Source organism: Pristiophorus japonicus, chromosome 13 (genome assembly GCF_044704955.1).
Source record: "Pristiophorus japonicus isolate sPriJap1 chromosome 13, sPriJap1.hap1, whole genome shotgun sequence".
Taxonomy (NCBI): Eukaryota; Metazoa; Chordata; class Chondrichthyes; family Pristiophoridae; genus Pristiophorus; species Pristiophorus japonicus.
The window spans coordinates 114227480-114288134 of record NC_091989.1 but is presented as its reverse complement, the minus strand read 5'-3'; the positions used below and the strand labels follow the sequence as shown (position 1 = coordinate 114288134).

General features: G+C 45.1%; 1 protein-coding gene across 1 annotated transcript; it reads left to right on the top strand.

Annotated features, from left to right (window-relative positions):
* The first annotated feature begins 19818 nt into the window (after positions 1 to 19818).
* ano10b (anoctamin 10b) lies at positions 19819 to 60246 on the top strand. The gene is made up of 12 exons (XM_070896886.1): positions 19819 to 19999; positions 21475 to 21648; positions 21743 to 21877; positions 33374 to 33493; positions 34601 to 35167; positions 36604 to 36659; positions 37494 to 37568; positions 39149 to 39322; positions 53665 to 53856; positions 55841 to 55978; positions 59151 to 59267; positions 60075 to 60246. Exons 1-12 carry the CDS (start codon positions 19819 to 19821, stop codon positions 60201 to 60203), a joined length of 2058 nt encoding a protein of 685 aa, XP_070752987.1. The 3' UTR covers positions 60204 to 60246.
* Positions 60247 to 60655: the final 409 nt, after the last annotated feature.

The window sequence follows — 60655 nt, the reverse complement described above, 5'->3', positions numbered from 1 at the left end:
TCTCTATCTACCCTATCTGTTCCAAATAATATCTTGAAAACTTCAATCAGATCACCCTTAATCTTCTAAATTCTGGGGCATGCAACCCTACTTTGTGCAATCTCTCCTCGTAACTTAACCCTTGAAGTCCGTGCATCATTCTACTAAACCTACACTGCACTCCCTCCAAGGCCAATATATCCTTCCTAAGGTGTGGTGCCCAGAACTGCTCACAGTGCTCCAGGTGCGGTCTAACCAGGGTTCTAGTCCTCTAGTTCTAAAGGCCAACATTCCATTAGCCTTTTTGATTATTTTCTGTACCTGTTGATGACATTTTATTGATCTGTGTAGCTGGAGCCCCCAAGTCTCTTTGGACCTCCACTATTTTTAGCTTTTCACTATTTAGAAAGTATCCTGTTCTATCCTTTTTAGGTCATCCATTTGCCATAGTTTTGCCCATTCACTTAATCTGTCGATATCCCTTTTTTATTTTATGCTTTCATCTACACTGCCCACAATGCCACCTATCTTTGTGTCAGTGTCAAATTTGAATATATGACTTTCTATGCTATCAGCTCTAAGTTGTTAATAAATGCTGTGAATAGTTGAGGTCCCAACACAGATCCCTGCAGGACACCGCTAGTCACATCCTGCAGATTTGAGCACCTACCCATTATCCCTACTGCCCATCTCCTGCCGCTCAGCCAATTTCCTAACCAGTTCAATGATTTGCCCTCAATTACATGGGCTACTACCTTAGTTAACAGTCTCTTATGTGGGACTTTATCAAATGCCTTCTGAAAGTCCAGATAAATAACATCCTATAGGCTGAACTTTCCAGTCCTGTTCGCCTTGGTTTTTGCCCCGGAGGGGTGGCAATGGTGGTGGAGAGCTCTTCTGGGCGGGCAGTCAGCTGCCAGCATCCTGCCGGGGTTTTCGGGGCCAGATTCAGTGGGACGTGTCGCATTACCGGCTGGAAGAGGCAAGCTGGTGTGCAGCGCCCCTGGTTTGCGACACCGGCTCGATTTTGGAGTCCCGCCTGGCCTGTAGCGCTGCATAGTGTGCCCTGCTGGGACCGCCTGTGAAAAGTAATGTCCACCTCAGGTAAGTGTGAGTGTTTTTCTTATTCTTTGCGATTTATGTAATGGTGGCTGCTATGAATTGGGAATGTTTTTTGTGGGTTTTTTCAGGGGTTTTTTCTCCCCAGGCCTCTCTTGGAGTGCTACCGGGCCAGGTGTTTAGCTCGGGATTTTCCCATGCTCAGCCAGCCTAGTGTCCAACGCTTACAAGCTGGTCGCAATGCGGTGGAGGAGGATTTCTTGGAGTGGATTAGGGGTGGTTTTCTAGACCAATATGTCGAGGAACCAACTAGAGGGCTGGCCATCCTAGACTGGGTGATGTGACATTGGAACCGGTTCCAATCCTGAGATTACTACTTGTTCTGAATATTATCTGAATGGTGGCAGATTAGGAAAAGGGGAGGTGCAAAAGACCTGGGTGTCATGGTTCATCAGTCATTGAAAGTTGGCATACAGGTACAGCAGGCGGTGAAGGCGGCAAATGGTATGTTGGCCGTCATAGCTAAGGGATTTGAGTATAGGAGCAGGGAGGTCTTACTGCAGTTGTACAGGGCCTTGGTGAGGCCTCACCTGGAATATTGTGTTCAATTTTGGTCTCGTAATCTGAGGAAGGACATTCTTGCTATTGAGGGAGTGCAGCAAAAGTTCACCAGACTGATTCCCGGGATGACAGGACTGACATATGAGGAGAGACTAGATCAACTGGGTCTTTATATGTTGGAGTTTAGAAGGATGTGAGGGGATCTCACAGAAACATATAAGATTCTGATGGGATGGGACAGGTTAGATGCGGGTAGAATGTTCCCGATGTTGGGGAAGTCCAGAACCAGGGGACACAGTCTTAGGAAAACGGGTCGGACATTTAGGACTGAGATGAGGAGAAACTTCTTCACTCAGAGAGTTGTTAACCTATGGAATTCCCTGCCGCAGAGAGTTGTTGATGCCAGTTCATTGGATATATTCAAAGGGAGTTAGATATGGCTCTTACGGCTAAGGGGATCAAGGCGTATGGAGAGAAAGCAGGAAAGGAGTACTGAGGTGAATGATCAGTCATGATCTTATTGAATGGTGGTGCAGGCTCGAAGGGCCGAATGGCCTACTCCTGCATCTATTTTCTATGTTTCTATGTTAGGCTAACTGGTCTATAGATCCCTGGTTTCCATCTCTCACCCTTTTTAAATAACAGAGTGACACGCACAATTTTCCAATCTAAAGGAACAGGTCCTGAATCGAGAGAACTTTAGAAGATTATACTTATTGCTCATCTCTGGTTTCCCTGAGAATGTGGTGTGGCGGTTTTAAACAACTGGGTGGGTGGCTAGGCCAATGTAGAAGGTATTTAAGAGTCAATCACATTGGTATGGGACTGGAGTCACGTATAGGCCAGACCAGGTAAGGACGGCAGGTTACCTTCCCTAAAGGACATCAGTGGTTTTTAACGACAGTCCAACAGCTTCGTGGTCTTTTTCTCAAACTGCCATGGTGAGATGTGAACCCACATTCTCTAGATTATTAGTCCAGGCTTCCGGATCACTAGTCCAGTAACAGAACCACTACACTACCGTACCCCCTAATTTTGAACTGGGGTGTCAACAAACAAACTAACATTCTTTATATCTCAATGCATGCTCCAACAAACCTGGTACAGCGAGCAGTTAAACGGTTAACGAAAAACATTCTGCTTTTCTACCAAGGTGCTGGTGCCTGTACATTGGATACACTTACATGTAATAGATTTGAGTATGAACAGGATTGGCTGTATTAGGACCAGCAAAGCCAGACACTGGAGATTCCAGGCTCAATCAATGGTGAGGTAACTTTATTTTTTAAATTAAGAAACCATGGGGTTGTGCCAATGTCCATGGTGCAGTTAGCAAGGTTGCTAAAAATAAAGATAATGCCCCTCAGGAAGTAGCGATTAGGCAAACCAAATTTGGGTTTTAAAAGCCTGAATATTTTAGGAGTAAGATAAAACAGAGGATAGTCGCCGGGCAGTGATGGCTTCAATGTGCACAGCCTGTCATTCTCGACTATGCTTCGCAAATCTTCAAACATCTACCCACCTTGGTCTGTCCCACCGAAATTTCATGGAGGGTAGAGCATACAGTGCTTGGTATCGGTTCAGGAGCTATAAACTGAGCTTGCCCACTTCCCATTCTGTCATTCAGCTGATTTGGTTGTCCCAACTGATCTTTGTTCTACATTTGAGTTCTACACTTTTGCTGACCCTGCCAAATAAGATATAATGCAATGATTTTCTGTGAAATGCAGTGTAGAGATCAGGGGTCATGGTAAATCAATCATATGATGGACAGAGACAGAAGCAGCAGCAACGCACACAGGCAGTCTATTTCTCTATGATTGTTGTCCCTGTATATGCTCTACAACGCTGAGGGACCAGTGATCGAGCTCTACAGGCTTAATCCCACATCACCCCTGTATATAGACAATTATCTACATTCCTCTGTGTGCATGCTTCAATTTTAATGGCCTTCCATGACCAGATGGAATCACAGAAAGTTACAACACAGAAACAGCCCATTCTGCCTATCATGTCTGTGAGGGTATTTTTCTCTACATGAACCATCTACTCTAATCCCATTGTCTTGCTTGCTTCCCACGCTCTTTACTATTCATCTTTTTCAAGCAACGAATTAAATCCCTTTTATAAGAATTTACAGACTCTGCTTTCACAAGAGTTTGTGGGAAGAATTCCACATAGAAAAGAATTCTATGGGCCTGAAATTGATGAAGGCCTCCACCCGCCCAAGTGCCGCCCAAAGAACCACCGATAGCCGCCGAGGTTCCTGGCGGTTCTTTGAGCGGGATATTCATGAAGAAGGTCCCTCGAAGGTCAGCGGGTGGCAAATGAGCGACTTACACTGCTAATCTGAGCGGCAGCTGGTGGGAGCTCCCAATCTCGGTGGTAAAGGCGCTTGCTGCCCAAGTGTGGCCGAGGATGGAGTCGAGCCCACGGAGGATCGAAGAGTGGGAAAGAAAAAACATCAACAAAAAAAACAAACATCTGAAGACCTTCAGGAGAGCCCATGCAGATAAGTCCCTGTAAAGAAATTAAATTCCGAAAAGTTCACAAACCTTTTGTTCAGCATCTTCCTACTTACCATCAGTGACAGACCAGCCTCCAGCCAGCGGTCCACCCCCGTTCTGCCGTCGAGTCCCGCCGAATATTGCATCTCGGCGGGTGGGAGCTCAGTTGTGCGACTCGGCTGTCCGCTGACATCAGCGGGCGCTTCCTGGTGGCTCTCTCCCTCACCCCCACCGCCTGCTCCAGGCCACGTCAAAAATGGCACTGGGCGGTTTGACCAGAGGAATGTCGGCAGCAGTGGGTGGCAGTCGGTGGCAGTGGGCGGTAAGGCCATCAATTTCGGCCCCTATGATTCTAACCATGCTCTGTGTACATCATTTTCTTCTGACCCTTTCTTTAGACCATAAAATCTTATAGCACAGTAGGAGGCCATTGGGCCCCCCATTGAGCCTGTGATGTGACTTTGAAAGAGTTATCCAATTAGCCCCACTCGCCTGCTCTTTCCCCGTTGCCCTGGAATGTTTTCCTTTTCAAGTATATAACCTATTCCCTTTTGAAAGTTACAAGTGAATCTGCTTTCAGCACCCTTTTAGGCAGTGCATTCCAAAACGTAACAACTCGCTGTGTAAAGAAATGTTTCCTTATCTCCCCCCTGGTTGTTTTGTCAATTATCTTAACTCTGTGTTCTTTGGTTACCAACCCTCCTGCCAGTGGAAACAGTTTCTCCGTATCTATGCTATTAAATCCCATAATTTTGAATACATCTATTATATCTCTGCTTAATCTTCTTTGCTCTAAGGAGAACAATGCCAGCTTCTCCAATTTCTCCACATAACTGAAGTCCCTCATCCCTGGTACCATTCTAGTAAACATCCTCTGCACCCTCTCCAAGGCCTTGACACAGTAGACCAACAGAGCTTGGGTAACCACCTTTCACAGAGTCCAAAACCAGATGGGGGGATGGGACATTGTCAAAGGTGCTGTGCATAGTGCAAATTTTGCGCATAATTGAAGATTATGTTTGTCAACAGTCACTGCGTATTAAAGGCAGTTCATTTTACGTGAAGCACTTTAAGATAATCATGAGAGGTGTGGTAAGGCACGTATATACATAAGCTTTTCATTTTTTCCCATATTCTTGTGTTGTATTTAACACTTTCCTGACCAAAGTAGATGAGAGTTCACACAGAAAATGGAAAGCCCTGAAATAGCACCTGGGTCAGAAGTGGTTAAATACTTCAGAAGGGTGAAGTGATTGGTAACCGGTTTATCTGGGAGAATGGGCGTAGTCATTTAGCTTTTACATATCAGGCAGTTCAGCAACGGACTTACATGAAAGGTATGTCGGTGCCTCCCTTGCTGTCATTATATATATCTGTCTCTGCCAAGGTCTGTCTCTCTCAGGGTACCTGTGAATGTGCCTGGGTGTGGGTCCCACAGCCTCGCAGCTTTCCTATTAAGTGCTGCACATGGTTGACCAAAACAAGGGCAGTTTATCAGCACACAGAAAGAGTTAGCAGTCAGTGCAGTTGGTCACTTAGAATAAAACATGTAACAGGCTCCCTGTTTTCGTAGGCCCCACTCTGGGTGCAACAGAACAAGATGATTAAATGCATTTCATGCACGATGACGTCTGCAGGCAACTTGGTTGCTCCAGAACCAGGCAACATTGCAGCCAATAGCAGCACACTTTGCTTTACCTGGCCTGATGAAAGAGAGAGGGAGGGAGAGAAAAAGTGTGAGTCAGTAGCTGCATTTTATTCATGTCAAGATGTGCTGTTGACTGACAATCCAGACCTCCCAACCTGAGGAAAATGTTATGAGTTGGGAAAACCCAGGAAAGTGGGATGTAAGCGGGGTTTGCATAAAAATGTCAATGCAGAAAGAAAACATTTGGCCCATTGTGCCTGTGCTGTCACTAGCTCTACATTGGAGCAGAAAATGCCAAAAACATGTGATATATCCAAATGTTCTTGGGAATTAGGGGCTGCTAGAAACCCCCAAAACTTCGGGGCAATCATAAACCTTTCATTTGTTCTATTTGATACAAAATATACTGGTAAACCAAGTAGTGAAATCAGTTTAGGCATATTTCAAAATAAAGGTGATTGTTCAAATCAAGGGTGCCATCTATGGGTCTGTGCCGTACTGCATGAGCAGTCAGACCTGTTGCCAACAGATCTGACTGGCAATTTTTATCTGAACAGTTTATTCTCATGCAGTCCATTCCCATTTTTCTCTCTCTGTCTTTTATTCTAAGTCTGCCTTCCCTCCTACTCAATCACCAGCTCCATCCCTAATCCATCACACCAGTTCCCCTCAATGTGTGTAAAGTATGTGACAGCAGATCTCAGATCGCCAGTAATAGGACCCAACAATGCAAGTGATTTTAATCCAGCAAGGGTCAGATAACACCACGTTCAGATATTTCCAGAGTCCACACACACACACACACACACTCGTTTTATTCCCAGCTCATTTACAGTGCACAATTGGAAATAAGTAATCCAAACGCACTGAATGAAAAAATTATTAAAAGGGGATGGTGAAAGTGCGTGGAACTAGGATTAAAGTAGACAGCTCCAATATAACAGCACAGGAACGATGGGCCAAATATTCTCTTCATGTATTGACATTCTTTGCAAGTAAAGGAAATCCATTTACCGCCTAATTGGATAGCTGGTGAATGGGGTGAGACGCAACTTGTCAGCATCACCTATTGAAATCAGCAGACTTATAAGGGGGAATAATTCGGGTTGTTTATTAACGCCCCCGGTGGAGGGGGGTTCTAAAGGGGTGCAAATGAATTTTTGTCCAGGTGCAATGCTGCTACCGACTCCCATGAAATTCCGCAGGAGTTTAGCGGTGGTGGTAACCATTAGAGCCCCGCTCCTCCCGGTCATGCCCCAGGCCACTGCGCCAGCGGTGACGACATCATCAACGCGCGCAGCGACCCGTTTTCACCCCAGAGCTACAATTCGGTAGCTCCCCATGAAGCTGCCGCGGGGCAAATGGGGCGGTACCAAATTTCACCCCGATAGAATCCCAGGGGATGGGTAACTTGAATTTCACTATAAACTCGAACATGCTGTGGCACGTAGCTCGCCCGAGAAAGACAAGGTCCATCACCTTCACATAAATTGGTGCCAATGCGCATTGTACTTGAAATGAGGATGAATAGGAAGGTCTGTCAATCAAGCTATAACAAGACAAGTCATGAGATGATTTCCTTCTCCACCTTCCAGATAACTTCAGCTCACGTATTGTTTGGGACAGGTGGATAGTACTCGCTGATCAGATGATCATGTTTAAGCGCCAATAGTGGCCTGCTAATTGCCTCATCATTTTATTCCAAGACTTATGAAAAAAAGAAAAAACTTGCATTTCTATAGCACCTTCCATGACCTCAGCACATTACAAAGTGCTTTACAGTCAACTAAGTACTTCTGAAGTGAAGTCACTGTTGTATTGCAGGAAATGCAGGAGGCAGCCAATTTGCGCACAGCAAGGGCTCACAAACAACAAAGTGATAATGATCAGATACTCTGTTTTAGTGATGTATATTGAGGAATAAATATTGGCCAAGAGAACGCCCCAGATTTTCTTCAAATAGTGCCATGGGCTTTTTACAATCACCCGAGAGGGCAGGCGTCCCTGGTGGAGAGATGTTTGAGATACCTCTGCCATTTTTGACATTCTTGTTATCTTACGGGTATTTGATTCTTGCAATCTTTTGCACTCTCACATTTCTGACATTCTTAACACTTACAGAAACTTCCTCCTTCTCATCCATCTTCTTTCCTTTCCCCTCCATAGATGCTATCACACACGGCATTTACATTGCAACGCAAATTCAACTTGACTGTGCTTTGGCCCCCAGTGCCTCTGGAATCTATCCCAGTTGCAATGTCAGCAGCAATGGGGAAACTACTGCAAATGTATAAATCTCTACATGCACAGTTGCTGAAAAGTTGCAGTTGCAGCTTTAGTGTTCTGGCCACAGACCTCCCATAATGTGGGCCAGAAGTTCAAACATGGCACTGCTGCCCTGAACCGACAAGCCTCCTGTCTATGTTTGCCATTTCTGGCCCTGCTCTTCCAGCTATGCACGGACAGATAATATCTGCATTTCACCGGAGGCACTGGCACCACCTCATTTCTATTACATTCTTGCCCCTTAAGTCAGAGCTACCTCTAATGACGTTCGTGTCATGCTGCACCCTGGCCACTTTCCAGCATTAATATTGCAGAGTGTATCCCTGAGGTGAAATGATCTCAGCCTTATTCTCTCTACAACGACAACCTCCTACCTATTGGCACGCATCTGCACTGGAGTTGACATACTGCTCTGAAGTCAGGAGGTTGTGGGTTCAAGTCCCACTCCAAGGACTTGAGTACAAAAATCTAGGCTGATGCTTCAGTGCAGTGCTGTGGGAGTGCTGCACAGTCAGAGGTGCTGACTTTCGGTTGAGATGTTAAACCGAAGTCCCGTCTGCTCTCTCAGGTGGACGTAAAAGATTCCATGGTACTATTTCGAAGAAGAGGAGGGGCATTATCCCCAGTGTCCTGGCCCATATTTGTCCCTCACTCAACATAACAAAACCAATAGATTATCTAGTCATTTTCATATTGCTGTTTGTGGGAGCTTGCTGTGCGCAAATTGGCTGCCACGTTTCGCATATTACAACAGTGACTACACTCCAAAAGTACTTCATTGACTGTAAAGTGCTTTGAGACATCTGGTGGTCGTGAAAGGCGCTATATAAATCCAAGTCTTTCTTTCTTCTTTCTTTCTTAAAGTCCCACTCGTTCCCAGCAGAACTTGACCAAAAGTGTTATTGAGACTAAGTCCAAATGAATGTGACCAAGTCAAGCTAAGAAATCAATCGTTGACATGATTTTAGAAAGAACACAAAACAAATAAAAAATGATCTATGCATTTCACAAGCATTTTGTGTGTAATTAAAATATAAAACACAGATAGTTTACTGGTGCAGTTTATTGAGGAACTAGTTCATTATGCTATGTCCTCCTGCCAATGGTTGTGCATCACTGTGATTCCCTGATCTCACCGTGGCCATTTAGGTTCAATGCTGATTGTCGTTAAGGTGCCTCTCTATAGGGACAGGGAAGATTGGATTCAAAAGTCTATCCGAGCCGCTCCCACACATCTCTGAACAACATGTCGAGGAATGGCAACAGGTCACCTACCAGACCTCCTGGTTAGGACATCAGAGGTCCTAGTTAAACTAACATAAGTCAAAGATTGGAGTGAGTGGGGAAGGGGACTGGTTGTTCCATTCCACGTGACTTGTGTTGGCAGAGCGAGTCCTCAGTAATTCCAGGGCTGGACGGAATCTTTAAAAATCTCTCACCGTTCTACTTCTGCCATCTACAAACACTGCAGTACAATAGGCTGAGAGTGAGGTAGAGTATTGCAGCGATGAAGATCGAGAAGAGTGTTGGTGCGATGACGCAGCCCTGCTTGCCCCCGGTCCGAGCGTGGATTGGGTCTGTGGTGGATCCGTTGGTCAGGATCACGGCTTGCATGTCGTCGTGGAGCAGGCGGAGGATGGTGACAAACGTTTGGGGGCAGCCGAAACATAAGAGGATGTTCCATAGTCCCTCATGGTTGACAGTTTCAAAGGCCTTGGTGAGGTCAAAGAAGGCCATGTACAAGGATTGGTGCTGTTCCCTGCATTTCTCTTATAGTTGTCCCCTTAGTGGACAGAATCCGCATTGTGACTCTGGGAGGAGCTCTTCAGCCACAGAGAGAAGACGGTTGAGGAGGATTCTTGTGATGACTATGTGGCTCAGAGACATGGACCATATACAGTAGATACCTCAAAGCGCTGGAGAAGTACCACCAACGCTGACTCCGTAGGATCCTACAAATCCACTGGGAGGATAGACACACCAACGTCAGTGTTCTCGATCAGGCCAATATCCCCAGCATCGAAGCACTGACCACACTTGACCAGCTCCATTGGGTGGGCCACATCATCCGCATGCCCGACACGAGACTCCCAAAACAAGCGCTCTATTCCGAACTCCTGCACGGCAAGCAAGCCCCAGGTGGGCAGAGGAAATGCTTCAAGGACACCCTCAAAGCCTCCTTGATAAAGTGCAACATCCCCACCGGCACCTGGGAATCCCTGGCCCAAGACCACCCTAAGTGGAGGAAGAGCATCCGAGAGGGCGTTGAGCACCTCGAGTCTCGTCGCCAAGAGCATACAAAAAACAAGCGCAGACAGCGGAAGGAGCATCCGGCAATCCAGACTCCCCATCCACCCCTTCCTTCAACCACTGTCTGCCCCACCTGTGACAGAGACTGTCATTTCCACATTGGACTGTACAGTCACCTGAGAATTCACTTTTAGAGTGGAAGCAAGTCATAGAATCATAGCACGGAAAGAGGCCATTTCAGCCGTGCCGGCCAACAAGAGGCTATCCAGCCTAATCTCACTTTCCAGCTCTAGGTCCATAACCCTGCAGGTTTTAAAAGCAGCGCGGCGAGTGTAGGCCCGACAGAGGCAGCGGACCTGAGTGGAGCAGTCTTCCTCGATTTCGAGGGACTGCCTATGATGATGACAATAGGCTCAATAATTCTGGTTAAAGGGATTGGGGCGGGTTGGTGGGAGGGGGTTGTATTATTGAGATAACAAGAAGAAAGCATAAATAATTCTAATTAGAGACAAGTCAAATTGAATTTCTGGCCTAACATGAAAATCGGGAAATTTAGGGTTAATCTGAATTTGGTTCAGTTTCTGATACTTCAGGTCTGACAGTACATGCCCTGGCTGTTTTACAGATCCTGCTGTCATGTCTGCAAGTTATTGAGCAATGTATGGGGAGGGGGAGTGACATGTATTCAATCCCTGGCAACCTATGACAGAGAATCGATATGGCCTTATGGTGGGATGTGGCCTATCCAATCGCTGGTATTCTAGAGAAGGGAGGGCAGAGGTGGTAGGAATGCATCTATCTATCCAATATCTATCAAAACTTCTTAGTCTAGACTAAACTGCCTTATACAGCGACTTCACATAAACGAAGGAGCACACAGCATAGAAGTCACATTGGCTGCTCTTCGTCATTCATCTTCACGTCCCCTTTATATGCACTCTGTTAGGACGAGAAACTAAAGTTGGTGATACAGGTACAGCGTTGAAAATCCGGAATTCCGCAATCTATATTGTTCCGGAATCCGGACACCAGGACGATCCGTGGCAGGGTCGTCCGGAATCCATAAAATATTCCGTAATCCAGACCAGCTGCCCACCCCACCCCTGCTGGACTCTCTCCCCTCGGGCTGCCGCTGACCTCTCCCCCACCTCGGGCCACCGCCGACCTATTCCCCCCTCGGGCCGCTGACGACCTCTCTCCCGCCTCGGGCCGCCACCGACCTCTCCCCCACCTCGGGCCACCGCCGACCCCTCCCCCGCCGACCTATTGCCCCCTCGGGCCGCTGACGACCTCTCTCCTGCCTCGGGCCGCCGCTGACCCTGACCCCATCTCGGGCCACCGCCGACCCCTCCCCCGCCGACCTCTTCCCCCACCTCGAGCCACCGCCGACCCCTCCCCCGCCGACCTCTTTCCCCTCCCCGCCTCGTGCTGCCGCCATCCTCTCCCCCGCCTCGGGCCGCCGCCACCACCCCACCCCCTGCACTGGCCCATGCCCCACCCGCCGCCATTCTGCCGCCTGACCACCCCACCCCCCCCCCCCCCCCGTTCCCGACCTACCTACCTTGGCCTCGGCGTTTTCAGACTTGGGGCGTCAGAAAGACGTTCCAAAGTCCAGATATACACAGATTCCAGAATAGCCTCAGTCCAGAGGCTTCTGGATTTTTGACGCTGTACCTGTATTAGCTGTTTATTTTTAATGGATAATGCCTTTGTTAAAACAGCAGACTGAGAAAATGCCATACGAATGTGTTGAGCATTCACTCACTGTTATGTATGAAGAAAGAGTCTGACTGGATACTGTGAGCTCAAAGTAAAGGGTGATCTTAGCCTTTTATTGCAGGTCTCCAGAGTGCCTCTCCAACCTGTGAGGCCTCCTTAAGTACCTGTGCTCCCAAGGGATTATGGGATCCCTTGGGACTCCAGGGGATGAGCCCTCTGGTGGCTGTACAGGGTATATACACGTTTACATATATAACAACACTCCCCCCCCCCCCCAAAGTCAACATCATAACTACATATTTACAAGATAAGCCGATCTGGGGCCCTTCTTGCCCTGTTTGATCGTCTCGGTGCAAATGCTGGTATTGGTGAATCGTCTGTTGGACCCTGACTGGGCTGCTGTGCAGCTGGCCTTGCTGGGCTGCCTGGTGTGGTGAGTCCTGCTGGGCTGCTGTGGATGATGGGTTGCTTCGTGGTCTACCGCGGTGTCGATTGCCACTGGTGTGTATGTTGGGGGGTCAAAGAAGGTAGGGTCCAAAGTGGGTTGTTCAGGATAGTCCGTGAATCTAAGTTTGATTTGGTCCAAGTGTTTCTGGTGAATGAGTCCATTTGAAAGTTTGACCTGAAACACCCTGCTCCCCTCTGCCAGAACAGTGCCAGAAAGCCACTTGGGACCTCATCCATAATTCAATACAAATATGGGATCATTGATTTCAAACTCGCGTGACACATTTGCACTATCATGATATGTACTTTGTTGAAGCCGCCTGCTCTCTACCTGTTCATGTAGATCAGGGTGAACTAACGAGAGCCTTGTCTTAAGAGCCCTTTTCATGAGCAGTTCAGCGGGTAGAATCCCAGTGAGCGAGTGGGGTCTCGTGCAGTAGCTAAGCAGGACTCGGAATAGGCGAGTCTACAGCGAGCCTTTCGTTACCATCTTCAAGCCTTGCTTGATGGTTTGCACTGCTCTCTCTGCCTGACCATTGGATGCTGGTTTAAACAGGGCAGATGTAACCTGTTTGATCCCGTTATGAGTCATGAATTCTTTGAACTCGGCACTGGTAAAACATGGCCCGTTGCCGCTCACAAGGGCATCGGGCAGGCCGTGTGTGGCAAACATGGCTCTCAGGCTTTCAGTGGTGGCAGCGGACGTGCTTGCCGACATTATCTCACATTCAATCCATTTGAAGTACGCACCTACAACCACAAGGAATATTTTACCCAAGAACGGGCCTGCATAGTCGACATGGACCCTAGACCATTGTTTGGAGGGCCAAGATCATAGTGGCGCCTCCCTGGGTGCATTGCTTAACTGCGAGCATGTGTTACATTTGTGCACTATGGATTCTAAGTCTGCATAGATACCAGGCCACCACACGTGGGATCTGACTATCGCTTTCATCATTACGATGCCTGGGTGGGTGCTGTGGAGGTCACTGATGAAGGTGTCTCTGCCCTTCTTGGGGACCACTACCCGATTGCCCCACAGAAGGCAGTCTGCCTATACAGACATTTCATGTTTGCGCCACTGGTATAGCTTTATCTCTTCCTGCATTTCCACTGGGACACTGGACCAGCTCCCGTGAAGCACATAGCTTTTAACTACGGACAATAAGGGGTCCTGGCTCGTCCAGGTTCTAATTTGTCAGGCTGTGATGGGTGATTGCTCACTCTCAAATGCTTCCATAACCATGACTAAATCTGCGGGCTGCGCCATTTCCAACCCCGTGGTGGGCAATGGCAGCCTACAGAGAGCATCCTGTGCCTGGCCTGGGACAGGTGGCGTAGTTGTATACGGACAACGTGAGCGCCCATCTCTGGATGCGGGCCAATGCATTAGTATTTATCCCCTTACCTCTCTGAAAACAGGGTTATTAGTGGCTTATGGTCAGTTTCCAATTCAAATTTTAGCCCAACAGATATTGATGCATTTTCTTTACCCCATAGACACATTTTTCAATTGTGCTGTAGGCTCTCTCAGCCTTGAACAGACTTCTGGATGCATAAACAACTGATTGCAATTTCCCAAAATCGTTAGCTTTTTGCAATACATACTAGACACTGTACGACGACGCATCACATGCTAGTACCAAACGCTTACATGGATCATACAACACAAGCAATTTGTTTGAGCATAACAATTTTCTAGCTTTTACAAAGGCATTTTCTTGGCTTTTGTCACATACCCATTCATCCCCTTTACGCAGTAAGGCGTGCAGTGGTTCTAACAGTGTGCTGAACTACCTTGGTAACTTCTTACCGGGTGCTGAAACCCGGTAAGAAGTTACCAAGGTAGTGCAGGAGTCCTAGAAACGACTGCAGCTCTGTCACGTTCTTTGGCCTCGGTGTGTTCTCGATTGCCTCCATCTTCAAATCGGTGGGCCTGATGCCGTCCGCCGCAAACCTCCTCCCCAGGAACTCCACTTCAGGCGCTAGGAAAATGCACTTCGAGCATTTTAACCTGAGCCCCACGCGGTTGAGTCGACTAAGAACCTACTCTAGATTCTGCAGATGCTCGACTGTGTCACAACCTGTAACCAAAATTTTCGTCCTGGAAGACCTTCGTGCGCAGGACCGACTTCAGTAAGCTTTCCATGTTTCTCTGGAATATCGCTGCGGCTGATCGAATTCCAAACGGGCATCTGTTATAAATGAAGAGACCTTTGTGCGTGTTGATGCAGGTGAGGCCCTTCGATGATTCCTCCAGCTCCTGCTTCATGTAGGCTGAGGTCAATTCCAGATTCATGAACGTCTTTCCTCCCGCCAGCATTGCAAAAGGGTCTTCGGCCTTTGGTAGTGGGTATTGGTCCTGTAGGCAGAAACGATTGATAGTTACTTTGTAATCACCACAGATTCTGATGGTGCCGTCTCCCTTGAGGACTGGAACGATTGGGCTGGTGCACTCGTTGAATTCGATTGGTAAAATGATGCCCTCTCTTTGCAGCCAGTCTAGCTCAATCTCTACCCTTTCTCTCATCATGTACGGTACTGCTCTCGCCTTGTGATGAATGGGTCGTGCCCCCGGAATTAGGTGCATCTGCACTTTTGCTCCTTGGAACTTCCCGATGCCTGGTTCGAACAGCGAAGGGAACTTGTTTAAAACCTGGGCACACGAAGTGTCATCAGCAGACGAGAGCGCTCGGACGTCGTCCCAGTTCCAGCGTATCTTTCCCAGCCAGCTCCTGCTGAGCAGCATGGGACCATCGCCCGATACCACCCAGAGTGGTACTTGTGCACCGCTCCATCGTAGGAGACCTTTACAGTGGCACTGCCGATTAAGGGAATCAGTTCCTTTGTGTAAGTTATTAGTTTCGTGCGAATTGGAGTCAAGGCTCTCCTTGAGGCCTTGCTGCACAATTTTTCCAAAGTCTCTTTGCTCATGATGGACTGGCTCGCGCTCGTGTCCAGCTCTATTGATACCGGGAGTCCATTTCGTTCAACTTTCAGCATTATTGGGGGACATTTTTGGTAAATGTGTGCACCCCATATACCTCTGCCTCCTCGGTCTGAAGCTCTGCTTCATCATGATCCTCCGTGGATCTGTTCTCCTCTGCAACATGGTGGTTTGCAGGATTAATAGGATTTGCAGTTCACCTGCACATACGTTGGAGGTGTCCCATTGTTCCACAGCCCTTGCAAATGTACCCTTTGAAGTGGCATGAATGGAAATGATGATCACCCCCGCAGCGCCAACAAGGTGTTAATGGCTTTGCATTCATCACCCTTGATGGTGGAATCTGAGACACCTGCAGATGTGCAGCTACAGGCATGTGGGGCCTGCCCTGTACGTTGCGATTTGAAAACATCATCACTTTATTCACATTATTTGTAGCAGCACACGTGTGCTGAGAGATTTGCTTAGTATTGTCAGTGGTGGCAATGAACGCCTGGGCTATCGCTATGGCCTTACTGAAGTTTGGGGTCTCTACAGTCAAAAGTTTGCGAAGTATCATTTCATGGTCAATGCCAAGTACGAAAAAGTCTCTGAGCATGTGCTCCAAATGTCCTTCAAATTCGCAATGTCCTGAAAGGCGTCTTAGCTCGGTGACATAACTCGCCACTTCCTGGCCTTCAGACCTTTTGTAGGTGTAGAACCGGTACCTCCCATCAGAAAGCTTTCCTTCGGGTTCAGATGCTCCTGGACCAGTGTGCACAAATCATTGTACGATCTCTCTGTGGGTTTCGCTGGAGCAAGCAGAATTTACATGAGGCCATACGTTGGTGCCCCGCAGACGGTGAGGAGAATTGCCCTTTGTTTGGCAGCGTTCACTTCTCCTTCCAGCTCGTTGGCCACAAAGTATTGGTCGAGTCGCTCCACAAAAGTTTCCCAATCATCTACCTCCGAGAATTTCACTAAGATGCCCACAGTTCTCTGCATCGTTGGGTTCGTTATCTGTGTCTCGTCGTCAGTTGTTCTGTATGAAGAAAGAGTCTGACTGGATACTGTGAGCTCAAAGTAAAGTGTGATCTTAGACTTTTATTGCAGGTCTCCAGAGTGCCTCTCCAACCTGTGAGGCCTCATTAAATACCTGTGCTCCCAAGGGATTATGGAATCCCTTGGGACTCCAGGAGATGAGCCTTCTGGTGGCTGTACAGGGTATATACAAGTTTACATATATAACACTCAGTAGCAGTAATCTCTCGCCTCTTATCTGCTTTACTTACTCTTTATAACTACGCGTGATTGCACACGGATTCGGGAATGATGGAGAACCACTGCCATTTTGACTTGTGCACTGTATCCTTAAAAGTTTGCCCGGTTAAATGCGAAACTAAATAATGATTCTGCATCAGTTAAACAAATTTCATTAAATATTTTTTCAATAATCGCCTCAACTCCCACGGCTACTCATCACAATTCCTCCTTTTCCTGTCAGGGCGGGACTGCCTGGCTCATAGGTATTCATTTAACTTATCTCCCCTATTGATGGGCGAACAACAGCAGCTCAGCTTCCAAACCATGCAAGCTGTCCAATTTAAACACGCCAATCTGATGAGTGGCACACAGACTATTTCCTGACGACTGGTGCCTGAAATCAGGCCACTGACCGAGTGGATCAATTCAGGTGGCGATTCTTCAGTCATTGAATGAGCAAGACAAGCGCCACCTCCAGCAGACAAGTAGGTGTTACCCAGCACACCCTGAGGACATTCGTTGTAATCAATATTCATTTCAAACCTTCTAACTTTTCTCTCCTATTTACTTAGGTTCTGTACTGATCCTGGGCTCTGACAGGAAGATGGGAGGGTTTTAGTGTGGCAACATTTCAAGAAACCTGTCAAACTTGTTGGTGTTCATTTTAGTGACTTTTCGCCGCTGTGATACAAGGAAAGAAACTACTTGTGTGTATCGACACGAGGATGGAGCAGAAAGTACAGTCCGGGCAGCATGGCTCTCTCCTGCAGTGGGATTAGGATCCGATCAACAATCCACATCAGTGCAGGTACATCTCAGCCATTTAGTAGCAGGGTGGAATTCAAACTTTGTACTTCTTGGTTAATATTCATTTGGCTTCATTTTATCTTTTCAGTAAAAAGGAATTTCTAGTAAAACAAAGCTGTATTCTACTACAGATTTGCAAGCAAACACACTCCTACTTGATATTTTTAATAACCATACAGTGTGGCATAATCACACTTTTCAAAAAGCAGTAGACCCCATTCCCCCTGTTTCATCCTGTTGAAGTGCTGTTTGCCTGTGGGCTATATGCTAATTCCATTCCTAGGAACCAGGTGCATCATCATCATCATCATCATAGGCAGTCTCTCGGAATTGAGGAAGACTTGCTTCCACTCTAAAAATAAGTCCTTAGGTGGCTGAACAGTCCAATAGAAGTACCACAGTCCCTGTCACAGGTGGGACAGATGGTCGTTGAGGGAAAGAGTGGGTGGGACAGGTTTGCCGCACGCTCTTTCCGCTGCATGCTCTTGGCGATGAGACTCGAGGTGCTCAGCGCCCTCCCGGATGCACTTCCTCCAGTTAGGGCGGTCTTTGGCCAGGGACTCCCAGGTGTCGGTGGGGATGTTGCACTTTATCAGGAAGGCTTTGAGGGTGTCCTTGAAACGTTTCCTCTGCCCACCTTTGGCTCATTTGCCGTGAAGGAGTTCCAAGTAGAGCGCTTGCTTTGGGAGTCTGATGTCTGGCATGCGGACAATGTGGCCGGCCCAGCGGAGCTGATCAAGTATGGTCAGGGCATCAATGCTGGGGATGTTGGCCTGGTCGAGGATGCTAATGTTGGTGCGTCTGTCCTCCCAGGGGACTTGTAGGATCTTGCGGAGACATTGTTAGCATGACTGTGTTAGCCACCCGGTTAGCGTCTCCTGCCATCCAGATATCAGAAAGTTAGCATTTGAGCTCATGACAGATTATCCCATCAGGTTTTAGGTGAAGATTCTGTGTCCCACCCCACACCCCCCACACCCCCACCCACCCCTCCACCCCCACACAAACCCCCCCCCCCCACCACCACCACCATCCTCACCCTCCCAGCCACTGAAACCTTCTTCTCCATTAAGTTTATGATCTATTTGGAGGCGGGAGGGGGGGGGGGGGTGGCGGAGGGGAAAGAAAAGGACATACTTTCATTGGAGGCTTTTCAGAGAAGGTTCACTAGGTTGATTCTGGAGATGAGGGGGTTGACTTATGAAGACAGGTTGAGTAGGTTGGGCCTATACACATTGGAGTTCAGAAGAATGAGAGGTGATCTTATCGAAACATATAAGATAATGAGAGGGCTCAACAAGGTGGATGTAGGTAGGATATTTCCACTCATAAGGGAAACTAAAACTAGGGGACATAGCCTCAGAATAAGGGGCTGCCCATTTAAAACGAAGATGAGGGGGAATTTCTTCTCTCAGAGGGTTGTAAATCTGTGGAATTCTCTGTCTCAGAGAGCTGTGGCGGTTGGGTCATTGAATATATTTATGGCAGATTTTTGAGCGATAAGGGAATAAAGGGTTATGGAAAGTGGGCAGTGAAGTGGAGCTGAGTCCATGATCAAATCTTGATCTTATTGAATGGCAGAGCAGGCTTGAGGGGCCGTATGGCCTACTCCTGCTTCTGTTCTTATTTCTTGTTCTTAGAAGAAAAGCTGTCAGGAGCAAGTCAAAGCCCAGTGTCCTCCATTCTCTTGTGCATCCTCCAATGGTTTAGAGCAACAGCAGGACTAGTGGGAGAATGATGAATGGGTTGCCCACCCACCTTCTCGCCAGGGCAGGTAAATGCTGTCAGGGCAACATTTGTCCCCCACATCAGCTGCTAATTGGATGCTTGGTCTGTGTGCACCTGACACTCTGTCAGTTGTGAAAAATGATTCAGACTTTTAACTGTAATTCATCACTTTGGCATGAGAAGTGACACAAGTCCCCCAAGGCTCCATTAATACCATAATGACAGCTGCATCAGTAGCCCTTTATTCAATTTATCATCAGGTTCAAGGAGGGAGTAAGAGGTCAATTCCAGAAAGATGTTGGGGGAAGAGGCAGCATTCCATCAATAGGTGATACCCAAGACAAATTGTATTGTTGCAACCTCTTTCTCCCAACATCCCAAAACTATTTTAAGAGCAGTCTTGGGGTCAAAAGTATGATAGAGTACATGATTTATGTTAGCCTTGCTTTGCAACTGCAGTCACTAAAGTCCTTTCAAATAGCAACAGCCTGTTTGTCGTTACAGCATCGTGTAAAGTAAACAGCTGCATCTACGATCCATTATCATTAAGGGATTGTTATTTTATAAGCTGAACTCATCACTCTCATTCTTTTATTGATTGCTATTTGTGGTTATAACTTTTTGTTGGTTAACACTCTATGTTCTTTTTCATGGAGCGCAAGGAGCCAGCAGCCATGGGCTCTTGGACCAGGCCTACCTGTAAATGTTGTGTTTCCAGCGCAGTGCAGCCTCTGGTCGCCTTGGAGCTGATCGAGAACATCAACATGGAAACCAAACGATGGTTGATGTCCAGAATCCAGGCAGAGAAGATAGTTGGTGGTATGACAGTGCTGATTAACTAATGATGAAAAGTTTTAAAGAAACACTAACTCTAAAATTCCATGGGATAAGCTGGGATTGGGCCCACTGATGCCCCCCCAGCACTGACCCCCACCTGAATCTTCTGGGTCAGTGGGAGGGAATCTCATTTGCATGGGGTGGGCAGATGCAAGTGCCACTTTGGGCACATGGTTGGCATTCACCTGCTCCATCTGCCTAAACACATGGTTGCCCGCCTGACCGCTCCCCCAACCCTGACATTGCTTTGATTGGCCCGATCCAGGATTTAAAAAAAATGTTCCTCTTCGACAGTCTAGGCCCGATTTCTGAGACTGGCCCCCACTGGTGGTCCTACCTATGCTCCTGTGGAGTTTGAGTCGCCTCACCTCACTTGGGCCACCGCTACTATACCAGGTCCCCTACCATGGCCAGGCCTGGGAACTCTGGTTTAATAAGTGCTCGCCTGTCATTCACTTGCGAGGCTCTGGTAACTCCCAGAAACAGCGGAAACCCAATGTAAACAGGTCTGTCTCCCCCCTTCCTGTGAGAGTTCAGTCAGTTACAATGGGAGACTGGTAGAACCTGGAGAAATCTCAGGGCCGCTGTATTTTTGAATTGCGATTTTGCATTTTCTTCATCTCATTTCCATGTAGAATGTTACCTTCCAGTCTTTCTCCTCGCTCGGAGTTAATATTATTGTCTTTTGCTCGTCACCTGTGGCTGCTCTGCTTTTCTTCCTCACCTGGGTCTGTCCACCTGATCCATTTCTTTTATGTTATACTCTTCTTTCAACACATTCAACTGCTTCTCCAGCTCTCTGGCCCTTCTTTTCCTCCATGAATCTTTTTTATTTTCCTCTTCTAAATATTCTGTATATTTTACTCACTCTAGTTCCGGTCCTTCATTGAAACACTTGTGAACTCATCCTTTTTTGGCGTGGAAGCAAGTCATCCTCGTTTCAAGGGACCGCCTATTTTGTTCTCTCTTTTATTGCTGAACGTTTTTCTCTATCACACATTTCTTTCTAAAGTTTCTCGCTATATCTGTCCAACCACCTCTCATTTTTCATTTGTTTTTCTCTTGTCACTCTTTTTCTATTTCCTCTTTTTCGAGCCGTGTCTCACCTTCATTCTTTTTTTTTTTGCTTCTTTTCTCCATTTCTTTCTCACTCTCTGGTTCCCGTTATCCCTCTCAGTCTCTTGTTTAATGTTTTGTTCTTCCTTTCTCTGTCTTTAAATACACACACTCTATGTATACACATATATCTGCTCCTTTATTTCACTCTACTTTACATTGCCTCTCTATCTTCTTTCATTTCACACTGTCTATTTGCCTCTCCGACCTCTGTCACAACTAATCTAGATGCTGTAATGGGAACTCAGTCGGGTTGGAATTCTGGAAGGTTGAGATCAATCAGATCAAAGGGCTTCCTTCATCTGAACCAATCTTGTCACCCCTCCCCCTCCTTTGTCCAGGTGCCGCGCTGATGGTCCATCCTGGTGAAGACGATGATGGGAACATGCTTCTAGTTTCTGCATCGCAACATGTTCTCCTGAGGGCAGCCGAGGTTCTGGGACTGTATAAGCTGTACAAAGATGGTTCCATGATCTCATTTTCCTACAAGGACAGGAGAAATTTTAAAAACTCCGGTATCATTTGCATTTCGAAAGAAGAAAAATCACCTTAGTTTTCTTTGTTTTGCTTATTTGTCAAACTATTTCATTCTTTGTGTTTTCTTTCTAGGTGACAGAAATGAATTTCTGACACTAGCCGAGCGTCAGTTCATCATTTGGCGTACACTAGAGAATATAAAGGCCATAGATGAGAAGTATATTCCAGGGTATCCCACAAAATTCCTCCATCCAGGAGAAGCGATTTGTAAGTTCTGGGTCTTGCCAGTAGATGATGAACCAGCATCAGTATGAGAAACAAAAAAATTATTTCCTTTTTCACAAGTTAGACGCACAACACAAGTGATCCGTGCAATGCAAAGTTCATTCGCATAGGAGCAGTGATCACACAATATAACCCACAAGTGAAATGTCCACCTGGGTACGAGTGACCCATACAACCACAAGTGCTCTGTGTCACTCTCAATTCAAGAATAAAACTATCAAATTCTGTTTGGAAAACTTTCAATCAGGAATTTTTCACACTCAGTATGTAGGGTGTAATTATAATGCCATTCATATATCTGTGTAGAGTGGGTTCAGGGATACATTGACTTGAAAATGACAGTATAAAAACAATGTTATACTGCCTTGTTTTAATGCAAACTCCAGGAGAGCAGAGTACATGGGCCACTGCCCATATGCCATTGGGATAAACAAGCTGGAGTTAGCACTGAAAACAGCATGAGCTGTGCCTCATGGATGCCCAGCTCCCAGAATCCAGAAACAATAACAGCAGCTGCTTACCTTGGCAGTCAGGCTTCTGGGCACACCAGCATTGTGAAGCAGGAGCTCCTGGGCACGTTATAAACTTATTTTCCAATGCTTTTACTATTATGAGGAAATGGATGTTTCTAATTTGCAACAATGACTTGGACACTAAAAACATCCCAATAATAGATAATCAAGGGGCATAGGGAGGGAGGAACTTAAAACAATCACTATCACAAAAGAAACAGTACTCGGTAAAATAATGGGACTAAAGATGGATAAGTCTCCTGCACCTGATGGCTTGCATCCTAGGGCCTTAAAAGAAGTGGCTGCAGAGATAATGGATGCATTGGTTGCAATCTACCAAAATTCCCTGGATTCTGGGAGGCCCCAGCTGATTTTAAGGAGGCAGACAGAAAGCAGGAAACTATAGACTAGTTCAACTAACATCAGGCTTTGGAAAAATGCTGGAGTCCATTATTAAGGAAACAGTAGCAGGACATTTGGAAAAGCATAATACAGTCAAGCAGAGTCAGCATGGTTTTATGAAAGGGAAATCACGTTTGACAAATTTGCTGGAGCTCTTTGAGGATGCAACGAGTAGGGTGGAACCAGTGGATGTGGTGTTTTGGACTTCCAGAAGGCATTCAATAAGGTGCCACATAAAAGGTTACTGCACAAGATAAGAGCTCACAGGGGTTAGGGGTAATATATTAGCATGGATAGAGGATTGGCTAACTAACAGAAAACAGAGAGTCGGGATCAATGGGCCATTTTCTGGTTGGCAAACAGTAACTAGTGGGGTGCCGCAGGGATCAGTGCAGGGACCCCAACTATCTATATCTACAATCTATATTAATGACTTGGATGAAGGGACCAAGTGTAATGTAGCCAAGACACAAAGATAGGTGGGAAAGCAAGTTGTGAGGAGGACACATAAAATTTGCAAAGGGATATAGACAGGCTAAGTGAGTGGGCAAACATTTGGCAGATGGAGTATAATGTGGGAACATGTGAGGTTATCCACTTTGGGAGAAAAAATAAAAAATCAAATTATTATTTAAATGGAGAGAAATTACAAAGTGCTGCAGTACAGAGGGACCTGGGGGTCCTTGTGCATGAAACACAAAAAGTTAGTATGCAAGTACAGCAAGGAATCAGGAAGGCAAATGGAATGTTGTCCTTTATTGCAAGGGGGATAGAGTATAAAAGCAGGGAAGTCCTTCTACAACTGTACGGGGTATTGGTGAGGCCACACCTAGAGTACTGCATACAGTTTTAGTCTCCTTATTTAAGGAAGGATATACTTGCATTGGAGGCAGTCCAGAGAAGGTTCACTAGGTTCCGAGATGAAGGGGTTGACTGATGAAGAAAGGTTAAGCAGGTTGAACCTATACTCATTAGAGTTTAGAAGAATGAGAGGTGATCTTATTGAAACGTATAAGATACTGAGGGGGCATGACAAGGTGGATGCAGAGAGGATGTTTCCACTCATAGGGGAATTTAGAACTGGGGGCATAGTTTCAGAATGAGGGGTCGCCCATTTAGAACTGAGATGAGGAGGAATTTCTTCATAAAGTTAAGGAATTTCTTCGCAAAGCCCCAAAGAACTATGGAGGCGGGGTCATTGAATATATTTAAGGTGATGATAGACAGATTTTTGAGCGATAAGGGAGTAAAGGGTTATGGGGAGCGGGTAGGGAAGTGGAGCTGAGCGCAAGATCAGATCAGCCATGATCTTATTAAATGGTGGAGCAGGCTCGAGGGGACAAATGGCCTACTCCTAATTCTTATGTTCTTAACTTATGGACCCAGAAATCCAATGTAAATTTGTTCAGATGAGACAATACCAAACTAGGAGGTGCAGTGAAATCGGAGGATGCAGCTCAGAAATTAGAGCTGGGCAAATTATGTAAGTGAGTCTAATAATGGCATATGAAATGTAATAGAAGCTGAGATTATTCTCCGTAGAGCAGAGAAGGTGATGGAGAGAATTAATGGAGGTGTTCAAAATTATGAGGGCTTTTGGTGGTATAAATAAGGAGAAACCGTTTCCATTGGCAGGAGGGTTGGTAACCAGAGGACACAAATTTAAGGTAATTGGCAAAGGAACTAGATGGGAGATGAGGACACATTTTTTTAGGCAGCGAGCTATTATATTCTTAAATTCACTGCCTGAAAGGGTGATGGAAGCAGATTCAATAATAACTTACAAAAGGGAATTGGATAAATACTTGAAGGGGAAAAAATTGCAGGGTTATGGGGAAAGAGCAGGGAGAGTGGGACGAAGTGGATAGCTCTTTCAAAGAGCCAGCACAGACCCGATTGGCCAAATGGCCTCCTTCTGTGCTCTTTGATACTATGATTAATAATATAGACAAATGTACTGCACATAAGAAGAAAATATGGAAACCACACATAGTCCTTGAACAATATTGGAATAGCTGAGGGTTAAATTGAAAAAAACCTACAGGCTAGAACCTCCACTTTTGTGATTATTGCCCCAAAATGGGCACTATTTCCGGCGTGGGTGGTAAAAAAGGGTTTTCAGATCGCCGGCTTTTCACCGATTCTCAAAACACCTAGTTTACCTTTTTGAAAATGGGTGTTACCGCGAACAATGTCAAATGGGCGGTAGCGTTAAATTTTTCTGACCTTCTGCCGTAAAGTGTGGCCGTCCTTAGCAACGGCAGGGCAACGCTCGATTCCTGTGATTCTGGAGGTCAAGGGTCACCATGACATGCGCAGAAGAGGAGACAGAGTGAGAGGGAGCTCAGGGGGACTGAAGACGTGTCTGGTGGTGGTGGTGTGGCTGCTTTGGGAGGAAGGAGGGAGACTTTAGAGCTTCACAGCAAGTAGACAAACAAAAATTAGTTGTTTCCAGCCACATATTTGACCGAATTTGCCCTATACTGGAGAAAGAGGAGGAGGCATCACAACACCCTGTGGAGACTGACGCTGGAGGGAGCAGTGAGGTGGGAGAGGAGCACATTGGAGGGCGCAAAAGAGCCAGGAGGTTCTCGGACGAGGCAAATGCCTCCCTCCTGCAGGAGGTTGAGTCACGCTGGGGTGATTTGACATAAGGAGGGTGTGGGAAACCCACCCCAAAGGCCTGCCAAAAGATATGGACCGAGATAGCAGAGGTGGTCTCGTCGGCAACCAACAAGGTGCGTGAGGGCAACCAATGTCGCAAACGATGGAACGACCTTGTCAGATCCACAAGAGTAAGTATTACATTGATTTACCTGTACTTATGTATTTATATAATTTGATTTGTAACAGTCATGAGTGACTATCAGCAGATGTGATGTCTTGCACTTTTACCGGGAATGTTTTATTCAAAGCCTGCGGTCACAGTGTACGTCTTTAGGAAAAGAATGATACTAATCATAATAATCATAATTTCATCTGTCGGTTATGTCTTGTATCAATGTCTGTGACAGTACCTAGCAATGATATCATGCAATGATCTCATGCCATGTCGTCCTGGTACCTTTCACAGAAGAAGCTATCGACGATGAGGTCCGAGCAGAGGCGAACGAGTGGGGGGCCACCAGTCCCCAGCGACATCACTGAGATGGAGGAGCAAGTGCTCGCACCCGTGGGGAAGCACCCCCGGACAGCCACGGACACATCTGCAGACCCTGAAGTAATACCATGTGAGTAAAGCTTACACCATTTCGTGATCTAAAGTCAATAGATGCCACACCAACTCATATCCGAACAATCATGATAGCTAATTTCTAAAAGTGTCATATAAATAATGCTCGCCTCATGAAAATCATTGCAATGCACAATGTGTCGATGGTCTTGAAATGTGATCTCTGCGATGATTTTGAGAGCGGTAGTGCTTTTGTCGTGCATATGCTGTGTGTAGCGCTGGACTCACCTTGTCACCCTAGCACCCACTTCTCCTCTAATAACCTCATTTGTGTTTTGCAGTTCAGCCAGCAGCTTGGCCCCAAGCAAGGCCACAGAGACCAGAAGGTGGGGGCACGGGGCAGGAGTCGGCGGACGATCATACCACATCCCGTGCTGGGGAGCTCCGATTGTCGCCCGCCAATCCGCTGGGTCTGTTCTCGACGGATGAGAGTGCGGACTTCGAATAACCTGCATCGCCACTCTCCAGAAGCCATTCCACCCCAAGGTCATCTCGTGGTCCTCCGGTCATTCCCGCCTCCACTCTGGAGGTGCCGACCCCAAGCACCTCTCCACAGGGCACCCCCTTTGTCCCCAAGATGGCGTCGACCCCGCGGAGGCCTCGTGGATGCAGCAGGTCTGTTCTACGAGCGCGACATGACAATGGAGAGATGGTACAGTTGTCCAGGAGGACTGTAGATATTGGTGACCAGCTCATCGAGGCATTGGGGGGCATATCCCGACACCTGGCCACCATGACCGAGTACATTCCGCGCATGGTGGAATCGTGGGATGCGATAGTCAGGAACACTGCTGCCACAGGCCTCCTGGTGATCTCCGAGCAAGGCACTCCACTCCTAGGTTCCGCCCCACCAATGCGAATGACAGATGAGAGCAAGGACCAAGATCCTGCTTCTGCATCAGAGAATGTTGCCCCTTCGGCACCCTCCACTCCCATATCCATGCAACCACGGCATCTGCCTTCATTCCCCCAATGAGGTAGTGCCTGAGGAGCTCCTCGGCCAGGCGACGTGAAGCGAGGAGGGGAAGGGATAGAGGCGGGGAGAAGGAGAGGGGGGAAGGAAAGTGAGGTGCATGTGTGCAGGTGATGGCTGGGTTATATCTCCATCTGGGTGTATGCAATTTGTTGCAATGTGTGGGGGCTGGGGACCACGCTCCTGCTTTGCCTTTGTAGTCTGTGTTGGTGGACATGTTGATCATGTGATTTATGTCAATGGTGGGAAAAGTTGTATGTGGGCAGGGGTTGGGTGTTATTGGCTGTGATACTTATGAGTTCAGACCAATGTTGCTATTAAACTTTTGTTATTGAACATAACCTTGTTGCGCATTGTCTCAGATAGCTGGACCGTTACACACTGTTGATTCCTTACCGTGAAAGGGTTAAATACAACTTAACATCAATCAACGTAAACTTTAACTGGCACCAAGGTGATGGGCACCATTGATGCCTGAGCTGCACACACACAGCAGTGTGTCAGCGTTGTCACTCACATCAATGCTCTTTCAGGCAAATCTTTCCGACGTCAGCTCCTCACGTAAGAGTGGGATTTAACAAATGCCAGCCACACCGTTGGCGTCCATACAGGTTAGTTCCACTTTTTGTGGGCAGTTTTTTGAGCAGGCGCTATTCTGAGCGATATGTGTGCGAGGTGGTGAAATTGACAGTGGGCAATCTCCAGGGCCGCTAGTTTGGGTAAATATTTACGACAAAAAACAGTCGCCGGGTGTTATTATTGAATCTCGGCGTTAATTACATGAGGAAAGTAACACTGGGCGATAATATGGGCGTTAAAATCACCCATTCTGCTCATTCCGCCCCCCAAAAATGTGTGGGCAGTAATATTTTTTCTCGGCATTATGCCCATTGGGAAAATAACGCTCGGTGATAAGTCTCCTAAAATAGCAGGTCAGTTTCCATTTTGTGCCAAAATGGGCGATCTATAGGCGTTATACATCATTTCAGCAATAAAATGGGCACTAAGTGGTCATTAAGCATGCAAAAAAAGTGGGTGTTCTAGCCCCAAGTGTCTCAGTAGAATCAACCAATGCAGAGCAGCGATCAACAAAGCCAATAGAAAGTTGAACTATACAGTTCCAGCAATAGAATACAAGTCAGGATCAAACTGTACAGTGCTCTGGTCAGATCACATCCTGAGTACTGTGTCCCAGTTTTGGTCATTGATATTCAAACATTGGAGGTAGTGCAGAGAAGAGCCGCAAGGCTGAGCCCTAGTCTTAGTCTGACTGCAGTAATTACAGAGGAGTTTCCCTGCTGTCTGCCGCAGGAACAATCATCGCAAGAATCCTCCTCAATTGTCTCCACCCAGTGGCTGAAGAACTCCTCCTAGAGTCGCAATGTGGATTCCGCCTGCTAAGGGGCACAACGGACATGATATTCACCATGCGACAAATCCAAGAAAAATGTAGGGTGCAGCATCAATCTCGGTACATGGCTTTCTTTGACCTCACAAAAGCCTTCGACTCTATCAACTGTGAGGGATGATACAGCGTCCTTCTCAAATTCGCTGTCCTCAAACATTTGTCACCATCCTCTGCCTGCTTCACAATGACATGCAAGCCGTGATCCTTACGAACAGATCCACCACAGATTGGGGTCAAGCAAGGCTGTATCATCGCACCAACGCTCTTCTCAATTTTCCTTGCTGCACTACTTCATCTCACCTTTAACAAGCTGCTTGCTGGAATGGAATTAATCTACAGGACAAGTGGGAAATTGTTCAACCTCTGACCCCTCCAGGCCAGATCCAAGGTTGTTCCAACCTCTGTCATTGAATTACAAGATGCAGATGACGCTTGCGTTTGTGCACACTCGGAGGCTGAGCTCCAAACAATCATTGACACCTTCACTGAAACGTATGAGAGTCTGGGCCTTCCATTAAACATCAGTAAGACAAAGGTTCTTTACCAACCTGCCCCCGCCATGCAGTGCTGCTTCCCGATTATCAAGATCCATGACAAGACCTTGGACAATGTGGACCAATTGCCATACCTTGGGAGCCTTCTATCAGCAAGGCCAGACATCGCTGATGAAGTCCAACACCGCCTTCAGTGTGCCAGTGCAGCCTTCAATCGCCTGAGGAAAAGAGTGTTCAAAGACCACGCTCGATCAACTCCGATGGGTGGGCCATATTGTCCGCAAGCCCGATACTAAATTCCTGGAACAAGTACTCTATTCCGAGCTGTATCACGGGCAGAGAAAACGCTTCAAGGACACCGTCAAAGCCTCCTTGAAAAAATGTAACACCCCACCGACTCACCCTGGCCCAAGACCACTCAAAATGGAGAAGAAGCATCCGAGAAGGCGCCAAACACTTCGAGTCTCTTCACCGGGAAGCCAAGCACAAACAGCGGAAGGAGCGTACGACAAATCATGCACCCCACCCACCCATTCCACCAACCATAATCTGCCCCAGCTGTGACAGAGACTGTAGATCCCGCATTGGTCTCATCAGTCACCTTAGAACTTACTTTAGTGTGCCAGCAATTCATCCTCAACTCCGGTGGACTGCCTAAGAAGAAGAGTCTTAGAGAGCCGAGTTATGAGGAAAAACTGAACCAACTTGGGCTTTTCAGCCTCAGCAGGAGACGTCTGTGAGATGATCCTACTGAGGTACACAAGAGTGCAAATGGTATGGAAAAGGTAAATCTGGAAAATTATTTTAAATTACATCAGAACAGACTGAGGCGCCGCGGGCACAAACAAGTAAAAAACAAATTTAAGACTGACAGCAGGAAGTTTTTCTTTACAGGAAGAATGATCACCATTCTTCATCAATAGTGGTGGAGGTGACAACCCTGGAATTATTTAAGAACCAATCGGATGCTGTAATGGGGGGAAATGTGCATTCTGCATGGATTAATTGAATGCGCCAAGTGGCCTTCCTCATCGTAATTATCTTGTGATCTTGCGAATGCTTCCACCTGCACACTCTCAATGTTAAGAATTAGCCTCTTGGGAGGACAGTTCTGCATATGTGTCCAAACACACCTGGCCAGTGCTCCTTTGTCACTGGCCTTCAGTGCAAACTGCAGTAAGGCACTCCTGATGGTATAACTCCCACCTACCTTGTTGAAGGTACATGCTACAGATACCAGTCTAAGATGGTACTTGCATTGTAAGAATGGTTATATGTTAGACTTGCCTGCCCCCGTTATTTTGCTTTTGCCCTGGCCAAAGAGTGCCCTAAGTGGAGGAAGTGCATCCGGGAGGGCGCTGAGCACTTCTAGTTTCATCGCCGAGAGCATGCAGAAACCAAGCGCAGGCAGCGGAAATAGCGTGCGGCAAACCAGTCCCATCCACCCTTTTCTTCAATGACTATCTGTCCCACCTGTGACAGAAACTGCGGCTATCATATTGGGCTGTTCAGCCACCTAAGGACTCATTTTTAGAGTGGAAGCAAGTCTTCCTCGATTCCAAGGGACTGCCTATGATGATGATGGCTTTTGCTAAAATCACTGTTAAACGAATGACTGATAAACCTGGTAATTATTCAAGAACAGTAGAAGAGGTCAAAGGGTTTAATTAGGAGGGGGAAAATAGAATATGAGAGTAAGCTTGCAGGGAACATAAAAACTGACTGCAAAAGCTTCTACAGATACGTGAAGAGAAAAAGATTAGTGAAGACAAATGTAGGTCCCTTACAGTCAGAATCAGGTGAAGTCATAATCGGGAACAAAGATGGCAGACCAATTGAACAAATACTTTGGTTCTGTCTTCACTAAGGAAGACACAAATAACCTTCCGGAAATACTAGGGGACCGAGGGTCGAGCGAGAAGGAGGAACTAAAGGAAGTCCTTATTAGCCAGAAAATTGTGTTAGGGAAATTGATGGGATTGAAGGCTGTTAAAATCCTCATGGCCTGATAATCTGCATCCCAGAGTACTTAAGGAAGTGGCCCTAGAAATAGTGGATGCATTGGTCTATTGACTCTGGATCAGTTCCTATGGACTGGAGGGTAGCTAATGTAACCCCACTTTTTAAAAAAGGAGGGAGAAAGAAAACAGGGAATTATAGATTGGTGAGCCTGACATCGGTATTGGGGAAAATGTTGAATCAATTATTAAAGATGTAATAGCAGCGCATTTGGAAAGCAGTGACAGAATCGGTCCAAGTCAGCATGGATATATGAAAGGGACATCATGCTTGACAAATCTCTTAGAATTTTTTGCGGATGTAACTATGTAGATTGGACAAGGGAGCACAGTGGTGTATTTGGACTTTCAAAAGGCTTTTGACAAGGTCCCACATAAGAGATTAGTGTGCAAATTTAAAGCACATGGTATTAGGGGTAATGTACTGACGTGGATAGAGAACTGGTTGGCAGACAGGAAGCAGAGAGTAAGAATAAACGGGTCCTTTTCAGAAATGGCAGGCAGTGACTAGTGGGATACCCCAGCTATTTACAATATACATTAATGATTTAGACGAAGAAATTGAATGTAATATCTCCAAGTTTGCAGATAACACTAAGCTGGGTGGCGGTGTGAGCTGTGAGGAGGATGCTAAGAGGCTGCAGGGTGACTTGGACAGGTTAGGTGAGTGGGCAAACACATGGCAGATGCGGTATAATGTGGATAAATGTGAGGTTATCCACTTTGGTGGTAAAAACAGGAGGGCTGATTATTATCTGAGTGGTGACAGATTGGTAAAGGGGGAGGTGCAACGAGAGCTGTGTGTCATGGTACATCAGTCATTGAAGGTTGGCATACAGGTACAGCAGGCGGTGAAAAAGGCAAATGGCATGTTGGCCTTCATAGCGAGAGGATTCGAGTATAGGAGCAGGGAGGTCTTACTACAGTTGATCAGGGCCTTGGTAAGGCCACACCTTGAATATTGTGTACAGTTTTAGTCTCCTAATCTGAGGAAGGACATTCCTGCTATTGAGGGAGTGCAGCGAAGGTTCACCAGACTGATTCCCGGGATGACAGGACTGACATATGAAGAAAGACTGGATCGACTAGGCTTGTATTCAATGGAATTTAGAAGAATAAGAGGGGATCTCATAGAAACATATAAAATTCTGACGGGATTGGACAGGTTAGATGCAGGAAGAATGTTCCCGATGTTGGGGAAGTCCAGAACCAAGGGTCACAGTCTAAGGATAAGGGGTAAGCCATTTAGAACCGAGATGAGGAGAAACTTCTTCACTCAGAGAGTTGTGGGCATGTGGAATTCTCTACCACAGAAAGTTGCTGGAGCCAATTCGTTAAATATATTCAAAAGGGAGTTAGATGTGGCCCTCACGGCTAAAGGGATCAAGGGGTATGGGGAGAAAGCAGGAATGGGGTACTGAAATGTATGATCAGCCATGATCATGTTGAATGGTGGTGCAGGCTTGAAGGGCCGAATGACGTACTCCTGCACCTATTTTCTATGATTCTATGATTCTAACTGTCTGAAAAGCTTTCTATTTTCTCTGCCGGATAGCAGTAGTAGCAGTGGGATGGATGGGAAGATAATGTGTCGGTCGGTGTGATCGCAGATGCAGCATCCTTTACAGAAAGGTGGCACAAGCTCCTGAGATCTGCTGGTGGGATCATAGATTAAAGAAAATAGGAGTTTCTGTAAAACAATAGCTCCTCCCCCTCCACCCCTGAACAAACTACTTTCTGAAGAATAATATCCTCAGAGGGACTTAAATGAATAAAATTTGGGCTGTTTTACGTTGACTTTCAAGCTGATCATAGAGTAAACAAGAGCTTGCGACTGCGTGACTAAGGATTGCCTGAAATGTTTTAGAAATGGCCAATACAATCCGTGTTGCAATTGGCAGTACATCATCAAGATGGATACTTCCAGTGCTCCAGATACAGTTATGGTAGCCTTGTGGTTATGGCACTGGAATAACAACCCTGATATTGAAAGTTCAAATCCCACCATAGCAAGGTGTGAAATCGATTTCAGTAAATGTAATAATTTGTGAGCTGGCACCAGACAGTGATGAAAGGTACTGGATTAGTGTAAAAACGCAACTATTTCACTAATGTTTTGCAGGAAAGGGAACTTCCTGTCTAGCCTGCACATGTCTCCAGTCCCACGCTACATGGTTAATATATGCTTAATGCCCTCTGGATGGGCAATAAATATAGCTTTACTTTTATAAATTAAAATGTGGGATCTGAAAAATTATCCCATAATTAACTCAATTACTGATAATGTTCAATTACTGATAATGTGTCTCATTGTTCATGTGACTAGTTCAATGTTTTATAGAAAGGGCCTCGAGTCAAAATCTGCAATGTTCACAGAACCTTTTGAGCATATGCGTAAGGCATCTGTATGTCTTCAATTTTCATGTGTCTTGATTTCAGTTAACAGGCTACAGAAAAGCAAGATTCTGCATGCATTCTATCCATTGCATAACGAGAAAATGTTGAGTGAGCTGGAAACTCGCTGGTTCTCACACAGAAATCTGACGTTACAACCCATTGGTGAGCCGACCAAATTCTGAAGGTCACATGCGGTTCATATATTGTGCCAGTTATTTTAGAGTGGGCAGGACTGCCCACTGCATCTGTCCCTTCCTCTCCCTGTGTGATGGTCACTTGTCTGCCCCAAATGTTGGTTCCTTCTCTCAGATCCCTGCCAACCATGTCTAGAACCTTTCTAAATACAAATTCCACGACTTACTGTGCTGATCCCAACCATCCCTTACCAATATCAAGCCTGAATGGCTTTTTATGGTTCCCTTGGCTTAGTCCTTATCAAGACGCTCACCTCAGTTTTTATGATCTTCTGATGTTGATTGGCATAACCTTAATTCGGTTGTTTGACTGTTACTCACCTGTGTCCAAGTTTGTTGTTTGCACTATTTTTACCTGGCTGTATGTGGTGTAATGCTGTTCCTCCTCCTTTTCTTTAACTGTTCATTACTTTATTTAGATTCTTGTTTATACTTTTTGTCTCAGCACATGTCCTTATTGTTAAATAATTAAAACAAAAATAAAAAGTTAAACCACATTATACAGGGGTCCTACACATTTGGTGGGGGTCTGCACCATGTGCTGTGTCAAGAGCCCTATAACCTGCACTAAAGGGTGTGACAGAGGTCCTACACATGGCAATGTGAGTTTTAGTGGTGGGCACATTTAATCATGGGATGCAACAGGGCTCTTTCATGCTGTGAATCAGGGGCCCTCCACACTTCCTTGTGGTTGCAGTGAGGGTCGAATATACTGTATCATGGGGTGCGCCATGTTGCATCGTGGGTGCGCCATGTTGCATCATGAGAATCCAACACAATGCACCACGGTTTTCAACCGTGAATCCCCATCCACTGAGTACTGGCTCTTGGCCTAATGCCGCAAAAAGGCACCAAGCCTTCTCATAGGAAGTTAGGGAGTCAAGGAGGATGGAGAGCCAAAGGGGTGGAATGGAGAACTGCCAGAAGATTGGTGGAGAAAATTGGTGCATTTTCATAAAAGTGAGGCAGTTTCACAGGATCTAAGCTAAACAGTTCAACAATATTGTCTTCATTCACCAGAGAAAAATATATTGCAGCTTTATTAATTCACTTTTGTGTGTGTTTTTTTTTACAGATTCAATTTACAAATATTTTGGTGGTTCTGTGGCAATGTACTTCAGTTTTCTCGAATTCTTCACCTGTTCTCTGGTGCCCATGGCAATCTTTGGCACCGTAGTGGTCTCTCTTTCAATGGACACGATAGACAAATGCATCCTGTTTTCTGTTTTCAACATAATCTGGTCGACTGTGGTCATGGAGTTATGGAAACGCCACAGTTTTGTTCTGTCCTACACCTGGGGCACCCTGCAGATGAACAGCCAATTCGAGGAGCCCCGTGTGGATTACAAAGGCCCTATAGGAAAAAACCCCATCACGCATCGCTATCAACCCTATTATCCTGCGTGGAAACGCAAAGTGAAGATTTGGCTTGTTTCTGTGCCGGTTCTATGCTTGTTCCTGGCCTTTTCTCTCTATGGGATGTTTGTTTTCTTCAGAGCAGAGGCATGGGTCAAGGCCTTTCACGGTGAACACGACGGCTGCTGGGCCTATGTGTTATATTTACCGAGTCTTCTTCACGCTCTCTACATTACCGCCATGAACGTCCTGTATAAAAAGGTCGCTGAAGTGCTTACCGAATGGGGTAAGTGCATGTTGAGAGCGAACAGTTGGACACAATTACCCGGGTACACGCTGCCAGTGGCAATGTTGCCCGGCAGCCCCGCTTTAACAGGAAACCGCCAGCGCGCTGCCGGCGACTTCGCGGTTACGTGCGGCCTACTGGCACGGTGCCCCATCGAGAACGTTAGGGTTGCCAATCCTCCAGGATTGTCCTGGAGTCTCCAGGAATTAAAGATCAATCTGCTGGACACTGCTGCGAGCATCCAGGAGAAAAAACATCATAGGGGGAAACGAAAGAAATGTGTGTATCTTTTTCACATTCGTTTATTAGCTATCAAAATATTGGGGATGGAGGAAAATGGACGGGGCAGTCGGAGGTGGAAGGTCACACGAGAAAACCCCCAGGAAAATGTCAAACCTGAGTTGGCAACGCACACTCGAAAACATCAGCTCTGTTGTTTATTTAGTGCACTAATATTACCCAAAAATGAGTAACAAGGACAGAATGTTAAGAACTTCCACCAAAGTTATAGCAGTGGAGCGGGAAAAGGCACGAGTGTCACCTCGTGGAAATCCAACCGCCCCTCGCCCACTCAATCTCTGATCTTCCTTTGAAATTCAGTGTGCTCTAGTTATGTGCTGTACAAAGGCAAGGAGCCTGCTTACCTTACCTCTGCATGCTTTGTATTTCCCTCTGACAACATAGCCTAGATCAGGAGCTCTCTAAGATTTCAGGGTACAGCACGTTTTACTGGCCCATGCTGTCTGCCTACACTGGCCTGACTATTTAGTGGATTTTCTTCTAAGTTTCATATATACTATTCCAACTCAAATCCTTCCAGTAAGAGAGTGTCATAATGGGGGCGCCAATAACTACATTATATGAGTGATGGTTGTGGCTCACTGGTACCACTCTCACCTCTGAGTCCAAAGGTTGTGGGTTCAAGCCCCACTCGAGACTTGAGCACATAATCCAGGCTAACACTTCAGTGCAGTACTGAGGGAGAGCTGCACTCTTGGGGATGCCAACTTTTGAATGAGATGTTAAACCGAGGCCCCATCTGCCCTCTCAGGTGGATGTAAAAGATCCCATGGTACTAGTTTGAAGAAGACCAAGGGAGATCTCCCTGGTGTCCTGGCCAATACTTATCCATCAATCAATTAAAACAGATTATCTGGTCTGCTTTTGATTGCTCCTTGTGAGGGCTTGCTGTGTGCAAATTGGCTGCTGTGTTTCCTACATTGCAACAGTGACTATACTTCAAAAAGTACTTCATTGGCTGTAAAATGCCTGAGGTTGTGAAAGGCGCTATATAAATGCAAGTCTTTCTTTCTTTTACATTGGGATAATAGCTAGGAGAGCCCAATTCAAACACAAGACTTGATTAGCCAGCACACTGTTTCTTATCCGAAGAGGGTTATCTATGATTTTTAAAATTTGTTGCATCTTTATTCCAGAAAATCATCGATTAGAATCTTCTTTCCAAGACCATTTGACACTAAAAGTGTTGGTGGTAAGTACACACAAGTGTTTGCTGCACTTTCAAATCTGCCGTCATTTTTATATGATTATTCTCTCAGTTTTGTGTCGCCTCATGCCACATGTCATCCTGACAAAGGAGGCAGGCAGGTGATGGGCCCCCAGGATGCTGCCGTGAGGAGGGGGGCTAGAGTGTTGTGAGGTAGCCTCGCCTTCAACTTTTCCACTCGGGTAGCTTTGTGCCTTCACCAAAGCCTTCCCTGGACCGCTTCCTTCAGTTTAACCCTGTGTGAAAATCCTAGCTTGAACGTCACCCTTTCACCCATGGTGCGTGCGTTAGTACCCCAATGTGCTGTGCCTGAATGAATGCGATGGCGCTGCGTCTGTATTATTTGGATAAAACAGGCGACTGAAAGTTCAATATGGCAGGATGCACGCGATTATTCCACACCGGAGGTGCACCCGACGCTATATTGGTTAGGGAGCTCTGTAGTTGTCCAGGCCGCCTGCCTGAAACTGGAGTTTGGACCATTGCATATGCGAATCTTGGGCCTAATACCTGTTTGAAACCCCTTTGTGAAATGGGTTTGCGGCTCACCACAGCACACACCCCCCCCCCCCCCCCCCCCCCCCCCCCTTCACTGGCACTCTGGGGAGTTTTATTCAACCCCTCACAAGCACCTAGGAACTTTCATTCACTACAGAATGCTGGAGAAAAGAATCAGGTATGGTTATTTTCACGGGAAAATTCTCTAAGCAATTTCTAAAAGGTTTGACATGAGGAGACTTCCTCAATAATTAGTTACGGGGTTGCAATTAAAATATTTTAAATCCAAAAACAATTACTACTTTTACTTTTCATTTTCAGTTTCGCTTTGTCAATTGCTTTGCTGCCCTGTTTTACATCTCGTTCTACCTCCAGGATCTCGAGCTCCTGAGAAAGGTAAGCATTTTGCAACCTGTGTCCAGATACAGAGCATCGTTCTGTAATTAATTGGACTGTGCTCAATACTGCAAGGTGATTGGCTGAAAGGAACGGTCTGTTGTCCAATTAGGACAGCTGCACTCTGTTGAGGGCACCTTGATGATGTCACCCGACATCTACTTGGGACGATTGATTTTTTTTGTTCTGAGTGAGAGTGTCTGATGTAGAAATCCATCAATACTGAAGCCCAGTGACACATGCAGATATTGAGATGACCAGCAAACATGAACACATTGATGTAGAGCAGCAGAGAATGGTGATCGAGCTCCCTCCTCCCACATTAGATCACTGAAGAATATTGTTTGAATGTCAGCTGGAAATCTGTGAGCAAAATACAATTAATGTCAGTGTATACTCATGTTGCCCATGGAGAGGCCACCATACAGAAGAGATATGAAAAATATGAAATAAAATTTAAAGAAGGAAGGAAAAGGAGGATGAGAACATTAAAAAAGCATCTGTTCCTACCTGTACCAGGCACACGTTCACCAGATGTGTACATAGGAACATAGGAACAGAAGTAGGCCATTCAGCCCCTCGAGTCTGTTCCGCCATTCGATGAGCTCATGGCTGATCTGCAATCTAACTCCATATACCTGCCTTTGGACCATAATCCCTTAATACCTTTGGTTAACAAAAAAGCTATCAATCCCCGACTTAAAATGAACAATTGATCCAGTATCAATTGCCATTTGCGGAGGAGAGTTCAAAACTTCTACCACCCTTTGTGTAGAGAAGTGTTTCCTAATTTCACACCTGAAAGGTCTGGCTCTAATTTTTAGACTATGCCCCCAGTCCTAGAATCCTCAACCAGCGGAAATAGTTTCTCTCTATCTACCCTATCTGTTCCCCTTAATATCCTGAAAACCTCGATCAGATCACCCCCTAACCATCTAAATTCTAGGGACTACAAACCTAATTTGTGTATTCTCTCCTCGTAACTTAACCCTTAAAGTCTGGGTATCATTCTGATAAACTCCCTCCAAGGCCAATATATCCTTCCTAAGGTGTGATGCCCGGGACTGCTCACAGTACTCCAGGTGTGGTCTAACCAGGGTTTTGCACAGTTACAGCATAACCTCTGCCCCCTTGTACTCTAGTCCTCCAGATATACACACCTTCACATCCAGTGAAGGAGAAGTGTACAGCTTGCAATGGTTTTATAAACTAATTTCAGAATTCCCTAAAGCCTGATGAGGCTATATAAGTAATTAGGCTGTCAGGGATATTCCACTCCCACCTGAGCTAGGTCTTGAGCAATCCCTACCCAGCCCCTATCCTGCTGCTAATTTTAGCAGATGAATGTTCAACAGCCTCCTGTGACATTCCAATTGTTCACTATCTTAATACAACTTAAACCCATTTATTGAAACGGGCAAATGCCTCCGCCAGAATGGCAGACTGAGGAATATCTTACAAATGCATTGTTTGTTGGCTACTATCACTGATAGTAATCTCTAGACTTCTAACTCTAAACAGAGAGGTTTTAATTTCCAGGTCTCATTGTTTAACGGGACTGTCTGTTCCTTGCACCCCAGAATCTTGTGTCCCTGCTCGTTCTGACTCAGATCATCAATCAGTTCATAGAGACACTAGTGCCCTATCTCTACAAAACATTTAATGGAAAAGGGGCAGGTTTGAAGAAATCCACAATGGAAAATGCACCAGAAGTCGACAAAATAATGTCACAAGGACAGAAGACATCATTTCCTGTAAGTAGTGTCATAGTCATTACCCTTAAACAATGGTGGTCTCGCTCTACTCCAATATTAGAACCGTCTCCTCTCAGGGTAAATACTTTTAGAAGAATATAAGTGACATGTTTAAATTTTGATCCATTAAGTTCTAAATATCTATTGGAGATTTCAAAATGTAATTTGAAAAAAATTCTATTTTCATCAGCAATAGGATTTACCGTACATTTCTACTACTGTCCTTGTGAATGAACTTGCAGCTCTTTTCTAACATAAGGGTAATTCAGGCATTCATCTTTATTACCATAAGCTTAAAGTTACCTGTACCCGAATATAACCTGCAGGTTGCCATTTATATTAATGAGCATATTTGTGTAACCTGTTAAAGAACCCACAATGCCCTTCCTTTTAAATTACGATTGTATTAATCACATTTAAGACTTCAATAACAGGCATTAATACATACAGAAGCCAACAGGATCACATGGTTTCAAAAGTCTTAAATGAAGAATATGGCAAAGATTTTTTTAAATATCGAAGTATAGACTTTTAAAAAATTGTTTTCTCCATTAATATTAACCCTGTGTTTGATTCCCTCAGTTGTCCCTTGTTGCCATGCTTCCTATTTCAATTAAGACTAGTCCGACCATCTCAGTCACAAAGATTTCCTTGGTTGCTGCTTACATTGAGCCACATTTGACCAACTGATGTACTTCCAGAGAGTATGAGCTGTCCTGCCAGATTATTTTTCTTTTGGCCCTCCTACACTCCACTTGCACTCCATGCTGTATTTTATTGTCTCTTGAACACTCTTGAACATTCTTAGTTCAACTTAACTCTTATTTATTTGGGAGATTTCAGACAGCCATATAGAGCTTAAGATGACCTTACTTCACAGACTCTCTCTCTCAATACAGCTCCCTATACCCCCTAGCTAGAGGGCAAGACATTATATAGATACCTCCTAGCTAGAGGGCGCTATACGTTATATCGATACCTCCTAGCTAGAGGGCGCTATATATTATCTCAATACACCTTTCCTTTCCGAAGAAACAAAAATGAATTAAAGTTCGCTTTAAAAAAAACGGATAGTTAACTTCTTATGAATACATGTATTAGACAACTACAAGTTTAACAAACAACAACAAAACTCTTGTCTTATTAATTCTTTATCCAAGTGTCCAGTGTCCATGAATTGTTATTTCTGTACATAGTGTTCCAGGTATTTTGGTGTTGTGCGGATTCTGTTGCTTCGCCTCAAACTGATTGTTTCTGTGGTGTTCTGTGCACTGATCGCTTTAGTTCCTTTATCAGTGCTCTGAGGGGCAATATCAGGCAACATATCCCTGTTTTCATGCATTGCCGTTGAAGTGCTGTTTCACATGTTAGTTGATTGTGTTGGCGGTGGATCGTCAGTGGGTGTCACTGAGATCTCTGGAGCTTCAATGAATGTCTCAGCGCTCTTTCTCAGATGTTTCCTATTTCTGAGATACTCACGGCCATCTTCTGTAAAGACCTCATATGAATGAATGCCGACTTGTTTCTGAACCTGAGCTCTGAGGTCTTCCATGTCTTCTTGCTAATGTGACATAACTGGATATTGTGTACACTTGGGCTGTAGTTTGAGTATTTGGTTAAACTGTTTCCACAGCAATGGATGTGCATTGAAAGAAAGGTACAATGAGTGACTATGGCTAAATTAACTACTCGGCTTGTGTGATTGGTGAAACCAACCTATAATTTGGTGTGTTTTGCCAGATGAGAAGGTTCATGTAGAAGTCACCACAGTCTTTCTTTGTCTTCTTGATTAACCGCTTTGCCAGCTTAACTGCATTCTCAACCTTTCCATTGCTTTGTGGATATTCTGGTGAGCTTGTTGCATGATGGAATCCATATTCTGTGGCAAAGTTTGTGAACTGTTGAGTTGAAGGGAGGTCCATTGTCGGATTGAACCTTGTCTGGAATACCGTGGTTAGAGAAGTGTTTCTTGAGGTGTTTGATGATGACAGTGGCATCTTTCTTTCCATGCAGATTGTCTATCTCAAAATAGTCCAAGTAGTAGTCCACTGTGCATAAGTAGTCTTTGCCATCGAGTGTGAATAAGTCACAACCAATCCTTTCCCACGGTCTCTGAGGGATGTTGTGACTTATCAATGGTTCTTTTGGTTGGCTCGATTGATAGGTGTTATATGTTTCACACTTCGAAACATAGTCTTTTATGTCACTGTTCAGTCCTGGCCAGTAAACGGATTCTCTGACACATTAAAGAGTGCTCTCATAAGAACATAAGAAATAGGAGCAGGCGTAGATCATACTGTCCCTCGAGCCTGCTCTGCCATTTAATACGATCATGGCTGATCTGATCATGAACTTAGGTCCACTTCCCTGCCCGCTCTCCATAACCCCTTATTCCCTTATCGTTTAAGAAACTGTCTATTTCTGACTTAAATTTATTCAATGTCCCGGCTTCCACAGCTCTCTGAGGCAGTGAATTCCACAGATCCACAACCCTCAGAGAAGAAATTTCTCTTCATCTCAGTTTTAAATGGGCGACCCCTATTCTAAGATTATGCCCTCTAGTTCTAGTCTCCCCGATCAGTGGAAACATCCTCTCTGCATCCACCCTGTCAAGCCCCCTCATAATCTTATACGTTTCGATAAGATCATCTCTCATTCTTCTGAATTCCAATGAGTAGAGGCCCAACCTACTCAACCTTTCCTCATAAGTCAACCCCTCATCTCCGGAATCAACCTTGTGAACCTTCTCTGAACTGCCTCCAAAGCAAGTATATCCTTTTGTAAATATGGAAACCAAAACTGCATGCAGTATTCTAGATGTGGCCTCACCAATACCCTGTACAACTGTAGCAAGACTTCCCTGCTTTTATACTCCATCCCCTTTGCAATAAAGGCCAAGATTCCATTGGCCTTCCTGATCACTTGCTGTACCTGCATAATAATCTTTTGTGTTTCATGCACAAGTACCCCTAGGTCCCACTGTACTGCAGCACTTTGCAATCTTTCTCCATTTAAATAATAACTTGCTCTTTGATTTTTTTCTGCCGAAGTGCATGACCTCACACTTTCCAACATTATACTCCATCTGCCAAATTCTTGCTCACTCACTTAGCCTGTCTATGTCCTTTTGCAGATTTTTTGGGTCCTCCTCACACATTGCTTTTCCTCCCATCTTTGTATTATCAGCAAACTTGGCTACGTTACACTCAGTCCCTTCTTCCAAGTCGTTAATATAGATTGTAAATAGTTGGGGTCCCAGCACTGATCCCTGCGGCACCCCACTAGTTACTGGTTGCCAACCAGAGAATGAACCATTTATCCTGACTCTCTGTTTTCTGTTAGTTAGCCAATCCTCCATCCATGCTAATATATTACCCCAACCCTGTGAACTTTTATCTTGTGCAGTAACCTTTTATGTGGCACCTTGTCAAATGCTTTGTGGAAGTCCAAATACACCACATTCACTGGTTCCCCTTTATCCACCCTGTTCGTTACATCCTCAAAGAATTCCAGCAAATTTGTCAAACATGATTTCCCCTTCATAAATCCATGCCGACTCTGCCTGGCCGAATTTTACTTTTCCAAATGTCCTGCTACTGGTTCTTTAAATAATGGACTCTAACATTTTCCCAACCACAGATCTTAGGCTAACTGGTCTAAAGTTTCCTGCTTTTTGTCTGCCTCCTTTTTTAAACAGGTACGTTACATTAGTTTTCCAATCTGCTGGGAACTCCCCAGAATATAGGGAATTTTGGTAAAATACAACCAATGCATCCACTATCCCTGGCGCTACTTCTCTTAAGACCCTAGGATGCAAGCTATCAGGTCCAGGGGATTTATTTGCCTTTAGTCCCATTATCTTATTGAGTACCACCTCCTTAGTGATTATGATTATGATTGTGTTAAGTTCCTCCCCCTTATAGCCCCTTGACTATCCACTGTTGGAATATTGTTAGTGTCCTCTGCCGTAAAGACTGATACAAAATATTTGTTCAGAGTTTCTGCCATCTCCATGTTCCCCATTATTAATTCCCCGGTCTCGTCCTCTAAGGGACCAACATTTACTCTAGCCACTCTTTTCCTTTTTATATACCTATAGAAACTCTTGCTATCTGTTTTTATATTTTGTGCTAGTTTACTTTCATAGTCTCGATGCCAGTGTGACCAACATGAAGTCGCTGACGAATGTCGGATCTCAGGGATTTTGGTATGACACAGCGATAGCCTTTGAAGACTATGCCATCCTGCATTGTGAGTTCATCACAAACTTTGAAGTATTCATGCGTCTCAGGTGGGCATTCAGGTGGGTTTCTGGCTATCCCGTTGTGATTTGTTGTATGAACAGTTGTGGTATGGAGTCACTTGCAGTTGCATGTTGTATGTTCGTCAGTCCTTGTTTAGAGAGTGGGAGAAAGTCCACCATATGGATGCATTCCACTGCAATTTCAGTCGGTGATCTCTCCACGTTTTCGAGGTATGCATGCGAGAGGGCGTCTGCTAGGTACATTTCTTTTCCTGGTTGATACTTTATTTCGACATCATATTGGTTGAGGCAGACATTGTAGCCGCTTGGGTGCTACAGATAACGGCTTGCGTCATATAGCAACCAAAGGTTTATGATCTGTCCATAGCGTGATTTTGCGACCGTATACATATTGATGGTTTTGTTTCATTCCGAAGACTTGAGCAAGCAGTTCCTTGTCGATTTGAGAGTATCGCGTTTTTGCTGGGGTGAGCGCTCGGCTCACGTATGCAGTTGGTTGTTCCTGTTGCAGAAGGACAAACCCAATACCCTTGCTTGAAGCATCTCCTTGACCTTCGGTTGCAAGTTTGTGGTCAAAGTACCTGAGTACTAGAGAATCTGTCACACGTTGTTTGATAGCTTCAAACGCTTTGTCTTGTTCTTCAGTCCATTTCCAGACCGTGTTTTTATGAGTAAGCCACTGCAGAGGCTCACTGAGGTCTGAAAGATCTGGCAAGAAGTTTGCGAGGTATTTTGTCATGCCGACAAATCGTTGTACATCTGCGACATCCTGCGGTTTCTGCATTTCATTGATTACGACCACTTTGCTTGGATCAGCTTTGTATGTGTCCCATGTATTTCACTTACGAACTCTTGTATTCGAACTTATCGAAATTTAGTTTGATGTTTCGCTCTCTGCATCTCTGCATGAATTTGCGTAAGTTTGCGTCATGATCGTGATTGGCCTCTTTAAGTGTCTAACCGCGTCCAGTGATCAAGATATCATCTGCAATCTTGTAGACTCCACTAGACCCTAGAGATTCTGGTCTAGCTTCTGCTGGAAAATTTCCGGGGCAGGACTGATGCCAAATGGCATTCTATTATATCGATATCGTCCCCATGGAGTCTGGAAGAGCATGAGGTAGGAGGACTCTGTGTTTAGTTCACATTGCGAGAAACCCTCCTTGCAGTTAGCTTTAGTGAAGACCCTTTACATTTGACATCTGTGGCAAGATATCATCGATCACAGGAGGTGGATAGTGTCGACGTTTCAGGACATTAATCAGATGTTGAGGGTCGATACATACTCATATCTTTCCATTTGGTTTTTGTACATCACCAGATTGGATACTCAGTCCATCGGTTCATCCACTTTTGTGATGATTTGTTGTTTTTCCAATTGATCGAGTTCCTCTTTTAGCGTTTGTTTGATCGCTATTGGCACCCATCTAGAAGGCATTATAGCTGGTGTCGCTGATTCACTAAGTTCAAGGTGAACTGTCCCTGGCATGTTCCAAGTTCCTTAAACACATCCGGATACGCATTGTTGACATCAGTTTTTGACGCTAGCAAGATGTTTGCCATGTTCGTAGTTTGTGATTCACGTGGTTCATTTACCACCGTGATATTCTGATGTTGCACTTTTATCAGTTGTAGCTGTTGAGCAGTGCATGTGCCAATCGGTGGTGCACTTTGGCCCCTAATGATCACAAAGGGCACAACGTACTTCTGCTTGTTTTTTGTATTTTCCAGTGGCACATTACACGTTCCTACCACTGGAATGGTTGAATGGTTGTCATATAGTGACAGTGTTGTCTTAGATTCTTTTATCTTTAAGCCTTTTGGTAAGTATCTAAGAGGTAGCACATTGCATGTGGCCCCACAATCTATTTGCATTTTTACCATTTGACCTTTAATGGAGAAGATAGCCATAATCTTATTAGGATACTTTCTGTCAGCTTTGTCCTTGATTGTGCGATCAACTTTACCAAGCATCTTTACAGTCATGACTTCAAAATCAGAATCATCACTCTCTCCATATAGTGCATGAATTTTTGACTTGCCCTTATATTTAGGATTATGTGTAGACTTCTGTCTTGATCCACTCTGTCCGCACTTTTGAGAAAAGTGATTTTAGTTTGCCGCAACTTGTGCGGTTCTTCCCATATGCTGGGCATTTAGTTTTTGACAGATCATGTCTTTCTCCACAATATCTGCAATTGTTCATGGACTCTTTGTCTATGAATTCTTTCTTTGTGGGTCGGGGTTTCTGTCATGTATGTATGCTTGGGTTTACTGGCCACCAGGTGGCGCCACTGTCAGAGGTCATTGAGCTGTGCGCACGTGTGTGCGGCCCAGGTATAAAAGGCCAGCCATCTTGTAATGTAATCACTTTGGGCCCTAATAAAGTAGAGCCAGGTTTGTACCTGTTCGGAGTTTACAATATTCAGTCTATTGAGTTATTGCATACACAACAGTTTCTGTTGGATAGCTTTGACATCTTCAGGTCTGTTTTAGTGAGTTTCATGGATTTAATTTGCGCATCTGTGGCCTCTGTAACTTTACAGAGCATCACACATTTATTGAGTATTAGGCTTGAATCTTGCAACAGCCTCTTACGCATAGTGTTATCAGATATTCCGCAGAATATGTGGTTTCTGATGAAATCATCCCTCAAATTGCCGAAATCACATGACGATGCTAGCTATCTCACTTTCAGAGCTATCTGTAAACCGCTCGTCCCTTTGTACACAGTTGTTAAACTGGTATCATTCAAAGATGATGTTGGTTTTACCTTTACAGTGCTCTTCCCATAGCTTCAAAATGATCTAAATTTCCTGCTTGTCTTCCTCTGATTTGTAGGGAAGATTATTGTGGATATCTAGGGCATCGCTGCCAATGACAGTGATAAACGTTGCAACCCTAACTCTATCTGGTTTTTCCACAATATTCGTGATAATTTCATAGCTGTCCCACAGCTGTTTAAATTTTTTCCAGTTGGCTTTCAAATCGCCAGTCACCTGCAATGGAGATGGGAGAGGAATGTGCGCGGGAGTTGGCACCGTGGTGGTCATGATAGCTCGCTACAGTTTAGGACTTTGAGTTTGTCACATACATGTACACAGTTTAAATACCCAGAGGACTAGAATAAGTCGAATACAAATACAACCTCCCAAATCCGGCAACCTCGGGACCGAGGCCGAGCCGGTTTTCGTGTTTTTCCGGATTTCGCAACGTGTTTCTGATGTCCAAAATCTGGAAACAGGTTCGGGTATTTCCAGATTTCGGAATGCCAGAAGCGCGTCCCGAGTCCAGAAATGCTTGGGCCCAGGTTGCGATTTTTCCGGTTTTTGGACATCATCTTGTAGTTCTTCTCCTCGCAGGCCTTTTACTCCTCGCTTCTCCGCAATGCATGGTAAGTCTCCCTCTCTTGTTTTTGCAACGCAGTATTCTGTAACTGTACTTAATGTGAGCTTCCCGGCCTGTATCTTTGGCTTCCATCTTCAAATTTGAAAAGGAATGTACAGCACTCAAAGCATGAAATATAATAAACGTTTTTATTTGTAAAACAGTTAAGTTATGAAATATAAAACAGTAAATGAAGGTTTTTATATTTTAAACAGAGTAAAATAAACAGATACAGTTACAATTGGCTGGAGGTTGTGCTTGAAGTAGAGGGCTCAGCTATGATGTCCAGGGCTGATGATGGGCCAGCAATAGGATTATCAAATGTGGAAATTACTGGTGTAGTTGCACGCTTTGGTTTTGGGCCTTCTGTTGTGCCATCTTTTGAAAGATATTTAAAATTGTTGTTTGTTTAAATAATTTGGGCTTTTCTTTCATTAATCTTTCCCGAATTCTGTAGACCTGCAGTATTTCTTCTTCACTTATGAAGCTTCGTTGCTCTAAGGCAATAATTAATTCTTGACAAAGATTGATTACTTTGTCAATCGGCACTTTTTCGACTTGATCACAGGCATCATCATCATCCTCACTGCTTTCATCCTTTTCCTCTGGATGCAAAACCTCTGCATGATTTCTTCATCTGTCACTGCATGCACATTGGGAGCATCGTTGTCTATGTCCATGACTTCTGAGACATCGTCCTCATTCAATTCCTGCACAGCTTTGCAAGTCAGCCCTCTTGCATAATCTGAAAGTTGAGCAATCATTGCTTTCTCCCCAGACACACAAAAGCCTTGAAAATCCCAAGGAGCATCATCAACATCATCGTCAGCAAACATGGTTGATGGTCAGATGTTATGCTAAGCATTGACCAAGATGTCTGCAGTTACCAAGTTCCGTGCATCCGCAGCTGTCCATTTGGCATCCTTGATAGAGAAAGCTTTTATTCCCATGCCTGTGTTCACAGCATTAAGTAAACACCTCAAACTCGTTTTTGTACAGACACTTCATCGATCTCAAAATTCCTTGGTCCATTGGCTGTATCAGTGATGTAACATTTGGAGGTAAGAAGATTCCACGGACATTATTCTTTACCAAAAGCTCAGCATCGGAATGTGCTGAGCAATTGTCTACCAGCAAGTATATTTTGCAGTTTTCCTCAAGACCAGCTTCCATTCAATGAGCACTCGCTTGAGGGACAAAATTCTTCTCAAACCATATTACACTGGTTACCCATGCTTTCTTATTGGCATAATAATGCACTGGCAATACTCTCAACCCTTGAAACATCTTGGACACTGGCTTCTCCCAATGACCATAAGCTTACACTTGTGTATCCCAGCCGCATTTGCAGCAGCAAGCCCAGTCAACCTATCCTTGGCATCTTTAATACCTGCTGGCTGCGTTTCTTCTGCTGCTGCTAATATCTTTCGCGGTACGTAGTGCCAAAACAGCGCTGTCTCGTCAGCATTGTACATTTGCTCAGGTGAAAGGTTTTCCTCATTGAACTCATCAATATAATTTTCAGCTGCCTCATAATCTACTGAAGCTTTCTCACCACATACTTTCAGTTGCCTGATGCCATGACTCCGTTTAAATTTGGCTAGCCAACCAGAAGAGTACTCGCATGGAGTTTCAATCCCCAGTTGTGCATGGAATATTTGGCTTGTTGCACCACCATTGGGCTAGAACCTTTTCACTTCGCCTCTGTCGCCACCATTCCATCACTGCTCGATCCAAATCATCACATTTCAGCTTATGCATACCTTTTCTCTTACTCATTTCCTTATGAACATCACTATCCGCATAAAACTTCATGAGCTGTTCTTTCTATTTTCTAATATCAAGATGGAGAGTCCAACACCATACTCATCACTCAATCTTCTCACTGAAGCACCTCTATCTAATCTCTGAAGTAACTCAACTTTCTTGGCAATTGAAAGTGAACTATGCTTCTTTCCTTTATCTGAACCCACTGGGGTATCTGTTGGCCTTTTTGACATGTTTGCAATGACAACACAAATTCACAATCTTTATCTGTGCAGATCTTTAAATCGGGAAATACACCACAGCAATGGAGTCAGGTTGGGTGGGGTCTGATCATTGGATGTAGGTGGGTCAGCTAGGGTCTCATCATGGGGCGTAGGTGGGTCAGCTAGGGTAGCCCTATAATGTTTAATGCCAGTAATTTTTTTTTTTTAAATGCTGAATTTAAAAATGCATGTACAGTACAGGTTCAGGTAGTATTTTTTCTTACAGGTACAGGTGTGCAAACTTAAAATCACAATCTGGTCGGTGAGGTCGGGTCAGCACCGCTCAGAGTCATGGGGCATGGCGATCCGATGGCGCGGTTGCTGCTTTGGGGAGCTGCAGTGTGCTGTGCAGAGTTTGATTCTGGCCGGGGACTTGCACGCGGGAGGGGACTTGCGTGCGGGAGCTTAGTTGATTCTGGCCAAAAGGACTTGTGTGCTGTGCAGAGTTGATTCTGGCCAAAGGGACCTGTGTGCTGTGCAGAGTTGATTCTGGCCAAAGGGACCTGTGTGCTGTGCAGAGTTGATTCTGGCCAAAGGGACCTGTGTGCTGTGCAGAGTTGATTCTGGCCAAAGGGACCTGTGTGCTGTGCAGAGTTGATTCTGGCCAAAGGTACCTGTGTGCTGTGCAGAGTTGATTCTGGCCAAAGGGACCTGTGTGCTGTGCAGAGTTGATTCTGGCCAAAGGGACCTGTGTGCTGTGCAGAGTTGATTCTGGCCAAAGGGACTTGTGTGCTGTGCAGAGTTGATTCTGGCCAAAGGGACTTGTGTGCTGTGCAGAGTTGATTCTGGCCAAAGGGACCTGTGTGCTGTGCAGAGTTGATTCTGGCCAAAGGGACTTGTGTGCTGTGCAGAGTTGATTCTGGCCAAAGGGACTTGTGTGCTGTGCAGAGTTGATTCTGGCCAAAGGGACTTGTGTGCTGTGCAGAGTTGATTCTGGCCAAAGGGACTGTGTGCTGTAGAGTTGCTGCGGACCCAGGAGCAACGGTGCGGTGACTGTAAAGACCTGGCCTGGAACAGGTAGGATTGGCGTTTTTATTCGTGTAATTTTTGTCACTGTACAGTAGTTGGATTTCATTTTTTGACTTTTCACTGGGCCCAGCTGGCGGCGGTAATGGTTTCCAGATTCCGGAATATTTTGCGGATGTTGGACGACCCTAACACAGATCGTCCCGGAGTCCGGATTCTGGAACATTACGAGTTTACTTTACGAATGCCTCTCGATTATTTTACAAGTTTATGACTATTTATCGCCCTTCGTGGATCCATGTGCGATGTGTAGAAAGCACGCTCTGCACTGCACAACGTCGATTTTGATCGGCACAAAAAAGTCTTACAGTTCCAATATTTCGGTCGCAGATGTATTCGACGAAAGATCAGAAGTATCTGCTTCTGACACCATGTATTTTATTGTCACTTGAACACACTTGAACACTCTTAGTTCAACTTAACTCTATTTATTTGGGAGATCTCAGAACTTGAGATGACATTCCTTCACAGGCCCTCTCTCTCAATGCAACTCCCTATACCTCCTAGCTAGAGGGTGCTATTCATGATCTCGTTACACATGCCTCTTTCAGTTGCAATCCCATCGTGTGTCCCACTGCCATACATTGCTTCTTTTAATGTCCTATCCAACAGTTGGCAAAATGCATCTATTGAGTTGGACCGACAATCAGAGCTGGCACTGAATTCAATCTCCCCCATGGTATTACTGGCTTTCCCTCTAGTGTTGTGTGGCACCTATTTCCATGTAATTCAAGTAGAATTAATACAATATTTTGTTAAGATGCTATCATTGCATTTGGTGTAATTCAACATATGCTCCTATCTGCTTGCAGATTCATTTCCCTCACTAGTTATTGGTTCTTACTGCATATCTGGATGTAGTTTTACTTTATCTGTTCATTTTCTCCACATGAGGGCAATATTGTTTCATGTTCTTAAAGTTAGTTGTATTTGATTTTCACTTTTATTGCTGTCCTTATTTTCCTCTATATATTTTTAATGAGGCACTAAAATTATACCCAATCCCAATGATCATTAGGGCCTCTTTGTAGAAGGGAGATGGCGGGTAATGGTCCTTAAAATATATATTAATATTAACTGACTCCTTTTTATTTTAATTTCACTCTCGTGGCATTTCTTAGTGAACTGGAAGTTTTATAAGAGGGGTGCCAAGTAGCAATTCTGGGAAAGGTGGGGTGGGAGGAGGAACCTTGGATCTGGGGCAGATGCTTGGATCTGGGATTACGAGGAGTGGGACTAATCGGATCGCTCTTTCAAAGAGCCGGCACAGGCACAATGGGCTGAATGGCCTCCTTCTGTACTGTATGATTGTATGTAATTCTATTTAATATTCTCGGAGAGGAATCCTGATATCTGGGACATTGGGGAGGGAGGTCTCAGCATTGGGGTAGTTCTGGAATCAGGGAGCACTGGGACTATGGTCTCAGGTTCTGTAAGTTCTGAGAGCATGTCCTGGGAACTAGGAGTGAGATGGGCAGTCTGAGGGGGTGGGGGTGCGGGGGGAGCGGTGTGAGAAGAGGGGTTATAGATGAGGCCCTGAGGTCCAGTCGTACTGAGGAGGGGGTTTTGGAGCATTGGGATTGTTGGGATCTGGCACATTGGGGGAAGCAGGGACTGGTGACGGATGGGGTAGTCAGAAGAATGGGACCCAAACTGCCATTGCTTCATTTTGAACCAATAGAAATAAAAATTGGGACAGATGTAAAACGTGCTGACGACTCACTATCATCTGATTTACACTATCACACAAGGTCAAGATCCACTCCATTTTAATATAAAAACCTCAAAATGTGATATGGATGCACCTGAAATTTGATTATGCGCTGGGGCAGTTCAGAATTACCATTTTCAAAAAAGTCTATACATCGAAATTAAAATAAAAAGGAGTCAGTTAATATCAATATATATTTTAAGGACCATTACCATCCATCTCCCTTCTACAAAGAGGCCTGAACGATCATTGGAATTGGTATAATTTTAAAAGGAAAATTGAATTTCCTTTTTAAAGACACTTCCAGATTTACGAGATGGCTGGAATGAAACAGTTCAAGTCCCAGAGTTGCCCGACAGTCAAACTCGGCCAGATTTACTCAGAGTTTTGTCAGTTCTCAATCAGGCTGGGGAAATGAAGTGCCTTGTGGAAATGAGCCTCTCCATCTCGTAGGGACAGGAAAAGCAATGCTGTTTTTATGTGCTGCCTATCTCATTTATTTCTGAAATGGTTCCCTGGTGGTGACTCCTATTTTTTCTGCCTCTCTGATTGACCTCTTGATTTGACAGGCACTGTTCATAGAAACATAGAAAATAGGTGCAGGAGTAGGCCATTCGGCCCTTCGAGCCTGCACCGCCAATGAGTTCATGGCTGAACATGCAACTTCAGTATCCCATTCCTGCTTTCTTGCCATACCCCTTGATCCCCCTAGTAGTAAGGACTACATATAACTCATTTTTGAATATATTTAGTGAATTGGCCTCAACAACTTTCTGTGGCAGAGAATTCCACAGGTTCACCACTCTCTGGGTGAAGAAGTCTCTCCTCATCTCAGTCCTAAATGGCTTACCCCTTATCCTTCGACTGTGACCCCTGGTTCTGGACTTCCCCAACATTAATAAGAACATAAGAACATAAGAATTAGGAACAGGAGTAGGCCATCTAGCCCCTCGAGCCTGCTCCGCCATTCAACAAGATCATGGCTGATCTAGCCATGGACTCAGCTCCACTTACCTGCCCGCTCCCCATAACCCTTAATTCCCTTATTGGTTAAAAATCTATCTATCTGTGATTTGAATATATTCAATGAGCTAGCCTTAACTGCTTCCTTGGGCAAAGAATTCCACAGATTCACAACCCTCTGGGAGAAGAAATTCCTTCTCAACTCGGTTTTAAATTGGCTCCCCCGCATTTTGAGGCTGTGCCCCCTAGTTCTAGTCTCCCTGGCCAGTGGAAACAACCTCTCTGCCTCTATCCTGTCTATCCCCTTCACTATTTTAAATGTTTCTATAAGATCACCCCTCATCCTTCTGAATTCCAACGAGTAAAGACCCAGTCTACTCAATCTCTCATCATAAGGTAACCCCCTCATCTCCGGAATCAGCCTAGTGAATCATCTCTGTACCCCCTCCAAAGCTAGTATATCCTTCCTTAAGTAAGGTGACCAAAACTGCACGCAGTACTCCAGGTGCGGCCTCACCAATACCCTGTACAGTTGCAGCAGGACCTCCCTGCTTTTGTACTCCATCCCTCTCGCAATGAAGGCCAACATTCCATTCGCCTTCCTGGTTACCTGCTGCATCTGCAAACTAACTTTTAGTGAATCATACACAAGGACTCCCAGGTCCCTCTGCACCGCAGCATGTTGTAATTTCTCCCCATTCAAATAATATTCCCTTTTACTGTTTTTTTTTCCAAGGTAGATGACCTCACATTTTCCAACATTGTATTCCATCTGCCAAACCTTAGCCCATTCGCTTAACTTATCTAAATCTCTTTGCAGCCTCTCTGTGTCCTCTACACAACTTATACCATTTGGCTTTGAACTCACAACCTTCTAGTCAGTGAACTATTGCTACAGTACTTGTATTAGAGGTCCATTCAAAGTCCTCTTGTGCTCATTGTGACCTTTTTTTCTGTCCAGGGAATGTTTGACGAGTACATGGAGCTGTTTGTTCAGTTCGGTTACGTCAGTCTTTTCTCCTGCATTTATCCACTGACAGCGATAATGATTGTAGTGAACAACATCACAGAAATCCGACTGGATGCTTGGAAGCTCTGTCATCTCTTTAGAAAACCTTTCGTCTCTCCGGCAGCAAATATAGGAGTCTGGCAGGTGAGAAATTGCATTCGTCAGACTGACACAATGGGTAGAGCCATTATTTTTCTTATAGGAGGTACTTTGATTAGATGAGTAAAAAGACCTTTACCTTCTGGTGCAAGAAACACATAGACAGCAAGATCCCACAAACAGCAATGAGATAATGACCTGGTAATCTGTTTTTTTAGTGATGTCGGTTGAGGGATAAATATTGTCCAGGATGCCAGGGAGAACTACGCTGCTTTTCTTCAAATAGAGCCTTGGAATCATTTATGTCCACCCAAGAGGCTTAATATCTCATCCAAAAGACAACATCTCTGACATTACAGTACTCCCTCATTACTGAAATAGATAGATTTTTGGACTCTAGGGGAATCAAGGGATATGGGGACGATGCAGGAAAGTGGAGTTGAGGTCGAAGATCAGCCATGATCTTATTGAATGGCAGAGCAGGCTCGAGGGGCCGTATGGCCAACTCCTGCTCCTAATTCTTGTGTTTTTGTACTGAAGTGTCAGCTCAAGTGTCTGAAATGGGGCTTGAACCCACAACCATCTAACTCAGAGACGAGAGTGCTACCACTGAGCCACAGTTAACATCGTTACAATTATTGGGCCAGCCCATTATGACACTGTCTTACTGGAAGGATTTGAGTTGTAGCAGATCTCTGGTCATTCCCCTTGCTGTCTAGTTTTTTGGCTGAATGTTCTTATGGCTTTCCTGCCAACTTATGAGGAAAGGTTGAGTAGTTTGGGCTTCTACTCATTGGAATTCAGAAGAATGAGAGGTGATCTTATCGAGACGTGTAAGATTATGAGGGGGCTCGACAGGGTGGATGCAGAGAGGATGTTTCCATTGATGAGGGAGACTAGAACTAGAGGGCACAATCTTAGAATAAGGGGCCACCCATTTAAAACAGAGATGAGGAGAAATTTCTTCTCTGAGGGTTGTGATTCTGTGGAATTCGCTGCCTCAGAGAACTGTGGAAGCTGGGACATTGAATAAAGTTAAGACAGAAATAGACGGTTTCCTAATCGATAAGGGGATAAGGGGTTATGGGGAGCGGGCGGGGAAGTGGAACTGTGTCCATGATCAGATCAGCCATGATTTATTGAATGGCGGAGCAGGCTCGAGGGGTCGTATGGCTTACTCCTGTTCCTATTTCTTATGTTCTTATGTAAGGAGTAGCAACATGAAAGACACCCAGCTAAAACAGTTCACACATTAGCTACATCAAAAACAGCACGGTGTTTATCTGTTTCAAAACAAGATTCAAGGTCATAAGGATGGTCACACATAATCAAATGGTCTGTTGGGACTGCAGCTAAACCACCTGTGTTGTTGGTTTAATGTCATGAGATTTTGCTCGATTTCCTTTCGGTGTCAGGGAGTCATCTCACAGGGCTTTACCTAGCTGGAGGCCTACCTGTGGGTGGTCACTGGCCTCCCCTCAGGAGGATCGATTAGAATCAATCAAGTCCATGATAGGTCTGTAGACAGGTCAGCCTTTGGCCTTTTCTTCTTCCATCTTATCCATGTTCTCAGAAAATTGACATCAGAAGCAGTTTTCACAGGCCTGTGACTAAATTAGGACCGTGGAGTGGAACGCTTTGAAATTGACTCTAGTGGGGTTCCAGTCTGTTTCCAAACAAATCATTTATCTCCAACCAACTTCTATTCTCCAATGTCCTGAAAGCAGCTGCAAATTAGGCATTACATTTTGGTTGTGCTCAGCTCTCTGTCAGTAGGGGAGTATTTAAGTTTGGTAATTAACAAAACTGCATTAACTTAAGTACCTAAGTAATTGACTACAAGAATATACAAAGGCACTGAACGGCAAGCTAATGTCTCTGTGTTTGATTCCAAAGTTTTTCTATTTTGTTTTTAAAGATCAGTGAACAGGTACTTGCTACATAATTTGTGGCTGGTATATCGATACTTTGCCTCAAAATTCTTTTTAACGAACCTGTGCGTCTCTCATCATATGTTTTTGTTTCACAGACAGCTTTTGAGATGATAGGATTCCTGTCAGTCATCACCAACTGTTTGCTAATTAGTATTTCCCCTCAAGTGGAAGTGTATTGTGCAGAAAACAATTTAACATCTAAGGATGTGTTGATCTGGACTGTTGGAGTGGAGGTAAGTGAGGATCCTGAGTGGCCACTCTTCTCTATTTTACAAGGCTCACTGACATCACAGCATCAGTTAAAGCGGGGAGAGGAATACAATAGTTTTGCATGTAATACAGTTAAGTATTGGAATGTATTTTTCCAAAATTTCATGTTGGTTTACTCGCTGGTGCAACTGTTGTACAATTTGCATTCAAAGGGCACATACAGGCCCCAAGTTTTCACATGCGGCAAAACAGGTGCCCCTCCGAGCTGGGCGCCCGTTTTTCGTGCCGAAAACGGCGCCTGAAAAAAAACGCGCTATTCTCGAGCGCTTTGCAGCTCGATGTCAGCTTGGCGTGGTGCCCAGGGGGCGGAGCCTACCACTCGCGCCGATTTTGTAAGTAGGAGGGGGCGGGTACCATTTAAATTAGTTTTTTTCGTGCCGGCAACCCTGCGCGTGCACGTTGGAGCGTTCGCGCACGCGCAGTGTGAAGGAAACATTGGCACTCGGCCATTTTTGTAGTTCTTTGTAGCTGTTCAATTTTTTAAATTTTTTAATAAAACCACATTGCCCTTCCATGATCAGCACTGAGGCTTCTTGCAGCAGTGAGAAGGCTGCAGGAAGCCTCAGAAGTTGAGGCAGCCGTTTCCCGACGGGCCCGACCGACAGCAGGGGGGCCTCCCCCTCCCCCTGCCGTCGGGAATGGCTGCCTCAACTTCTGAGGCTTCCTGCAGCCTTCTCACTGCCTCCCCCCCGCTGCCGTCGGTCGGGCCCTCACTGCCTCCTCGCCCCCCCCCTGCCGTCGGGAACGGCTGCCTCCTCACTGCCTTCCCCCCCCCTGCCGTCGGGAACGGCTGCCTCAACTTGTGAGGCTTCCCGCAGCCTTCTCCCTGCCTGAAGCACTTTCACACAGGTAGGAACATGGTTTATTTAATCTTTTCTTTGCTTATAAATTTTTATTCAGGTTGGAATTATTTGTATAATATTTGTATAAGTATAACTAAGGATTTATTGTTGAATGTAATGACTTCCCTCCCCCCCCCCACCCCCCCACCACCTCGTTCCGGACGCCTAATTTGTAACCTGCACCTGATTTTTTAATGTGTAGACAAGGTTTTTTCAGGCCTACAAAAATCTTCACTTGCTCCATTCTAAGTTAGTTTGGAGTACGTTTTCACTGTGGAAACTTTCAAATCAGGCATCAGTGGCCGGACATGCCCCCTTTTGAAAAAAAAATTCTGTTCAAAAGTGAAACTGTTCTACATGACTAGAACTGCAGAAAACTTAAATGTGGAGAATTGCGATTTCTAAGATACTCCGTTCTCCACCAGTTGCTCCTAAAAATCAGGAGCAAATCATGTGGAAACTTGGGGCCACAGTACCCACCCTCACAGTGGGTATGTTGGTCCCAGTGCGATTTGCTCGTTATACACGGTGGCCAGTGTAACCGAAACATTTTAAAAGATTACTTTACAGATGTGGGGCAAAATAGGTAAAGAAATTATATAAATAGAAATATTTACACCGTTTGAAGGACCACCCTCCAAATTGTGATGTAATGAACCCTTCCAGCCATCCTCGGGTACCTGAATGCTGGGATCTAGACACTGCGAGGGAACATAACACTGTCTTCCCCTTTCCCTTCCTTCCTGATCAGGCTCCAACACTGTCAGAGGAAACAGGCTGAACTAGACCACCGAGAAACCTGGATGTAACATGAGGGGTCGCAAGGGTGCCTCCCCCCCTCTCCAGTAGAACTGGACCTCACTCTAAGATTGACTCCAGCGATAGAAGCTACGCGATAATGCCCCCTTCCCACCCCCCCACCCTCCCACAACCACCTTTCAGTTCCTACCACGCTGTTCTGTATAGCTTCACCATTTTTCTTCCCATTCATCCTTCTCTTTCATTTGTGCACATCAAGATAAGGGATTAGCGCTGGAGAATGGAATGTTCTTCCATGTTGAGCATTCAGTGCAAAGAGCAGGCATGCTCCTTTTGACCAGGCAGAGTAAAACGTCCCATGCTCTGCCCCCAACAAGGTGCTTTCATGCCAGTCTCCATTTGCCATGTACTTATCAGTAACACATGACTTTAACACATATTTAGAGCCTCTCAGAATTAGGCTTCCAATTTACTGTCAGTATATGCTAAATTCTGAGCCATAATGCCTATAATAAACAGGAAACTGCCCACACTCATTTCACATAGAACCCTTTCAGCTGGACAGAGAGGAGTCTTTTACCCCATCAGTCTGGGATAGATTGAAGCTTAGATCCCTGAAGAGAAATGATAGCATTTCCCATCTCTTTTCTTTATCTCCAGGATCCTTGGTTACCCTATTCCCTTCATGCCCTTTCCCCCACCTCCACGCACTCACGCACAGCCACACTCACACATATGTACTCACATACACTTCCACACTCACACTCTAACATACGCACTCACACTTGCACACGCACACTCGCACATACACACTCACATTCACACTCGCACATGCACAATCACACCCACACTCAAACACACTCCCACAAACACCCCCACGCACACCCACACACTCACACATGCACTCACACATGCACTCACACACACGTACTCACATTCAGTGCCTAAATAAAATGTCTGTATCTGTAATTATACATGCCGAAATCCTGAATATTTCTATGTCATTGTGTAAACTTTAAAAATCTATATTACTGGTGGAAAGAACACTGAACCTCCAGTGTCTGTAGACAAATACATACCCTCGGGAGGGATCCAGTAACTAGGAGGTTGGCAAATATACTCAGTTATCTTATGATCACAAAAGGAGCACAGTCTGACAATCAGACTCACATGCCTTAAACAGTAATGCCCCATAGCTGTAGCTATGCTGCAGTTCAACTCCTTTAATGAGCTTAAAGATTGCATGTTTCACACCCAGTAAACAATTTAGTTAACAGAGAAATAAAAACTGAAATGTCTGGAAATGCACAGCAGAACCACCGGCATCTAAAAAGAGAGCAGCTAGGTTAAGGTTCTGATAGTCAGCATCTTAAAAGAGAAGTGTCTCTAACCAACTTATGTACTTAGCTTTGATTCTGGATTTCCAAACGTTTACACTATTTCTTGTTCTTGCTGCCAGTTAACTTAGAGTCATGACCAGTGAATTCTTCTTCAGTTCTGAGGCTAATTCTGCCCCATTATTTCTGTGTTTCAGCATGTCTTGCTGGCTATCAAGATCATTTTAGCTTTTGTTATTCCTGACATCCCTCAGTGGGTGAGGCTGAGGATTGACAGAGTCGAGTATCAGTCCCTTCAAGCCCTCAAACATAAGGTAAAGTATTTGTTTTCTATAAAGCCTAAAAGAGCCAAAGCAGCCCTTTCAACAATAACTTGCATTGATATAGCACTTTCAGTGGAGTAAAAATGCCCTAAAGTGCTCCACAGAAGTGAAAATCTTCGGCCCGAATTTAGGATATGTTGATAGGGTTAGATGAAATAGGGTGGGAGGAGACTTGTGTGGAGCATAAACACCTGTATAGATCAATTGGGTTGAATGGCCTGTTTCTGTGCTGTACATTCTATGTAATTCTATGTAATGAATTATGAGAGATCCAGGAGCAAACCAGAAGCATGGGCGGTAGAGCTCATAATCCAGTGCTGGCTGGTTCTGCTACCAGTCACTAGAGTGTACTTACTTGAGCTTTAGATCAAATAGCACTCTTGTCTCCCTGAGGCAAATGCCACTCCTAATGGCTGTTGTGGAGTGATCGACAGCTGAAACCCTGTCACTGTCCTTGCACGATTTGCAAACAGGTTCCTCGCATTTCAACAACAGCTTGCATTGATATAGCGCCTTCAACATAGTAAAACATTCTCAAGTACTTCACAGGAGCGTAATCAGTCAAAAATCGGTACTGAGCCAAAGATGGGGACATTAGAACAGGCTTAGCCAAAGAAGTAGCTTTTGAGGAGTGTCTTAAAGGAGGAGAGCGATAGGGAGGCAGAGGGGTTTAGGGAAATGATTCCAGAGTTTGGCGTCTAGATGTGGGGCAAAAGATGTGGGGAATGGAAACAAAAGAGGCTCATTTCTAAATCACCCTCGGAATTTAAATGTCATGTTATTTTCTCCTTCTTTTAGTTGGTTGAAGCAGATAAAGTTCACAGCAGAGAAACCGAAGATAAAGAAACATGGCCTGGTGGAATCATGTGGTCTGATTCGATTGAGAGCTCCCTGCACATGAGCAACAGGCAGCTGAACTTGCTGTAATCACACAGCAAGGGAAATTCAAGACACATCAGTTCAATGAACTAACAATGATTCTGTCTCAACAACTAACTCTGCCCCTTCACCATTTATTTTTATGAGGCTGACATTGCTGTGTGTATAATAGGGTAGTATTTTTGTTATTTTATAGTTTCTCAGTATATGCACAAATATATATTTAACCCAGTCACTGATTAACTACACTCCCCGCAGCAGGAACCATGGCTTCTACTTATATTTCCTGCTTTGTATTTTGATTAAAGCAATAACCTTTCGCAACTGTAAATCATCGCAGCCGGGGGTAACAAACAGCAAGAGCTTCGACAGGAACTAAGGGTGGGCTGCATAATTGGTTTCTCTTTCACAAATAGGACGCTGTTCACTTAAAGGGTCAGTCCGCAATCAACATTATTTCTGGATATCTGGTGTAAATGTCAACCTCTTCCAGTTGGTTT

Bases quoted from the DNA above. Each gene is read 5' to 3' on its own strand.
- ano10b (XM_070896886.1), top strand. From the start codon at position 19,819: ATGTTCTTTTTCATGGAGCGCAAGGAGCCAGCAGCCATGGGCTCTTGG. The intron at 21,649-21,742 runs GTATCATTTGCA...TTTTCTTTCTAG, and splicing joins GAGAAATTTTAAAAACTCCG to GTGACAGAAATGAATTTCTG. The intron at 59,268-60,074 runs GTAAAGTATTTG...TCCTTCTTTTAG, and splicing joins TTCAAGCCCTCAAACATAAG to TTGGTTGAAGCAGATAAAGT.